Source organism: Castanea sativa, chromosome 8 (assembly GCF_040712315.1).
Source record: "Castanea sativa cultivar Marrone di Chiusa Pesio chromosome 8, ASM4071231v1".
Classification (NCBI taxonomy): Eukaryota; Viridiplantae; Streptophyta; class Magnoliopsida; order Fagales; family Fagaceae; genus Castanea; species Castanea sativa.
Genome location: NC_134020.1, coordinates 25,159,277 through 25,231,365, shown reverse-complemented (window position 1 = coordinate 25,231,365; position 72,089 = coordinate 25,159,277). Strand labels below are relative to the sequence as shown.

Sequence of the window (72,089 nt, the reverse complement as noted above, 5' to 3'; positions counted from 1 at the left end):
AATGAGGGCTTCAATTTGCTGTTTCAAGTCATAGCAGTCCGCTGTATCGTGACCATGATCGCCATGAAAGCGGTAGTACCTGTCTCTTAGCCTCTTATTAGGATCTCCCTTTAGTTTGCCAGGGAACGTCAAAGTTCCTTCATCCTTAATTTGCATCAACACCTGGTCAATTGAGGCGGTGAGGGGGGTGAGGTTTGTAAACCTTCCTGTAGGCAGCTTGGGTCGCCGATCTTCCCGTCGTTCTATGGTTCTTGCCCTTTTGTGCCCCCTGTCTGGTTGCATATCTTCCGGCCTTTCCCTTTTTTTGGGCTTGTCTTCTCTAGAGAGCAAGGCGTCCTCTGCGTTCATATACTTTGTCGCCCTGTAAAACACGTCGGACATAGTCTTTGGGTCATTCTTGTATAAAGAGAACAGGAACTTACCCTTCCGTAGCCCGTTCGTGAATGCTGCCACGAGTATCTTGTCATCGGCCTCGTCTATCTGGAGGGATTCTCTGTTGAATCGATCGAGGTATGATCTCAAGGTCTCGCCTTCTCGCTGCCTGATGTTCAACAAACACGCAGTGGATTTCTTATGCCTGTGACTCCCGATGAAGTGGGATACAAACTGCGCGCCTAATTCCTTAAAAATGCTGATGGAGTTAGGCGCTAACCTACTGTACCAGTCTCTTGCAGGTCCTTTCAACGTGGTGAGGAAAGCCCTGCACATGATTTCGTCTGGCACGCCCTGAAGATGCATCAGGGTCTTGAAAGATTCCAAGTGATCCAAAGGGTCCTTGGATCCGTCATAGTTCTCGATGTTTGGCATGCGAAATTTTGGAGGAAGGAGGCACGAAGTCACGGGCGTTGTGAATGGCGAATCTGTTCTGTGGACTAGGTCGTCCAAGTCGCTGGATATTCGTCCCCTCAGGGCACTCATCATCACGTCCATATGTTCCCTCATCTGCTGCATCTCAGCTGCGATGTGAGGTGGTAGGGAGTCTGAGACAGACGACGGGTTTGTCTCCGGCCGCTCCGGTCTAGTCGGTGCAGTGCTACCTTCAGGCCTGACAGCGTTCCTCCCCTCCGGGCTCGCGACTTCCTGGTCTTCCTCTGGTGCACTTTGATGTGCATTCCTTTGTCGTAGTTGCTCTTCTAAATCATGATTCTACTTAGTGAGGCGCTCAACAGTCGCAGCAAGCGTTTGGACTTGCCTTTCCAGCGCTGTAGCATGCGGTTCTTTGCCTTGATTGTTGATTGTCGCCATCGATCTGGTGAGTACCATGCAACTTTTTGTCTTAGGAATAGAGCAAAGGCTAAATAGTCTTCCCTACGCCCTCGATTCCCACAGACGGCGCCAACTGATGATGCCGAAAAAATCACCAATAAGTTGCAAGCACTCTCCAACTCGAGTCAACACCTACAAAGAGAAAACAAGGAGACCTAAAAGAGAGCACCGGTATGGTGCCAGCCAAAAACCCTCCGAAGGTCAAGTTAGAATTTCTTTACAACCCTAGAGTGCCAGAGTTGAGTCAATTGTGCGTACCTCCATATCTAGGGTTTCTGGGGTATTTATATTGGTGTAGAATTGCCTTTCCTTTTAGGATATAACTTCCTTCTTGAGTTCTTTTCCATATAGGGGTTTTCTCAAGCGTGTGATGCAAGAAGTTCAAGTGTACACGCTTGCGTGGAGATAAAGTAAAAGTCGACTCAAACATATCAAGTGACATACAACCTAAAATCTATAACTAATTCATATATGACGGATACTACATGAAATTCATCCGTCCTATTTGCGTCTCCTATGGTGTCAATCCGTCTTCTTCCTCTCCGTCCCTTCAAGTTCAATGGAGATATTCGTCTACTATTTTTATCCCCTTCACTGTTAATGGAACCATTGTTGACGGATTGCAGCAACCTGGTGAGAGCGATTCTCAACAAGCAGATAACTCTCGTTTTCCGGGAGGCCAATCAATGTGCTGATGCGTTGGCCAAATTATGTGCAAGTAGCTTAGACTCTTTTGTTGTATTTTTGTATCTACCGCCTGTGGTGGAAAACATTATAGCTTCTGACATAGCTAACTTGCGATGTAACAGATTGATTGTTTCCTAGTTTTATGCAATTTTGTGATTGACCAAAAAAAGAAAAAAAATGACAATAATATAAGTTTTTTTCTTTTGACAAAATCCTCTATTCTCAAATCTATAATTATGTTATTAAAATTCATATAAAAAAAATTTTATATTAGTAATTGTATTCAAATATATGGAGTTTAAATCCTCAAATAAATTATCACTCTATAAGTATAAGTGCTTATGAGGTATGCGAAGTAAATATTAGAGTTCAAGTTTCTAAGAAGAAATTTTATACGCACACACACACATACATATATATATATATATATATATATATATATATATATATATATATTAGATTATAGAAGAATTTCTATATGTAAAATAAAAAATTCCTCAAGTAAATTAATTTCGAAATGACAATCACGTGACGTACATCGGTACAAGTTGTACTGCTACTATTTACTCATGCTTTTCTAATTTTTTTTTTATTTATCTATTAAGCTCGACCCCACTGATATTACTTTAGTCAATTCTTCCCCATTGTCTCTGTACGTACCTTAGTCTCAACCCTTTTTTTTTCGCATTATATATGAAGTCCTGTGTAAACCCTTCCGCACACGGTGATGCTAACAAAAATTGAATCCAATGAAGCCAAATGCGTACCAGGTTTTATATATAGTTTCTCTTTCTCATACGCCACATATATTCCATCCGTACATTGCAACCGTAAGCTGTGACGCTCGATCAGCTTAATTAAGGCATGCTCCTTTGTGCAAGGGAGTTGACACTTGACATGGTCTAGTTTCCTACTAAGCACTTCGTTGAACGCAGACATATAGAGATATATTAGTCAGTTTAATCACACGTCTTTACATGTCCTTGCTTGGTTCTAGAATTTATATTTATGTGGGTAACATGCAGAAGTTATGAGAATTCAGACAGGATTGAAATCCCGCATCGTGCAATTGTATTAATATTCGGATTAGAATTTAGAAGTTAAAAAGTTTATATATATATATATATATATATATATATATATTAAGAGATAGTTTTAACTTATGATATCTTCTTTTAATGATTGCTATTTATTATTAGACCAAGACATCAATTGATTTTTGATGTTAGTAGAAATTGAATTCTAAATCTCTTATTTAACTATCAGCGAATTTTCCAGTTGAGTTAACTGAAATACACAATTGCATGAGATCTAAATCTGAAAATCTTGATTGGCCCAAAAATTGAGGGTAAATTTTAAAATTCATTGTAGTGATTATTCTAATTTCTATGTTGGAACTAAATATTATATATATATATATATATATATATATATATATATATCTTCTATACTATTAATAATAACATGATTTTCCATTTGATTTTCAATTTTTTTGCGTAATAAAATACTCTCACACAACTCCCTAAACTCTCTTTAATATCTCTATCATTTAGTTAAAAATTTTAAATTAAAAAACACAAACTAATTAAAAGAGTTATTTCAATTTTTTTGCATATTAAAATACCCTCACACATTTTCTTAAACTCTCTTAAATATCTCTATCATTTAGTTAAATAATTTTAAAGTAAAAAACACAAACTGGTTAAAAGAGTAATTTAGGTTTTCTAAATTTTAGGTTTTTTCCTTTATCTTCTTCATTCAGCCCTCCTATCTCTATTTCATTTTTAAATATTATTGTACGTTCTCTTGTCTCTTTTTAAAAAAAACAAAACACATATTGTAATTTATATATCACTTTTAAACATTATAACACTAAACCAAAATAAAAATGAATCAAAAAGAAAATTATTGCACTCGCAAAGTGCATGTGATGAGTCTAATATATATGTACATATATATTCAAAATATTTTCCCCAAATTAAATGAATATAATATTTTTATATATTATCCCCTTAAAACCAAATATTAAGGAATTTAATATTATTATTATTAACAATAAAAATTATCAATTAGCTCATAAACCTAATATTAATTGGAACAACGTTGTGGATTGATATTTGGTATAGGTCTATTACACCATGTAGTAACACTTTTATGGTTGAGACTAAAATTTAAGAATTTCATTTTTAATCTTAACATTTGAATGAAAAAAAAAAAACCTATTAACTTTTTTAATTTGTTAACTTTTCTCTCTCACATCAAAATGGTAATTCTCATGTGTTTTGCCTAGTATTTTCCTTAATTGACCCTATATAAATCGATATTGAACGATTCCACTCCATATTTTAACAATGCAAAACATGGAATTTTCTTATATTGATTTTGGTAACAATTTGAAAAATATTAGTGAAACCAACTGAGTACAAAACGTGGGTTCTAGTTTGCTTAACTGGTAAAGTTTCTGATGGTTGAATAAGAGATTTGGGGTTCAATCCCCATCTACACAAAAAACTGAATGATGTCTTGATTTAATGATAAAGAGATCATTAGGAGTCATAGGTTATCCACTGGTAGATTTGTCAAAACAATATTTAAAAGATTAATCTTACCCCAGGCCAACAAAAACACTCCTATAGTTCTAGGATGTTCTTTGTACCCAAGCTCTCTATTCCTACTATGAACCAGTTGCACTAGCCGATATTCTTCAATAGCTTTTCATGAGTTGTGATGCCAACCAAATCCAATATATTGGAAACTTCAAGGCCAATTGAAGGTTTGGGATAGATTCTGTGATTTCCAAGTCCAATTCAAGACACACAAAAGAATAAAGAATGTTTGATTTGGGTCTCTCCTCAATGGTTTGACAATTTGGAGGGGGTGAAAGTACGGAAGCTACAAGGGATTCAACCCAATGGGAAGTAGGTAGTCTCTCATTTTTTAAGGTTTAATTTCATAGATATAAAAGTGTCACAAAAGAGACTTAATTGGATAAAGGAGTACCAGAGAAAAACTTAAATTTGTTCTCTCCAATGAAAAACTCACTCAAGCCAATTTCAGAAAATTTTATATGAAATTAAAAACTTTTTGCTAAAAGTATTGAAGATAAAGGTAAAATTAGTTGAAATAATATAGTAGGACCCATGAATAGTATCAAAAAGTACAGTGAAGCCCATGAATAGTAGCAAAAATAAGCTGAATAGTAAAATAAGTTGGCTTTTTAATTTGGAGTCAAACATACACGTAATTGGTTTTCAAAGTATGTTAAACTCACCTGAAACTTTTGCTTGACATGAGAATTTTTATTTGAATGAAGAACTAGTATCAAAACAAAGTATCTAGTAATCCCTAAGAAATAATGCACTAATGCAAGAACCAATAAAATTACAACTTAATTGCTAATTAGGTACATCATGATATGATGATACACCAACCTCATCTTTAAGTTTGAGAGCAAAGCAGGGAGAACCCCTATTTACACCAGTCATGACCGATTTTTATTTTTATTTTTATTCTGTTAATAAAGATTAATTACTAAAATATAGTTACCATATCTAAGGTTTGAATTAATGTCATGTATTATTCCAAGACCTCAAGACCCACCTCACCACAGTACCTTTGCTGCCATTTATACTGGGTGAAGAATTATATTTGTATTTAGCGGTGTCCCCACATGCAGTGAGCTCGGCATTGATCAGAGAAGAAGGGAGGATACAGAAGCCGGTTTACTATATGAGCCAGGCGCTAAGAGGAGCGGAAGGACGTTATCCAATGATGGAAAAGCTAGCCTTTTTTTGGTCACAGCTTCTAGAAAGCTGAGACATTATTTTCAGGCTCATATCATCAACGTTCTAACAGATCATCCCCTAAAGAAGGAAATGAACAAGTTGGAAGCCACAGGATGACTAATCCAATGGGCCATGGAGCTCAGTGAGTTTGATGTCAGGTATCAACCAAGAAGCACGATAAAAGTATAAGCATTGGCAGATTTCATTGCGGAGTTCACTCCCAATCAAGACGAGCTGGACAAACAGGAAGAGGCTCAAAGGTGGGTCATCAATGTAGATGTCTCGTCCACATTATATGCAAGAGGAATTGGAGTTATACTCAAGTCCCCATAGGGAGATAAGTTGGAATATGCAGCCCGTATACAATACCAAACCACCAACAACGAGGCTAACTATGAAGCTCTCCTTAAAGGGTTGGAATTGGCTAAGTCTTTAGGGGTGGAGTTAGTAATCATCCAAGGAAACTCTCAATTGGTTATCAATCAAGTGAATGAAATGTGGGAAGCTAAGGAAGATCGAATGAAAAAATATCTTAGCAAAGTAAAGCGGCTTGTCCAAACGTTTAAAGAAGCCAATTTTGTTCAACTCCCGAGGGAGGAAAACATAGAAGTGGATGCTTTGGCAAAAGCAGCTTTCGCAGGAGGAGTTATGGATGAGTATGACAGAGTCCCATACATACAGAGCATAGATCTTCCAAAGATACATCAAATAGAAGGAGAAGAAAATTGGATGACTCCAATAATAGCTTACCTAAAAGATAGAAGACTTCCAAAAGACAAAGATGAGGCTAAGAAATTGAGAATCAAGGTTGCAAAGTATGTCCTCATAGACGAAGTGCTGTACAAACGAGGCTTCTCTCAACCTTACGTAAGGTGCCTAGCTCTGGACGAGTCACATTATGTGTTAAGGAAAGTTCATGAAGGAGCATGCAGGAATCACTCGGGAGCGAGATCACTAGTCCATCAAGTTGTCCGTACAGGCTACTACTGGCCAACTATTCAAGCAGATGTTAAGGCTTATGTCAAGGTGTATGACCAGTAGCAACATTGCCATACAATTGTCGGAGTATCTAACCCCAATGATGGCCCTATGGCCCTTTGCGCAATGGGGATTGGATATCTTAGGTCTCTTCCCACTAGGAACCAGGCAGATGAAATTTTTGGTAGTAGGGATCAATTACTTTACCAAGTGGGTGGAAGCCATACCCTTAGCAAAAACTACTCAGCAAAATGTCAAAAACTTTATTTGGAAGAGCATTGTATGCAAGTTCGGGGTACCTAGGGTACTAGTGTCTAACAATGGACGACAGTTTGACAATACACATTTCAGAGACTTTTGTGAGAAATTTGGAATCAAGAATCATTATTCCTCACCCTCCCACCCACAAGCAAACGGACAAGCAGAAGTAACAAACCAATCTTTACTGAAAATCATCAAGACTCGGCTTGAGGGGGCAAAGGGAGTATGGCCAGATGAGCTACCAGGTGTTCTATAGGCTTACAGGATGATTGTGAGGACCCCAACAACAGATACCCCCTTTAAGCTAGCCTATGGAAGTGAAGCAGTCATACCTGCGGAAGTGCATATGGCCAACCACCGAGTGATGAAGTATCAAGATAAAGACAATGAAGAACAAAAGGAAAATGAAGAACAACTATGTCTTGACCTCGATCTTATTGACGAGGTGAGGATGAATGCGGAGCAAAGGATAGCAAGATATAAAAATCTTATGACCAGGCAATATGATGCCATGGTGAAGCCCAGGCATTTTAACATTGGGAACCTCATCCTAAAAATGGTCTCTTTGGCAACCAAAAATCCGACTCATGGAAAACTAGGGCCTAATTGGGAAGGACCTTACAGGGTTATCAACTACAAGAGGCAGGGGTCATACTACTTGGAAGCCTTAGACGGACGGAAGCAAGAACACCCTTGAAACGTTGAGCATCTGAGAAGATACTATCAATGAAGTGTTAGCTTGGACGAGAATCATCATGGACAAACATCATGGATGGGGTTGAAGTTATGTGGTCTACCTCACATTTACTCCTGTTTACTATTATTACATGTTTTAATACTTTAAAGTGCATTAGATCCCTAAAAAGTGCATTAGTTCCTAACTTTGGTGTCGTCTACAGACTAATTTGTGAAGGACAAAGTTATGTACTTGGTTTGTATAAGTATTTTAATTCCCTAAGGCACTAGCTTCTAAGCATGTGCCATATTTGTGGACGATTTCTATGTTATATATAGTTTGGATTTCCAATATATGTGATGCATAAATTTTTAATTTTCATGATTTCATCCACAAAAAGGATAAAGGCCTAAGACGAATAAACTCTCTGGACGCAGGGAGGTAACATCTATTAGCTTTCCTTAAAATAGGGACAATGGAAAAAAAAAAAAAAAGGGCCAAGGCACTCTCGTCTAAACGATGGATGAGAAAAAGCCTAAGGTGTATTCATCCAACCAATGGACGTGAAAATGCGTATGTGAAAGAATGCTCAAAATCCATGGACAAATAGAACCAGCAAAAACAATCCAACCTTTGGATGAGTAAAAAGCTGGAAATATTATGCCTAGAGATGAATCCTGTGGACGGAAACTAGGGCCAACTATCAAATCTCTGGACAATTAAAATTGGTAAAACCAGTACCATTCGTAATTCGCAAGACGAGTTATTCATATAAAATTTAAAGGATGAAGGAATTCTTAACATGGACGAGCCAAGTGCCTTCATGAGTTGATGGACCTCACTTGGAACCAATATAATAGATAAAAAGTAATGGAAATAAATATGTTCAATAATAGATAAAAAGTAATGGAAATAAATATTATTCATCAAAGTTTCAGAAAGGGTAGTCGACCACTATCCAAAAACCCTTGTAAAGTAAAAGCCCAAAAGGCAACTGTTTGGAAGCTCGTCCTAAATATTATGGATGAGTGAAATGTACTTCAATGATTTTAAATTGTCCTAAACAATGGACCTCATAAAAAAAGAAGAAAAAGAAAACAAAGGGAAATCAAGGCAAATTTTATCTTCAATGTGGGGGGTCATTTCCAACGTTAGGCTCTTCTTGGGTAGGCTTAGTGGTGGCATTATCTTCAATGTTAATGTCTTCAAAGCTCGTCTGGAGAAGAAAGCTTGTGGCAGCACCAAGGTTGAGTTGAATGGAGCTAAAATCAACTTTAGGGAAGTTTTCCATAGCTTCCATGCAAAAATCTTCGAAGCCCGCTGCGTAATTGGTGTCCAGCAAGTTAGTAAATTGTTTAGAAGCTCAGAAATCCACTATTGCGTCTTCTTTTGCCTTGTTGAGAAGGGTACTCAACTTGTCGTTCCTCTTTTAAAGATGTTCAAGACGAGTATCCTTCTCAACAATATCAGCTTTTAGCTCCTCAACCAGGTTCTATAGCTCCTTGGCCTTGTCTTTAGCCTTAGCTGCCACCTCAGCCAACCCTTTGCAGTCGTCCTTGACCTCCTTGACCCTCGTCTCAAGGAAGACCCTTATTTTGTCCAACTCGGTGGCCTGCCTAGATGTGGCAATGAAATTTGACATCGCCTGCATAAATGATCAAAAACTCTATTAAAAATGTATATACATATACAAATTACTATGGCAAGACGAGAGAAAAGTAATTACATACCTTGAATAGATCATGAACACTAGAATGCTCAAATTCTTTCAAGGACATGTCATAGCACGCAGCCACGTCCTCACCAGTAACGGCCTTCTTAAACTTTTCCCAAGTTAAGTCCTCATTTTCTAGAAGGTTCATAGAAACCCTCTAGGAAGGCTTAGAAGAGGAAGGCATAGTGGTTTTGGCCGGAGTGACTTTAAGAGGAATGGACGAGTCAACGTCAAAAACTTGGACGGAAGGTTGGGAGGTGGGAAGATCGGGCTTGACAACCCCAAGCTTGGACGACCCATGCTTCGCCTTCTTTCCTCGACGGCTAGGAAGGTTTCCCAAAATTTAGCATCTTGGATAAAGATTTTCTTCCCCAACAGAAGGACGAGACTAGGATTTAGCCTCAAGCCTGGTCGCCTCATCCACCACTTCCTTTTCCCTATTCTTGTTCATGGTTGCCATCCTTAAAGAAGAAATATTGGAGTTTAGCTAAAGAACATAGCCCAAAAAACATAAATAAATTCCAAGTAAAAAGAAGACTAAACTATGAGCTCGTGGGCAATTGCTTCAGCAAATGGCTTAGGGCTGAGTCCCCACGTGGCAAGACGTTGAAGGGTCACCAGCGAAAGAAAGCTCTTATCAACATACAGATGAGCCCTATGGATGCGATCATGATGAAATTTACTTAAAGATGGTTGTTTAACAGCTGAAAGAGAATTAAGAGAAAAAGAATTAGACAATTATAAGTAAAAAATAAAACACTGTATATATAAAAAGAAAAAAGAAAAAAGAGAGGAGGTGCAAAAGCAAAACCAAACATAAACCTACCTTCAGAACAAAGGTTGCCTAGTTCTCCAGTATATGGGGCAAATGGATCCCTGCCAACCTCTATAGGGTGCCCAAACCAGAAACTAGAGACGAAGAAAAACTCTGTCTTCCAATTTTTGTTAGACGTTACCAATGACTTGATTAATCTACAATCTTTGCCCCTGGCTGTAAATTGGTAAAAGCTAATCTCTGAGGGTTTCTAATAGAAGAGGAGCTCGTCCACAGTAAGAGGACAGTCCCCTTCAAATACTTCCCTCCAAAAAACTTGCATAGAAATGACTAATCTCCCTACGTTGGGGTTAAATTGACACACTCCTAAACCTAACCTAGTAAGTAATTCCCTTGAAAAAGCATTAAGGGGTAATCTAAGTCCCCCTAGAAGATAAACCTCGTAGAGGCCTATCCCAAAACAAGGGTTGCAACACCACTCCCCACGAATGGCTAACCTAGGGTTAAGATCATTTGGAATTTGGTACCAAGCCCTAAGTGAATTCAGTCTCTGTTCATTTGTTTTGGAAGGGATGCCTACGGCGCAACTATAAATTGTCTTCACCTTGTCTAAAGTAGGAGATGGAGGGACGCTCGTTGAGAGACTAGCTTGAGACCTAAAAGGTGTCCTCATCCTATGTTTCTCCTGGAAGGCACCTAATGGAATCCAGGGATGCCGGATGTGTATTCCTCGTTCTTGGTGTTTCCCCCAATGCTACTAGTACTATCACCACTACTACTAGAACTATAACTAGTTGTATCATGGTACTCATCTATGTCTTTATCAATACTATTGCTAGACGAGGAAACAACAATTTCAGACATTTTGGAAGAAAACTTAAAACCTAAAGACAAGGATAAGGAGAATACCTGGGCCTAGACGAGAAGAGACTATGGACGAAGAAAAACTTCTAGACGAGGAGCTAGACGCCAAATGTCAAGGAAGAAAATTTCAATAATGTGAAGGGTAGGAGAGGAATTCCACTATTTATAGGCAGCGGAATTTGGCATCTGAAACGACATGGCCAACCAATAAATGACACGTGGCATACTCCTCGAAAAAATAAATTGACACGACCAGTTTCCAATGCAATCATGACACATGGCACACCTAACCGCTAACATCCCAAAGAATAGTGTTAAGCCATACAGTACTCTAGACGACTCTTGGACAAGGGGGCAACTGACGGAGAACTAAGAATTGAACCAACTCCAGACTTGTCCAAAAGAGTTGTCCAAGTCTGGTAAAAATAAACGTCCTTAATAGGACGGTCGTCTAAAGGCACATGGGTCATCCATGGGTTAAGTCCCTTGAGAATTGAACCAACTCTAGACTCATCCAAAAGAGCCGTCCAGGTCTGGTAAAAATAAATGTCCTTAATAGGACGGTCGTCTAAGGGCACACAAGTCGTCCATGGGTCAAGTCCCTGGACGACCCCTGACACTTGGAAAATTGCATGGAGGTTTTATCCATGGGATCCAGTAAATTGAACCACATGTCATTATTTCAAGGCATGAATTAATTTCCAATGACAGTTATAGGAAAAGATAAAATATTCTTACTCTTATAGCGGTTGTGGAAGTTAACCTTGAATCCTCCAACCTCCTCAAACATAGGGAAAGTTACAATACAGGTAACCGCTTCAAGAACACACTATATAAACACTCAATCACATCAAATGATGGTAAGTTTTTAAAATTCCTGAAAAGTTGGAACTCCAGAATTTAAGAGAAAGACTATCTTCAGCATCGGAGGGTTCTTGGCCAGTCCACCCCGTTCACCTTTGATCGTGTGTTATTCTTTTCAAGCCTTCCAAACAATCACTGGCCCTTTGAAGCTCGGGACATCCCGCCTACTAATTTTCTTTGCATCATCAATAACTAACAACAATTTTCACAAATTTCAACATAAATATGAAATAGAAACAAGTAAAAGTTTTATACAAATCAAAAATTCCTAGAAATTGAGATTGATGAAAATTATTGTTTGTTATTATCAAAATACTGTCTTAATTCATCCTATTTCATCCGACCGGGATGTGAAATGGAGCATATCATAGCTTGCATAGTTTGTGTACACATAGAATTGAGTGTGTAAAAGTAAATGAAACAAAGTCAATTCTAAATTGCGAGCAGTTGAGAATGTGATAAAACAAACATTTTTAGAAAAATAAGGTATAAGACTATAAAACTCACTCGTCTGCTAAATATCTCAACACCTCGTCAGAGCACGAGGAAGGAAGCATGACCGTAGTAGCATTTCCTTGACAACGATTGATTATTGACTTCAATTACACATCCACTAAAGGAAAATTGATGAACAAATTCTTGAAAATTACAATTTTCCAGTATGAAGAATCAATGCTTACTCTATACCATGACTTGCACACAGGAGGAATGTCTTATAGAAGTGACTCCTTGCCCACCCTTGTAAAAATATTCACCAAACAATCCTTTTCCAAATTCTCCCATTTTTATCCAGCCATCTATAATACTAATTTTTCAATACAAATACAGGAATATAAAAAGAAGAACCATGAATGAGATAGCATAGTGCAGAGATTGTACCTGTTAAACCAAGAACAATGTGAGAGGGGCTATACTGAAATGGAAGAGTGAATTCCATACACAAAAGAAGGATTGGTATCAAAACCCAAATCCCAAATATCTCTCAAAAATACCCAAATCTCAAATATCTCCCAAAAAAATTATAAAGGATAGAGAAAATCCTCATCTAAAACTTTGTGGTTCATATTTCAAAATGGTGTGCTGAGCATATGTATTTATAGCATGGGATGAGGGCTTTGCCGTGGAGCACAATACTGAGGTTGTTAAAAAATAAAAAAAAATAAAGATATTCCTATTTACTATATAGTCTAATGTGTACATTCTCAAAAAGAAAAAAAAAGAAAAAGAAAAAAAGAAGAAGATAGTTTATTGTGTACAAACCTCAATATGGGCACTACTTAAGTCGGTTACAAAGTCCACAAGTACCGATACTAATGTTGATAAAAAAATAATAATTAAAGATTTTCCTGTAGGAAATAATAACTAACAATAATTTTCACAAATTTTGTCATAAATATGAAAAAGAAACAAAAAAAAAAATTTACAAACAAAATATTCCTAGAAATTGAGATTGATGAAAATTATTGTTTGTTATTATCAAAATACTGTCTCAATTCATCCTATTTCATCCGGTCCGGGATGTGATATGGTGCAAATCATAGCTTGTATAGTTTGTGTACATGTAGAATCAAGTGTGTAAAAGTAAATGAAACAAAGTCAATTCTACATTGCAAGAAGTTAAGAATGTGATAAAACAAACATTTTTAGATAATTAACATAAAAGACTATAGAACTCACTCGTCTGCTAAATATCTTAACACCTCGTCTGAGCACGAGGTAGGAAGCATGACCGTAGTAGCATTTCCTTGACTATGATTGATTATTGACTTCAAATACTGATCCACTAAAGGCAACTGATGAACAAATTCTTGAAAATTAATAATTTTCCAGCATGAAGGATCAAGGCTTGCTCTATACCATGACTTGCACACAAGAGGAATGTCCTATAGAAGTGACTCCATGCCCACTCATGTAAAAATATTCACCAAACAATCATTTTCCAAATCCTCCCATTTTTTTCCGGCCATCTAAAATACTAATTTTTCAATACAAATACAGAAATATAAAACGAAGAACCATGAATGAGATATCATAGTGTAGAGATTGAACCTCTTAAACCAAGAACAATGTGAGAGGGGCTATGCTGAAACGGAAGAGTGAATTCTATACACAAAAGAAGGATTGGTATCAAAACCCAAATCCCAAATATCTCTCAAAAATACCTAAATCCCAAATATCTCTCAAAAAATTATAAAAGATAGAGAAAATTCTTATCTAAAACTCTGCGGTTCATATTTCTAAATGTTGCGCTGAACATATGTATTTATAGCAAGGGATGTGGGCTTTGCCGTGGAGCACAATACTAATGTTGGTAAAAAATAAAAAATAAAGATGCTCCTATTTATTAGTCTGTTGTGTACATTCTAAAAAAAGAAAAAGAAAATGAAAAAAAAGAAAGTGTATTGTGTACATACCTCTATATGGGCACTACTTAAGTTGGTTACAAAGTCCACGCGTACCGATACTACTGTTGATAAAAATAATAATAATAACAGATGTTCCTATAAAAAATAATAACTAACAATAATTTTTACAAATTTCATCATAAGTATGAAAAAGATACAAATAAAAAATTCCAAAAAATTGAGATTGATGGAAATTATTGTTTGTTATTATCAAAATACTGTCTCAATTCATTCTATTTCATCCGATCTGGAATATCATATGGTGCATATCATAGATTGTATAGTTTGTGTGCATGTAGAATCGAGTGTGTAAAAGTAAATGAAACAAAGTCAATTCTACATTGCGAGCAGCTGAGAATGTGATAAAATAAACATTTTTGGATAATTAAGGTATAAGACTAGAGAATTCACTCGTCTACTAAATATCTTAACACCTCATCGGAGAACGAGGTAGGAAACATGTCCGTAGTAGCATTTCCTTGACTATAATTGATTATTGACTTCAAATACTCATCCACTAAAGGCAACTGATGAACAAATTCTTGAAAATTAATAACTTTCCAGCATCAATGATCAAGGCTTGCTCTATACCATGACTTGCACACAAGAGGAATGTGTTATAGAAGCGACTCTGTGCTCACTCTTGTAAAAATATTCACCAAACAATCCTTTTCCAAGTCCTCCTATTTTTTTCCAGCCATCTATAATACTAATTTTTCATTACAAATACAGAAATATAAAAAGACGAACCATGAATGAGATATCATAGTGTAGAGATTGTACCTGTTAGACCAAGAACTATTTTAGAGGGGCTATACTAAAACAAAGGGTAAATTCAATACACAAAAGAGGGATTGTTATCAAAACCTAAATGCCAAATATCGCTCAAAAATTCCCAAATGTCAAATATCCCTCAAAAAATTATACAGGATAGAGGAAATTCTTATCTAAAACTTTGCAGTTCATATTTCTAAATGTTGCGTACAACATATGTATTTATAGCTAGGGATGAGAGCTTTGCCATGGAGCACAATACTAATGTTGGTAAAAAATAAAAAATAAAGATGTTCCTATTTTTTATATAGTCTATTGTGTACATTCTCAAAAAAAGAAAAGAAAAAAGATAGCCTATTGTGTACAGACCTCTATATGGGCACTACTTAAGTCGATCACAAAGTCCCCACGTACCAATACTGATGTTGATAAAAAAAAAAAAAATTAAAAAAGATGCTCTTGTAAAAAATAATAACAAGCAATAATTTTCACAAATTTAATCATAAATATGAAATAGAAACAAATAAAATTTTTATACAAATAAAAAATTCCTGCAAATTGAGATTCATGAAAATTATTGTTTGTTATTATCAAAATACTGTCTCAATTCATACTATTTCATCCGATCTGGGATGTGATATGGTGCATATCATTGCTTGTATAGTTTGTGTACATGTAGAATCGAGTGTGTAAAAGTAAATGAAACAAAGTCAATAGTAGCATTTTTAGATAATTAAGGTATAAGAGTAGAGAACTCACTCGTCTGCTACATATCTCAACACCCCGTCAGAGCACGAGTAGGAAACATGTCCGTAGTAGCATTTCCTTGACTATGATTGATTATTGACTTCAAATACTAATCCACTAAACGCAATTGATGAACAAATTCTTGAAAATTAATAACTTTTCAGCATGAAGGGTCAAGGCTTGCTTTACACCATGACTTGCACACAAGAGGAATGTCTTATAGAAGTGACTTCGGGCTTACTCTTGTAAAAATATTACCAAACAATCCTATTCCAAATCCTCCCTTTTTTTTTTCCAGCCATCTATAGTACTAATTTTTCAATACAAATACATAAATATAAAAAGAAGAACCATGAATGAGATAGCATAGTGTAGAGATTGTACCTGGTAAACCAAGAACTATGTGAGGGGAGCTATACTGAAACGGAAGAGTGAATTCTATACACAAAAGAAGTATTGGTATTAAAACCCAAATCCCAAATATCTCTTAAAAAATTAAAGGATAGAGAAAATTCTCATCTAAAACTCTGCGGTTCATATTTCTAAATGTTGCGCCGAGCATATGTATTTATAGCAAGGGACGAGGGCTTTGCCGTGGAGCACAATACTGATTTTGGTAAAAATTATAAATAAAGATGTTCCTATTTTTTATATAGTCTATTGTGTACATTCTCAAGAAAAAGAAAAAAGAAAAACGATGGTCTATTGTGTACAGGCCTGTGTATGGGCACTTCTTAAGTCGGTTACAAAGCCCACCCATACCATTACTGATGTTGACAAAAATAATGATAATAATAATAAAAGATGTTCCTGTAAAAAACAATAACTAACAATAATTTTCACAAATTTAATCATAAATGTGAAATAGAAACAAATAAAAGTTTTATACAAATAAAAAATTCTTGGAAATTGAGATTGATGAAAATTATTGTTTGTTATTATTGAAATACTGTCTCAATTCATCCTATTTGATCCGATCTGGGATGTGATATGGTGTATATCATAGCTTGTATAGTTTGTGTACATGTAGAATCGAGTGTGTAAAAGTAAATGAAACAAAGTCAATTCTACATTGCAAGCAGTTGAGAATGTGATAAAACAAATAGTTTTAGATAATTAAGGTATTAGACTATAGAACTCACTGGTCGGTTAAATATCTCAAAACCTTGTCTAAGCACGAGGTAGGAAGCATGATCATAGTAGCATTTCCTTGACTACGATTAATTATTGACTTCAATTACTCATCCACTAAAGGCAACTGACAAACAAATTCTTCAAAATTAATAATTTTCCAGCATGAAGGGTCAAGGCTTGCTCTACACCATGACTTGCAAACAAGAGGAATGTCTTATAGAAGTGACTTCGGGCCCACTCTTGTAAAAATATTCACCAAACAATACTTTTCCAAATCCCCCCTTTTTTTTCCTACCATCTATAATACTAATTTTTCAATACAAATACAGAAATATAAAAAGAAGAACCATGAATGAGTTAGCATAGTGTAGAGATTGTACTTGTTAAACCAAGAACTATGTGAGAGGGGCTATACTGAAACGGAAGAGTGGATTCTATACACAAAAGAAGTATTGGTATCGAAGCCCAAATCCCAAATACCTCTCAAAAATGACCAAATCCCAAATATCTCCCAAAAAAATTATAAAGGATAGAGAAAATTCACATCTAAAACTCAGCGGTTCATATTTCTAAATGTTGCGCTGAACATATGTATTTATAGCAAGGGATAAGGGCTTTGCAGTGGAGCACAATACTGATGTTGGTAAAAAATAAAAAATAAAGATGCTCCTATTTTTTATACGGTCTATTGTATACATTCTCAAGAAAAAGAAAAAAGAAGAAAGTCTATTGTGTACAGACCTCTATATGGGCACTACTTAAGTCGGTTACAAAGTCCACATGTACCGTTACTGATGTTGATAAAAAAATTATAATAATAAAAGATGTTCCTGTAAAAAATAATAACTAACAATAATTTTAACAAATTTAATCATAATTATGAAATAGAAACAAATAAAAGTTTTATACAAGTAAAAAATTCTTAGAAATTGAGATTGATGAAAATTATTTTTTGTTATTATCAGAATACTGTTTCAATTCATCCTATTTCATCCGATCTGGAATGTGATATGGTGCATATCATAGCTTGTATAGTTTGTGTACATGTAGAATCTAGATTGTAAAAGTAAATGAAAAAAAGTCAATTCAACATTGCGAGTAGCTGAGAATGTGATAAAACAAACATTTTTAGATAATTAAGGTATAAGACTATAGAACTCACTCGTCTGCTAAATATCTCAACACCTCGTCTAAGCACGAGGTAGGAAGCATGACTGTTGTAGCATTTCCTTGACTACAATTGATTATTGACTTCAAATACTCATCCATTAAAGGCAACTATGAAAAGTAATAGTTTTCCTACATGAAGGATCAAGGCTTGCTCTATACCATGACTTGCACACAAGAGGAATGTCATATAGAAGTGACTTCGTGCCCACTCTTGTAAAAATATTCACCAAACAATCCTTTCCAAATCCTCCCATTTTTTTCCAGCCATCTATAATATTAATTTTTCAATACAAATACAGAAATATAAAAAGAAAAACCATGAATGAGATAGCATTGTGTAGAGACTGTACCTGTTAAACCAAGAACTATGTGAGAGGGGCTATACTGAAACGAAAGAGTAAATTCTATACATAAAAGAAGGATTGGCATCAAAACCCAAATCCCGAATATCTCTCAAAAATACCCAAATCCCAAATGTCTCTAAAAAATTATAAAGGATAGAGAAAATTCTCATCTAAAACTCTGCGGTTCATATTTCTAAATGTTGCGCCGAACATATGTATTTATAGCAAGGGACGAGGGCTTTGCCATGGAGCACAATACTAATGTTGATAAAAAAATAAAAAATAAAGATGTTCCTATTTTTTATATAGTCTATTGTGTACATTTTCAAAAAAAAAAAGAAAAAAGAAAAAAGATGGTCTTTTGTGTACAGACCTCTGTATGGGCATCACTTAAGTCAGTTACAAAGTCCACACGTACCGATGCTGATATTGATAAAAAGAATAATAATAACTAACCGTGTGCTCTGAAGCTCTTCTATTTTTGGGCAAATTTTAATAATTTACATTCATTATAATTTGAAATTACTACATTTTTGAATTAGAAAAAAAAACCTAGGGGTGTACTGAAAATCCTATGAGTATTATGTGTTTGGGTGAAATAATTTGATCTCATTTCACTCTTATCGACAAGAAGGAAAACTAAATTAGCTAACTTCTGAAGTGTTGAACCAAATTTAATGTCGAGGAAGTACCTTATAAGATGGTTTTAAAAGATGTCCCACTCATAACACGTTTAAGTTCCACATGTTGTGAGAAAGAATTGTCTCACAGTATTGCCTCATAAGATTATTTTCCTTTAATGCCACCCTACCCCTTATGCCATTGATTTAAAGCAATGAGTTTTGGGCTATAAAGGGCCTGAACCCAAGGAAAGTCAACCCATTGTCTAGACCAGGAGACCAATAAATTCTCAAAAAAATTGATTTGCATCAACCTACTCTTGTATTATGAGGAAGTAACATTTGAACCAGAGCTTATTAACAGGTTGGTTACTGGGCAATACAACTTGTGGAAATCAGCTCAAAATTCATCAAGAATAAATTAATACATAATCTGGTTAAAGTTGATAGGGGTTTCCTCAAATTTTCCAGCTTTAATCCATGGGTATGCTCTCATTAAATTGATTTTTTTTTTCACATGCTTAAACATATATTGCTCTATCTAATGGTTGGGAGTAGGGGTGTGCAAAATATCCGCTTTATTCACCAACCCTCCCGATCTACCCTCTCCGTGCAGGTCATTAAGTTAGGTGGTTTGGGTTGGGCGGGTTAGACCCCCAAAATTGCGGATTGGATTGGGTTATGAATTAAAAAATTGCCAACCCGCTACAACCCGACCCGCCCGCTTACTTATGCATACATAAAAAAATATTAGTTCAGATTGTTAAGTATTTAAAGTTAATCAATTCACCTAATAAATTTTTACAACTAATCAATAATCAATTCCCTAAACAAAACTAGCCTTCAAAAAATTCCTTAAACAAAATCTAAAAAGTCAACATTGAAACTCTAAACACCTCTACTTACCACCCATCCCATTTACTTCAGCCATATGTACAGTATATACTTTGTGGCTCTTGGTCTCACTTTTTCTTCTCAGCTTTCACTTTTGGCTTTCACCTTCAGTCACTGTCTTTCCTTTCCTCTTTCTTCTTTAACCTTTTTGTAGCCTATTTCTTATCATTTCAATTCTTCACCGACAATTACAAAGGTACGTAATTGCATTATTGTCTTCTACTGTTTAAATATTTTGTCTTTTTTGTTTCGGTTTATGTCATTTGATCTGTTTATATATTATAAAATGTGATATAATATCACAAGTAAAGTCATTCTAGCAAAAAAATTCATTGTATATTCAAATTAAATATGTTATATATTACATAAGAATATAGTTCATCTAATTCTTTGTCTTTGTCTAATTTTTTTTTAATCCTTGATGTGACTTTGGAAATGTTAAAACTTTAAGTTTGATGATTTAATTTTCCTAAGTTGTAAGGCAGAGGCCTACTATTTTTAATTTCCTAGGCAGAGCCTACTTTTGCTAGAGATGATATATCTCTTTTTCATTGACCTTATGTTTATGTTAGAATTGAGATTATTCTATGAAATCTACCTTTAGTTTTTTTTTGTGCATTAGTTATATTTTGAGATTATTCAATAAAAAATTGTAGTTTGTGATAATTTTTTTAAAAAATGTTGTTAATGCCAACCCGCCTAACCTGCTGAGTTGAAACCACCAATATTTGTAACTAATCCGCTAAATTTAAACTTTGATGAGTTGGTAGCGGATTGAAATTTTTTCAACCTACTAGTGGCAAATTGGATAGAAATATTGGTGTTTATCAGCCCAATCTGACCCGCGCACACGCCTAGTTGGGAGAGTCCAGTATTTTTGTTAAACAAAATAAGAATCAAGTAGAATTAGTGGAAACCCATCACAAGAAGCTCTGATATCACTTTTGATAGTAAATCCAAACCTACTATGGATCCATGGACAGGCATTATTAACGTTTCTTTGCTCAGAATTTGTTTGAAGTCACACCAAGCATATGATTATCTTTGAGATGGATAGAAACATTATCACTACCTTCAGCAAGGGAAACAGCCAATTTATACAATGTTTGGCATAGTTAGAAATTTTATCTACACACTATATTAACACTGATATTTGAGCTTAAGATTAATCTGGACCTTGCTCATCAAACATACAAGGCTGAAGAGATTGAGTCGCTGGCAGCTTTCAAGGCATTGTCTTTTGCGTTTGAGTTGGGATTTCAAAGTGCTATCCTTGGAGGTGATTCTCTTGGACTGATTCAAGCTTTGAAGTCAGAGGGGCGTAGCTTATCACCAACGGGTTTACTGATTAAAGATGTGAAAGTGTTTGTTAACAATTTTGTAAGATTGTTGTATTTTCACATTAAGAGAAACGGCAATATGGTTGCTCATAGTCTGGCTAAAAATGCATTATATATACTAGATTTTCAAATATGGATGGAAGATGTCCCATCACATTTTGTTTCAATTTTACAATTGTATGTAGTTGAATTACATTAATAGAATCCATTAGTTTCCTTCTCAAAAAAAAAACCTTCCTGCTTCAAGCATAATTTTTGTATTCCTCCTTTGCTAGTCATTACTGCAAAACAAAATAATTAACTAAAGGAATAAGAGATATTTTTCACCCCATGAAAAATGAGTTTCTTAAAATCTGAGTTGAAAATTATTGTTATTTACATATGCTTATAATTAAAATTTATACTGTATATAAGACATTTTTTTTTTCTCGATGATGTGAAATCTCATAAAGGTAGGGCCCTGGGAGGTAAACCAAAATTAAATATAAGACAAGACGATATTGTATTTATGTTTAATCATTTAGTGGCTACAAATTAAAAAAATTAAACCATGTAAGTGTAATATACAGTAAATTAATCCAATTTTCATATTTCACCCAAAAACATGTTTATCAATCGAGGGCTTTTTTTCATAATGATGAGGCTAGTATATTTAGCCTCATCGTTATGAAAAAATGCCCTCGATTGATAAACATGTTTTTTGGGTGAAATATGAAAATTGGATTCTCAAGAATTTTGTATTCTCACTTTTCATATGGACGAGGATGTTTATAAAAACTGTATTCCCAAGAATTTTGTTAACAAATTATTGAACTTTCACGAATTTCCAAGAATTAACAATACGCATGAATGTTTAAAGGAGTATGCCACAAGAGGCAAAGATAGCAAATGACATATTATACCATTATAATGGATTTTGCAATTCTATTATATTTTATCATCTTAAAAAACCACTTTATCAATTATACAATCCAATTTTACAATACTTCCAGCATCCCAACTTTTATTTTCTTATTCTATTCATTAAAATAATATTTCTACGCAATAAAATAATATATCATACAATCACCATCATTTACAATACAACACATTTTTTTTCTCTCTCTTTCTTTCTGTTCAAGAACCACAATCACCACCACTGCTGCACTACATACACCTGACACCATCACAATCACCACTAGCGACCCATAATCTATCGTCAACACCAAAAAAAAAAAAAACACACACACACACACACACACACAAACAGCAACCCACTGCCATACAGCACCACCAAAACAACACAACCCACAACCACCATGACCCACACCTCAACCACACCATGATCCACCGTGACCCACACCTGTGACACCTCGACCACATCTTAATCCACTGTGATCCATCGAACTTGAAACCAACCCACACCACATACCCAGCAACCACCGTGAAAAACAAACCTTAACCACAACCCATTGCCACCACCACCACCACTGAAGAGCATGACTGTGAGCAAAACCCACCACCAAAAAAAAAAAAAAAAAAAGACCCACGGCGAGCAAATGCAGACCCATGGCAAGCAAAACCCAAACCCATGGCTGTAAACCCACAGTGAGCAAATCCCAGATTTACGTCAGTAAACTCAGACCCACGGCAAGCACACCCTGATTTCGTTCAACCACCCAATTGCCACTCCAAAACCCATTCCAAAAATCTAACACAAACCAACACCGATCCATATTGCCGCCGTCAACTAGAGAGAGAGAAACCAAGCCACGTTGCCGCCGTCAGACAGGCCGATCTACCGTGGTGTGGTGGCTATGGGTTTTGGGTTTACATTTGCAATATGCCCGGGCTGTGGATGCTCTAAGAACTCAGCTCTGTTAAAACAGTAATACCTCAAAACTGTGCATCAAAAATTCCTGTCTTGAAGGGTTGTGATGAATGTCTCAGACCATTTTTGCTTTTCAGATTCAGGAACAACAGACTCATCCATGAAAGCAATCCATATAAGCCCCCGGGACCAGACAGAACCCAATTTATCTTTTCAGGTGGGCTGGCAGAAGTACTAACCCCCCTAATAGAATTATTTTTCTTCCGAGAAGCAGATTTTTTTGAAGGCTGCAAAAGGCACAAATTTCTTTTACAGAATAAAATAATACAACGGCAACAGAATTTTTGTTTTACCATAATTAATCCTCAAACTCACTGTTGAACTATTGCTCAGTTTCAACGCCTTGAGTGTGACTGTATCTTCTTCATCTTCTAGGTCCTCGCTAACAATGTCCAGAGAATGTATATCACTGGAAATATTTTTTTTCCGTAAACCACAATATTGTGAAGTCTGGAAAAGAAGCACAGATAGACGTAGTTATGAATTGAAGAAGTGAAAGTAAATTCTTGTTTAAACAGTAACAATAACTAAACCCATACTAACCTGATCGCCTGGTTTCAATGCCCTGGGCATTGCTGTATTTTTATTTGATTGTGTTAGGTACCTCTCAACTGCTACTAAAGAACGAAACCGCTGCCCAGTCCCTGGCTCAATATAATACTGCATAAAAAGATAACATTTTCCATTTTCATGATTGAAGAAGTATGCTTATTAATGAAAGGTATTATGGACAAAGTAGCTGTGAAACCTCTGAGTGCAAGCAAGAAGAGGAAGGTATGCTGGAACCAAACTTATACAGTTTCCTTTCAGGACAATGGATCATCCAAAAGTACAATATGCCATGGACTTTGGAGGAATACATGTAATAACTGTTCAATATAAAATAATTGGATAAACAATGCATGTTAGCATAAGAAGGCAACCGCGGTATCCTCCCTCAACTATCTAAAGGCCCAGAACAGGATTTATTAGAAACTCATCATTAGCAAGAATATTTTATTATATAGGGATAACAATTCCTTTACTGGGGAAAACCTTAGAGCATCAGTATTCATTTATCCCAATTCTATTCTATTTTACCATCTAAAAAGCTACTTTATCAATTATACAATACAATTTTACAATACTTCCACATCCAAACTTATATTTTCCTATTCTATTCATTAAAATAATATTTTTACACAATAAAATAATATATTCCACAACATTATTTCTACACAATCACCACCATTGCTGCACCACACACACCTGACACCACCACCACCACCACCACCAACCCATAATCTATCGTCAACACAAAAAAAAAAAAAACACACACACACACACACACAGCAACCCACAATCCATCGGCAACACCAAAAAAAAAAAAAAAACCAGACCATCAAACCCTCTCCGATCATCAACACCACAAAAAAAAAAAAAAAAAAAATAGCAACCCATGGTGAATCCCATGCCACTGCACCACCAAACCCACGCCGCTACACCTACTGCCCAAGTCGTTGCACCACTTGACCAACGTCGCTGCATCCACTAACCACGCTGTAGCCCACCAAAATCACACCTATTGAAATCAACCCACCACCACCCACCAACCCAAAACCCATTCCCACACAGATCACAACCCACCGCGATCTCCATTGCTAACCAAACCCAGCCCAGCCGACCGAGACGCCGATCCAAACCCAGCCCGCCGCGATTTCCCACATTTTGTTGACCCACGCCGATCCGAACCCAGCCCATCGATCGACGCCGATCCGAACCCAGCCCATCGATCGACGCCAATCCAACCTCCAAAATCCAAAACCCAGCACTGGTGCAAGCTTCGAGCGAGAGAGATGTAAGAGAGGGAGTGAGGAGGGAGGAGCTGTTGTGAGAGAGAGAGTGAGGAACTGAGAGTTAGAATGAGAGAGAGAGAGATGAAAGACCATAGAGAGAGAAAACTTTAAGTATAAAATATTAATATCTTTTTTTGTCATTAAGCTACAGTGCGGTTCTACATTTAGAACTGCACTGTAGCTCTATTGTAATTTTTTTTTTTTTTTTACAATCTTTACTTTTTACAACATTCAATGGAAGGAGCATTAGGGCCTAAATGGATTTTTTATGCTAAAATTTGGAATTTAGCCCTTTTGATGGTGATGCTCTTAAAATTTCGGAAATGGCATCACTTTCTTATCTTAAGCCCAATGTCATTGTACTTGACACTAGAGATTACAACCCAGGATAAATAAAGAGGTATTTAAACCTTATCTTATATTCATTTTTTTTTAAAACGAAACAGAAAACAGTGGTAAGCAAAACAGCAGTTTTTTACTACACTTTTTTTCCCTGGGGTCTATTGGAAGTCAAGTCAGGCACAAATCTAGATCCAAATTGTTCACATTCATTTGCATAATTTGAGATATTCCCAGCAAATTTTTTTCATCACTAGACACTTTAAGCAAACAAGAGTTTTTTCAATGCCAATACTAAATTCCCCTCAAATTGTCATATAAGATCAGTGAAAAGTGAAGTGACCAAAAATTTAACCCATATCAAGAATTCTGTAGTGACAAAATTACAACATATATATAAAGCATTTTGCTAAGACATAAAGCATACCATTTACCTTATAGATAAATAAGTGTACATTAATACATACATAAAAGTACCTTGTTAACGATACCAGCATAGTTGGCATTGCTAGGGGGCTTTTCTTCAATGACCCAATCATCAGGCAGCCTAAAGTGTGAGGAGCTCTTGATGGTGCGGACCACGATTTGCGTCTGCAGCAGCTTCAGCATTATTAGTGAGGAACTTACCTTCATAATTTGGGCACTTTAGCCTTTCTGTTTTTACCAATCTTTCCCCCGCCCCCCCCCCCCCCAACCCCCAAAATAATAATAATAATAATAATCTATCTGACTTCAAAAAATGTTTGAACTTGCTAATCCCCCACACCCTAACTGCTATGGGTGCCTAGGGATTGAAAGGAACTCGGTTAATGTTCGAACAATTTTAATCTGTTTTAGAGTTCATGCCCTTCAATTATGCTCCCCAGTTCTAGCCATTAAGCTTAACAGTAGAAATTCGAATGCATAACATGAACAGACTTACCTTATAATCATATTAAAATGGGTAAAACCCTAAGAGCAACCACATCAGCTCGTGTAAAAATTTTGTCTATTTTACACAAAAAACCTCATTCTAAAATTTTACACATTCATTTTTACAAATCACTCACATCAATTCATTATTCTACTACATCTATTAATTAAATAATCAATTTTCTCACCATTTTTTATTATTTATCTCAACGGCCGGATCTTATACGCGCGCACTCTCTTCTCCTTCTGTTCATTTCTGATTCATCTCTCTCTCTCTCTCTCTCTCTCTCTCTCTCTCTACCCATTTCAGATCAACCCTCCATCTCGATCAACTCTCTGATCCACGAGCTCTGTCCTCTATTTCTCAATTTGACCGAGCTCCGATCCTCTGTTTCTCGACCTGATCCAGCTCCGATCCGATCCATCTCCGTCCTCTGTTTCTCGATCCGATCCAGCTCCGTCCTCTGTTTCTCGACCCGATCCAGCTTCAATCCATCTCTGTCCTCTGTTTCTCGATCCGATCTAGCTCTGTCCTCTGTTTCTCGATCCAATCCAGCTCCGATCCAATCCGAGCTCCGTCCTTTGTTTCTGGGTTGAGGCAAAGCGAGTTTTCTGGGTTTCTTTGAATTTGGTTTCTGTTTTTGTTTATTTTGGGTTGATTTTTTTGTTGATTTTAGTTTAATTTTATGTTGATTTTTGGGTCAATTTTGTGTTATAAGGTGTTGTGATTGCTTGTGGTGGTGATGGTGGGTGTTGCTAGGTTGCGGAGGTGGGTGGTGCTGTTGCAGTGGTGGGTGGTGTTGTTGTGGTGGTGGTTGGACAATGGTCGATGCTCGGTGGTTGATGGGTTTTTTCCCGTTCAGAGGAAGAGGGAGAGGGAGAGAGACAGAGGCAGAGAGAGAGAAGTCAGATGGAGAAAGAAGAGAGGTGAGAGAAAAAAATATAAAATAATATTTTACACCGCTACAGTAACCGTGTATATTTACACGGTACTGTAGCAATTTTGAACAAAAATGTAAAATATAGACAATTATGCACGAGCTGATGTGGGTTGTTTTTGATAAAAAAAAAAATGTGTAAATTTGAGCATTTCTTTTATTATACACACTTATACACCAACTGATGCAATTGCTCTAAGGCCTAATCTAGGGACCATCTTTCAAAGCAAGGGAATCACATCACAAGAGACCATTCAAATGGGCCAAATAATTAATTTGTGTTACCTTCCACGGAAAAAGAAGAAAGAAACAAGATAACAGGGAGAGTTAGCTGCTTCTGACTATATTTTGGAAAAATGGGTCCAGTGCTTAGAAACATCAAATCAAGTTACATATCAACATATTAGATGTATTGAATGAAACTCATTCTATGGTGAGTCACAAGTTTATTATTGTTTATGATCATGATAGACCCCTCAAGCTATCCTGCCCTTTCAAACAAATTCCCTGCCTACACCACCACACTAAATAGCTCTAGTAAAATTTAGTAATTAGTATAGCACAAGAGCGGGTTACGGATTTAAGAAAAAGTAGGAAGCATCTCCTCTCCCTCCCTAAGAAAGGGGTGAAGCATGAATTCAAATTTTCAATCTTGTATGGGTGTGTAAGTCATATAATTATCAAAAAAAAAAAAAAAAATCTTTTTTCACCAACAATTCCCTTGGCTTGTAATATACTTAAGAGAATGTTAAAAGAAACAAAAGAAGTAAGCCCCATCATCATGTACTTGATATGCTAAACTAATGATCAAATATAGTTTTTTTTTTTCCTCGATAGAAAGATGAGCATGCACATTTCCTGCATTTACAATAGTGATTTTTTTTGTCTGGAGTGAGCAAATTTCAACCAAAAGTTCAAAAAATAAAAACCCACAAGATCCTCAAAGCAACAAATCAACCGAATTCGAGGTCCTTTTATTATCAGAATTCTTGTTTATCCATATCTGCCAAGTAAAGTAACTTTTAGAACTCACAGTATTTTCATTTCCTGCTTTCACTGTCTCAGGTGTAGGTGTATATTGATTCTCTTCTGTTAGATATCTCTTAACAGCTATCAGAGAACGAAACATCCGTCCAGTCCTAGGCTCATAAATATACTGCGCAATATCAGATGCATTATCAATTTTAGTTAAAGAACTTCCAAAGAAAACAGCCCTAATATTCAACTTTCAAAATTAAGAAACACGTTCCTATCCCCAAGGGACTGGATGGACCAGGGGAGAGGGATGATAACAATGACCAGAGTTGCAAAAATCTCATTTTAGAGAGAGAGAGAGTGAGAGAGAGAGAGGAAAAAAACGCATGCAGATTTAGGTTGTCATGATATCTGCAGGTTCTATATCATTGCAGGCAGCTAAAAAATAACACCATCTGATATATGGCAGAAGAACCGTCATCACAGCGGATGCCTTGTTCAAACAACATGGGTCTTAAAAGTTGTTTTTGAAAGAAAATAACAACTAGAATATCAGGAGTATGTTCAAATGGGCGACACACCCTTCCACCATCTCAACCTTTGCATTTGTATTGCTAAATCTTTTAGCTTTCCTTTCTTTCTTTTGTTTCTTTCTATTTTTCAAATCTCTTCCTGTATATGCTTTTCCAATTTTAATAAATTACAATTCTTATCATTAAGAGAAAAAAAGTTAAAATTACTACGCACCTAAAGGATCTTGAACCTACAACTTCACCTCCATCCCATAATTATGAGAGAAGGAAGTACCAATTGAGCTGACGATGAGTACTGTTAGATTTATAATACCTCAATAATTTAATATGTTAAATGAAATCCGGATGATGTACCACTTAAAAAAAATAATCATAAAGATGTGGCAATGAATTAAAAAGAATTGGTTCTGGCAAAAGTTGAATGCAAGCACTTTCTAATATACAAAAATATAATGCACTTTTGTAATGATGATGTTGATGATAATATACAAATAACATACACAACAACAATTTTCAACCAGTATTTATATCTCTTGTGCTTTCATTGCAATTTTAAAAATAAAAAAATCTACGAGTAATTGGGCTCTTAAGTCTTAACATAGAAAAAGGTATTTTCCAGTATCTATGATGGACTAATTTTGGGAATACTCAAATATATGGTAAACTTCTATCAATGTTGTTAGAAGCATGCTTAGGCTTGCTTAAAGCTTAAAGCTCAAAGCTCGAAGCCCCAAGGTTTGAGTGCTTCGCTTCACTTTTTGGTGCTTTGGGAAGAAGCAGAAAGCACGCCCACTTTCTTATTTTATTACTAAAAAAGATACAAATCATTAAAATTAATTGCTTGATCTTGAAGGAAATGACTTGGACCATAATTTACTATACAACCACTACTCTTTAGGTGGTGTATTACATAATTTAAAAAAAAAATTAAATGTCAAAAGACACAAACAAGACTAATTTACTACTCTTGTGCCTTTTGGTCTCCGATTTTTAGATGTATCTTGATTGAACCATATACATCATTTGATATAACTATCATGGTTATGTATTATTATATTATTGTACATTGTTAATTGTTTTCAATTAACTGTATAAATATATAAAATTCAAACTTGAAAACATCACACAATTGTACTTACCTAAAAGGTAAAATGCACAAATTTTGAGTTTTGACATAAATTTTTACTATATGTTAAGTTATTAAATTTCATAATTGAAAAATGCGCACTTTCACTTCAATCAGGCGTGCGCTTGCACTTTGCTCTATAACAAGAGACCTACATATGCGCACGTGTTTACTAGCATTGCTTCTATTCAATAACAAAATTTCATTCATTGTTCAATTAAAATCAGCAAAAGGATCTAACAATATGAAGCAAGAAATTAACATTAGCTAAAACCCTACTAAAATATCCCAAATACACTCAATCAATATGCATGTTAATCATACCATGCATACATCATTAACAATGTCAAGCAATTCCAACAAGCACAAAGCTAAATAAACCCTATATATTAATTAAAAAAAAAATGTGTGAGAGAATACCTTGTCAACACAGCCAGGGGAGGCGGTGTTATTGCGATGGGTCTTAAACTCAACAAACCAATCATCGGGAAGTTTGAAGGGTGACGTGGAGACAATCTGAAATTCCCTTTTCATAGTATCTGATTCTGATTCGGGTGGGCTTAGCATTTGCAATGGAGTCAGCGTCAACGATGACGATTTGCCCCTCATTTTGGGGGAATGCTGTCACTTTAGCTGCCCAAGCGTGGCTGTCATCATTTCCATCTCTTCTAAAAAGGAATAATCCGAGACTTTGAGAGTAGTGGTGTCAATATTCGACCCAACCTGAGAACACGACCCGAACACGACACGGGTTTTTTCGGGTGAAGGTTGGGCCTTAATGGGTTTGGGCCATAAACAGGTCAACCTGAAAGCAACGCGATAAGAAACGTGTCATAAGAGAGTCAACCCGCGTAACTCGCAATAGACATGTTTGACACACCAATTTATTTGTGTCAACCCGAAATGACCTACTTAACACAACCCGTTTAAATCGTATAAAAAATAAATATTTATTTTATTTTAGATTTGTCAAATATCTTTTATATCCAACATATATTTTAAATTTAAAAAGAAAAGTGAGTAACTACAAAAATTTATAAGCGACATAATTGGAAATTGAAACTTTACAGACCCTAAAACTACTAATACCTTTTTTTTTTTTTGGCATAGAACTTGCACAAATGAAATTGGATGAGCTCGTGGAAGATGTTATGAATTTGGACATCAACAAAGAATCTATGGATGATAATCGTGCTTATAGTTAGGATTAGTCTACTGTTTGCTCAAATTCTGTTAATATTGATACTTTGCATTTGGCGAGTTCCAAGGATATTATATTTTTGTTGAACTATATTATTTTATTTTTGTTAAACTTTGTTATTTTGAATTTGGGTTGAAGTGTATACACTTCTTTTGGAGTGTAAAGAATTTATTTATAAATGAATGTTATATTTTTGTTGAACTATATTATTTTGAATATGGGTTAAAGACTTGAAATGTATGCATTGCTTTTTGGGATGAAAAAAAAATATTTGTAGATGGATGTTATATTCAATATTATGCAGGTTGAAATGGGTTGTGTTACATTTGTGTCAACCCAACACGACTTGCTTATTAAAGGTGTCAAATGAGTTGGGTCAGGTCAACCCGCCTTATTAACAAGTCGGGTTAGAGTTGAAGGATCATGACACGATTATTAAATGGGTCAGGTTAGGGTTGAGCCATTTAGTCGAATACCCCTACCTCAACACGACACGAACCTGACACGCTAACTTGAATTAACATCCCTATTCGAGAGTGTCAATGAGTGTGTAAGTAAGTGTGTCACTGATACTATATTTGTTAATTCAGGTCTCCATGAAAAACTGTGATTTCAAGAATTGAAACGGTGTTGTCTTGACTACTGTCCTCCTTAATAAAAAGCCTTTATTTATACCCCTAATAAAACAAAACCATTTCACATATTTTTTGAATAAAGGAATGGTGATTAATACCCAAAAAAAAAAATAGTTTAAGAAATATATTTGATTTTTTTAGAGTAAAATACAAAAATTACTTCTGAAGTCTAGTTTAGCGCTCGTTTGATCTAGCGTTTTTGGGCAAAAAGCCACTGTAGTATTTTTAAACCGTGAATTTTAGTGAAATAAAAAGTTTGGAATAAGGAACTTTCAAATGATGTAAGTGTTTTTTGTGCTTATAGATCAAATTGAATATTTAAAAAAAAAAAAAATCTTGATCCTCGTCCAAACCTTTTACTAGCATGTCATCTACATAAACTTCTACATTCCATCCGATCTGCGGACGAAACATATGGTTAACCAGCCTTTGGTAAGTTGCCCCCGCGTTCTTTAAACTGAAGGACATTACCTTGTAGCAAAACAACCCCTGACTAGTAATGAAGGAAGTCTTTTCTTGATCCACCTCGTCCATGCTTATTTGATTGTAGCCTGAGAATGCGTCCATAAAACTTAGCAGTTTATGACCCGTTGTCGAATCCACCAGTTGGTCAATGCGTGGAAATAGATAGCTATCCTTGGGGCAAGCCTTGTTCAAATCAGTGAAGTCCACACAGATCCTCCATTTGCCATTAGCCTTCTTGTCCATAATCACATTAGCCAACCAGTCCGGGTAATAAACTTCACGGATGAATTTTGCCATGATCAACTTCTGGACTTCTTCTTTAATGGCGTTTTCTCGTTTAGGAGCAAAAATTCTTTTCTTTTAACGTATAGGCTTGGAGGAACGATACACGTTTAGACGATGGGTAATAACACTTGGGTCAATACCTGGCATGTCCTCGTGACTCCATGCAAACACATCAAGGCTCTTCTTTAAAACTGGACCAGGTTTAGCTTCCACTCTTTTTCCATGCTTGCCCCAATCCTAGTAAACTTCTCGGGGTTGCTCTCGTCCAAAGGAATGTCTTCCAGCACTTCTGTGGGCTCCGTGGTAATCCTTCTCTCGTCTATGCTCATTATTTGTACATGCTCGCCCATAGCCAACATGGCTAGATAGCACTCTCTGGCAGCTAATTGGTCTCCTTGTACTTGACCTACTCCATACTCAGTTGGGAACTTGACTGACAAATAGTAGGTAGATGTTACTGCCTTCCAACTATTTAAAGTCAGTTTTCTAATGATAGCATTGTATGACAATGAACAGTTAACAATAAGGAAGTTTACTTCTTTGGTTATCTGTTGTGGATATGCTCCGACCACCACAGGTAATGTAATGGTACCTATGGACTACATTTTCATTCCTCCAAATCCTACCAAGGATGAGTTTACGGGACAAAGCTGATCTTGTCCAAGCCTCATTTGTTGGAAGACGGGGTAATATAAGATGTCCGCTAAACTCCCATTGTCTACCAACACCCTTTTAGTCGTATAATCAACAATGAGCAAGGTAATGACAATCGTGTTGTCATGTGGGTGGTAAACCCTTTCATCATCCTCGTCTGTGAACATAATGGCTTGCTCGTTAGCTCCCCTCGTCCTTGGAGATCATCTAGACAGTTGGACGTTTTGCACCACCTTTAGGTATGTCTTCTTTGACTTGGTAGATTGACTTGTCGAGGTTCCCCCTATAATAACTCTTATTTCTCCAAGTAGGGGTCGTGACGATTCTTCCACCTTTGCCTTTCTCATCTTGTAGTCTTGTCCAAGAAAATTTCTCAATTTTCGTTGCTTGATGAAATTCTTTATCTGCTACTTCAAATCAAAACACTCATCTGTATCATGCCCATGATCTCTATGGAGGAGACAATACTTGTTCCTATTTCGCTTGTTAGGATCTCCTTTCATTTTCTCTGGCCACTTCAAGGATGGGTCATCCTTGATTTGCATAAGTACTTGCTCAAGTGGCATATTCAGGGGCATGTATTACTGACCCCTTGCTTAAGAACTTGCTTTCTTGTTATCTTTGTCTTTTTTCTCTCCTACCTGAGCCTTCTTTGGATGAGGACCTTGCTCAAGATGGCGCGGGAGATCCGCTTCTATGCGCTCTGCTCTCTTCTTTTTCTTGGCTATGATTGTATCCTCTGCATTCATGAAGTTTTGGGCCAAATGGACGAGTTCAGCCATGGTTTGTGGCTCTAGCTCATAAAGCTTATGAATGAATAAATAGGAGTTAACTCCATTATGGAAGGCTGCCAATAACAACTTGTCATCCATCATCAGGGCTTCCCTGTTGAATCGGGTAGTGAAGAATCGCAAGCTTTCATTCTCCCCTTGCTCTATGGTTAACAGGCTAGACAAGAAGAGCTTGTGCCGTTACCCTCCAATGAAATTGTTGACGAACAACTTACTCAATTCTTTGAACGAGTCCATAGTGTTTGGAGGTATCTTACTGAACCACACCTATGATGGCCCCTTGAGGGTGGTACGGAAAGCCCTACATATAATCTCATCTTGAACCCCCTAGAGGGGCATAGTAGTCTTGAAGGTGGCAATATGATCATATGGGTCGCACGTTCCATCATATGAATCCAAAGAAGACATCTTGAACTTTGGAGGCAAGGGATGACTGTTGATGAAGGTAGTGAAAAAGGAGTCTGTTCAATGACCTAAATCATCTACGGGATTCGCCCTTCTTATATTCTCCCTCATTTCGTCCATAGCCTTCCTCATCTGGTCCATCTCCCTTTCCAAGTGTGGTACCCTCTATGAAGTGGTTCCCCTCGACTGGTTCTCAAGCTCAACATTTTCTCCTCTATCTTCTTGACTCTGGGCTTGTCCTCCCACGTGTCTTTCATGGTGCTGCCTCCTTAGACCAATCTCCTTAGTCAACTCTTGATTCTGACGGGTTAATTCTGCCATGGCGGCTGCCATGGACTGTATGTGTTGGGTGGAAGGCGATTGCATGATAGGTGCTAACTAACAGTCACAGTGAGAATTACTAGAAGCATCCCTACTCTCTTGGTGGCCTGGGCTAGTGGCCCTTGATCTTGTTTGAACCATATAGCCTTTTTGTCGATGAAAGTTAAATTATAAAACACAAAATTTCTACTTCCCATAGACGGCGCCAACTGATGATGAAAAAGAAAATCAGTAGGCTGGATGTCCCAGGCTTCAAAGGGCCAGTGATTGTTTGGAAGGCCTGAAAAGAATAACACATAATCAAAGGTGACCGGGGTGGACCGGCCAATAATCCTCTGATGCTAAAGTTAGTCTCTCTCTTAAATTCTAGAGTTCCAACTTTTCAAGAATTGTAAAAACTTACCATCGTTTGATGTGAGTGAGTGTTTATATAGTGTGTTCTTGAAGCGGTTACCTGTATTGTAACTTCTCCTATGTTTGAGGAGGTCAGAGGATTCAAGGTTAATTTCCACAACCACTATAGGAGTAAGAATATTTTATCTTTTCCTATAACTATCATTGGAAGTTAATTCATGCCTTGAAATAATGACATGTGGTTCAATTTACTGAATCCCATATTTAAAACCTCCATGCAATTTTCCAAGTGTCAGGGGTCGTCTAGAGACTTGACCCATGGATGAGCCGTGTGCCCTTAGACGACCGTCCTATTAAGGACGTTTATTTTTACCAAACCTGGACGGCTCTTTTGGATGAGTCTGGAGTTGGTTCAATTCTCAAGGAACTTAACCCATGGACGAGCCGTGTGCCCATAGACGACCGTCCTATTAAGGACGTTTATTTTTACTAGACCTGGACGACTCTTTTGGACGAGTCTGGAGTTGGTTCTATTCTCAGTTCTCCATCAGTTATTATTTTTTAAAGGAACATCTTTTTTTATTATTTTTTTAATCAACATCAGTATTGGTACATGTGGACTTTGTAACCGACTTAAGTATTGCCCATATAGAGGTCTGTACACAATAGACTATCTTTTTCTTTTCTTTTCTTTTTTTTATTTTTTTTATGAGAATGTACACAATAAACCTTATAAAAAATAGGAACATCTTTATTTTTTATTTTTTACCAACATCAGTATTGTGCTCCACAGCAAAGCCCTCATCCCTTGCTATAAATACATATGTTCAGTGCAACATTTAGAAATATGAACCGTAGAGTTTTAGATGAGAATTGTCTCTATCCTTTATAATTTTTTGAGAGATATTTGGGATTTGGTTATTTTTTAGAGATATTTGGGATTTGGATTTTGATACCAATCCTTCTTTTGTGTATAGAATTTACTCTTCCGTTTTAGTATAGCCCCCCTCAAATAGTTCTCAGTTTAACAAGTACAATCTCTACACTATGCTATCTCATTCATGGTTCTTCTTTTTATATTTTTGTATTTGTATTGGAAAATTAATGTTATAGATGGCTGGAAAAAAATGGGAGGATTTGGAAAGGGATTGTTTGGTGAATATTTTTTCAAGAGTGGGCACGGAGTCACTTCTATATGACATTCCTCTTGTGTGCAAGTCATGGTATATAGCAAGCACTGATCCTTCATGCTGGAAAATTATTAATTTTCTAGAATTTGTTCGTCAGTTGCCTTTAGTGGATGAGTATTTGAAGCCAATAATCAATATTAGTCAAGGAAATGCTACTACGGTCATGCTTCCTACCTCGTGCTTAGACAAGGTGTTTAGATATTTAGCAGACGAGTGAGTTCTATAGACTTATGCCTTAATTATCTAAAAATGTTTGTTTTATCACATCCTCAACTGCTTGCAATGTATTATTGACTTTGTTTCATTTACTTTTACACACTCGATTCTACATGTACACAAACTATACAAGCTATAATATGCACCATATCACATTTTGGATCGGATGAAATAGGATGAATTGAGACAGTATTTTGATAATAACAAACAATAATTTTCTTCAATCTCAATTTCTAGGAATTTTTTATTTGTATAAAACTTTTATTTGTTTATATTTCATATTTATGATGAAATTTGTGAAAATTATTGTTAGTTATAATAATTTGGGGGAAGATACTGAACTCCCCTTGAATTTGAAAAATCTTTCAAGAGGGATCTTCATAATTTTCAGTATGAGTACTTTGTGATAGTAAAACATCGACTCTAAGACTTGAGACCCAATCACTTCAATTATTTGTGAGAAATTCCCTTCATTTTTTAATTAATTAATTATATATATAATAAACCTATCCTCTCTTGTTAAGAACACATAAATTGTTAGAGTTATCGTTTTTTATAAGATACTTAATGTCAAGAAAAGATCTTTTACCGGAAAGTTGAAATATGGGGTTTGGCTTCATGGATATGCGCATGGTTTAAGTGGTTACTTCTAAAAGGCTGGTTAGCAACGTTGTTCTGACTCACTAACAGTGGTATATTACAAATTGAGAATTTTCAAACTTAATTTGCATGATTTAAAAACATTAATTTACTTTTTTTTAACATATTTGCTGCTTCCCTAATCTTTTTAAGAGATAGGTCATGGTATGGAAGATTAGCCGATCTTGCTTATAGCCAGATATTGAAGAAACCATTTTCTTATTTCATTTTTATTTTCAGGTGCCCTGCGTTGAAGGCTTTATATTTGCCATCTGTGATGGGGAACTTTCATTCATTCGTTTTGCCAGAAATGATAAGTGGAAAAATCTAGAACTATTGAAACTTGTAGTACCGTATAGCACTAACATGGAAAAGAAACCAAAGATACTTGACGAAATCAGCCTTCACTGCAAGAATTTCTGTCATTTAGAGATTGATGCTGGGGCAGATATTGGGAGAGAAGCAGCGTCAGCCATTGTCACCTTTCTGCCAAATATAAAGCAATTGCATATAAGGAATGGACGCATTGATAGGAAGAATTTAGAGACAATTATGCAGGGTTGCAAGGAGCTTTATGGTTTGAATCTGATGACCAGTTGCTGAAGCTTGCTTCACATATTACTAATTTCCAGTACTCCATGTCAAATATAGCATGGATGACCCAAATGGTGTTGACTAAATTCAGGGAGGATTCGGCATGAGGCTTTTCTAATGACTATTTATAATTTTTTTTTTCTTTTTGGAGAAAGATTTATAATTTATTTCAAATTAAATATTTAATTTGTTTATGAATGTTTACTTTTTTTTTTTTTCTTTTTTTAATTAAGCAAAGTAATAAGCACTATACATATGAAGGCTTTCTTTATTTCAGTAAAAAGGAAATGTTTGTGAGGTACTATTTGGTTCCATACCTAGAATAATTATTAGGTACTCTCAAAGTACTATAAATGTGTACTCTCCCCTCTCTCATAATTGTGAGTCTCACTAATTAAATTTATAATGGGACCCATAATTTATATGAGAGGGGGGAATATGCATTTATAGAACTCCCGAAATATTCAATAATTTTCCCCCTTCCATATGGTCCCTTCTTGCAATCATTAACTCAAATGACACATTTGGTCTATTGTCATAATTTTTTTTTTTTTAATTTGGATAAATTTGTTTTAAAGACATAAATTAGTAGGAAAGTGTCTTATTTTGTAGATATTTTAAGTTGAGTTGGAAATATATATATATATATATATTTATCGGGTTGTCCTCAAGTTTATCCCCCCTTAAATCTAAGGTTTAGTGGTATTTCTGAATCACATAAAAGTCCAGTCTAAAGATAGAAATCCTCTTTTATATATATATTTCCAAATTTCTTTTATAAAATTAAACAAATATATACTCTTCCACCAAAAGTGATTGGTTGTGAATTTGAGTTTGGGAATCAACCTCTCCAATAAATTGAGGATAGGTGACTTCTCTCGCAATCTTTTACATATGACCACTCACATGTGAGATGAGGGTTTTTTTTTTCCTCCTTCAAAATTTTGCATTCATCCCAACTCAAGGGATAAATGGAATCACACTATCAGAGGACACCAAAAATTAATGGGCCACTCATTCAAACAACTACTTTGGAAGACTTACATAAATAAATCACATTATTGGAGTGTACCTATATCATGCCAGCCTAAGTTTCTTAATGCTTAAATTTGGAACTCACAAAATACCTAAGAAAATGAAAATAGAGAAATTCTTCGGATTTTTCACTCAAATCCATAAAGTGTAGGAATTTTTATAAGAGCTTGGCCTATCTATCTTATCCTAGACCTCATGTTTCAATTAATGCATGCTAGAAGATAGTGGTTAACTCTTATGGGGAGTTTGGTTTGCTATGATGTACCCTTAATGTGATGCACATTACGATGATATGACATTAAGTTTTTTGGTTTATTTTATTTTTTCTAACATTACCATAATCTAAAATTATAAAATATATCACATCACATTAACCTCATCACATTCCTAAATAATTTAATGTTGTATTTTTATATTGAGATTATATTAATATAATATTACGGCATAATGTAACATCACTTTGAACCAAACGCCCCCTTAATGTTTTATTCTCAATTTCAGTTGGCTTCTGAGATAACAAAATTGGATTGCAAACATTGATTATCAAGCATGCATAGGAAGGAGTGGATCTACTGTGTTTTCCATGAGAGAAAAGAAACATACTAGGGGAGCAAACAGGGGAGGGAGAGAGCATGCTTCGTTTGAAGAGAGATGAAAGAGAGTCGATTTGGTTTTTTTGGGAGAGTTGATTTGTTTTCTTTTTTATAAAATAAAATGTTAAAATTTAAAGAAAAATATGGCAGATGTTGAAATTTGTGGATCAACAAAAAGCCAGATTTCTATTATATAGTATTTATATATTAGTGCATTTTTTCACCCTTATACGGTTTTACCTTATATTTAGGAGATGTGTTCTTAGAAATAAATAATTACATCTCATTAAGTAAAACCTTCATTTTTTTCCATTTAGAAAATTAGAGATGTATACTATTATGTTTGTTTCGGTGATAATATTTTCTAGAAAACAAGTCATTTTTATTTTTTTTATGTTTAGTAGTAACCTTAAATGAGTTAAAAAATAATATTCTAACTTTCCTTATTTAGCTTACTATGAGATAAAGTTGTTTTCCAAAAAAGAAAAAAAAAAAAATGGAAAACAATCTCTAAAAATAAGTTATACTTTTTCTGTTGACCAAAGAAATTTTTTCTTTTAATTCATTTTTTTTTAATACTACCAAAAACTAGAAAATACGGAAAACTATATTTTTATAAGGTTTTCCATCAAAACAAATAGAGCCTACACTATGTATTCATTTATTTAAATAACAAATTTGACAAATGTGTATTTCATAGTTATGAGTTAAAAATCCTTTAAATTCTTTATATTTTTATTAAATTAACTAGAATATTTTTAGACATATAAAGACTTGATGTAAATATTTTTGTTATATGTAAGAAAAATATCATTTGTTAAATTAAAATTACAAATATTTATTTAAAAAATTACAAAAATACTTTATGTGTGTGTGTGTGTGTAGTTTGAGTGTTTGTAGATATAAAGACTTGGCTCTGTCACTGCTTGTCCTGATTATTTTTCCCATCTTCCTTAACTATAACATGATGGAATGAGTGGAGTTATTAGAGCATCAGTACTCTGTTTTGCATATGCTATATTTTAGCATTAAAGCACAACAATAGCCCATTAAGCAGTCTTGCAATTGTGCTATAGTATTATCCTAAATTTATGATGGTACTATAGTTCACTTGCAAAATTAAAATAATATTTTTTATTCATTCACCTCAAAAGCATCTCCTCTTTCTATCTCTCCTCGATCACCGCAAAATTTAAATAATGTGTTTTCTTGTTTTGGATTGTATATTTTAGTGTAAATATATTATTTTAATGTGTTGTATAGGAATATAAAAGTTGGGATGTTGAATGTGTTGTAAAATGGTTTGATATAATAAATAAAACAGCCTTTGAGATGTTAAAATGAGATATTTTGTAGAAACCAAATGTTAATGCTCTTAATAATATAATTATGTTGTGCCCATAACTTTAGAACATGGGTTGGTGGGAAAAGATGACTTGCTATAGAATCAAATTTTCCTTAATTAAACGATACCTTCACCACTCACTAGTTGTCTAAAGGATTGAATGATCATATCATCGCGGTTGTTAATTAATGGTAATTAATTAGGTGACAGACGAGTTTTAGCTATCAGTTTCCCCCCTTTCTACAATCATCCAAATAGATGGTTTAGATGGTCAGTGGATCGTCAAGAATCAAAGATAGCTTGGTCACCCCAGATGTCTCAATTAATCAGTTTATGAACAAGAATGAAAGGAATATGAGTAGAAAACTCCCAATAAAGAGCTACATGACTTTGTTTTGTCAAACCAAGGATATTAGGCATGGGCTAGCTAGCAATTTAACAAAATTACTAGCCCATGCCTAATATATATATATTTTTCCTCACCTAAGCTATTTTAGAAGTGTATCACTCCTCCATAGCACACTGCCTAATTCGGATCCACCAGCTGCAAACCATTCCAAAAAGATAACTCATTGCTGCACATAAAATTACACAATTGGTTGTAACTTAAAGCTACAATTTTACTCAATATCTTTTTATTAGAAGTGAATTTTGACAAATCCACAATTGGATTACATTTTCTTCTTATATCTTCTATACTTGTAAAATATCTAGAAAATTAAAAATCAATACCTATGTCATCAATAAATTTTTTAAATTGCAAGTTTTTGTAATTTAAAATTATGCATAAAATATAAACTTATAGATCATATAGTAAATAATATCCAATTGACACAAAATTTGACATAAGTATTAAAGACGTAAAGAACATGCAATCTAACAGATAGATTTTCAAAATATGTAGTAATATCAATTTTTTTAATGAAAGTTGTAAACTTAGGTTATAACTAATTTTATAGCTAGTAACTAAATTTTGTAGCTAAACCAATTATTGGTCATAAAGTGAGACTTACAAGGATAGAAAGTATCGACCATCCTTCACTCTTACATCTTGCTCCACGTTAAGTCGAATTTGAAAAAAATAATGATTTCAAGAATAGTTCTAAAAAATCAAGAGCATTTAAAACAAAAAATAGGTTGAATTTGACAATTATGAATTTCGCGCCCAAATTTGCATGGCATTGTATACAATTGGCCGTAGCCACCATGAAAAAACAGGGACATTAAATAGAATTGGGTATTTCATTGATTGAGAGAATGAATTACAATGAGAGTGAATGACTTACAATGAAAATGAACATAATGAATATAATCTACATGATCCCTTTTCTAAATACAAAAGGAAAATAACTAACTATGCAAATTGGTGCCAAAACCGTTATTTGAAAACTCCAGAAGATGTACACGTGGCAAGCCTAAGTAACTAACTCCTGGATTAGTGGAATTAACTGCCTCAACGTTTTTGGATGAAGAACTCATGATGTGACATGGATTCAAGCAGTTCCAAGAGTGTTGAGTTAATCATGTCCTCTGTTGCAAGCTTCGTGGCTTGAGCAGTGCACACCTCATCAGCAAATGCTACATTGCTTGCTGCTCTCGTGGCCTATCCAATGCACTTAAATCAGCAACAGCTACACTGCCTGCTGCTCTTGTGGCTGAGCTAGAGCATCTTTCACTAACACTTGCTACACCATTAGCTAGCGGTGTGCAAGACTTCTTTGCATTCTTAACACTCTCCCTCAAGAGCATAGCTCTTGCCCTTTGATCTTTTACATCAGTATGAGGATATTCCACCTTAGAAGTAAAAATATTAATAACTCCTAATCTTTTGATCAACCTTAAGAAACTTTCCACTCCCAAGGCTTTGGTAAATACATCTGCCAATTGATTTTTAGTTGACACAGAGAAGGTTTTGAGTGTACCATCAGGAATCCTATTCCTCACAGTATGGTAGTCAGCTTCTATATGTTTTGATCTCTCATGAAACATTGGATTTGCTACTATATGAATTGCTGCCTGGTTGTCACGGTACATTAGGGCAGGCTTATCATGTTTGACATGTAAATCTTGTAGCAGATGCAAAATCCAAGTCAATTCACAGGTGGTTGTGGCCATGGCCCTATATTCAGCCTCTACACTAGACTGAGACACAATGTTTTATTTCTTAGACCTCCAATACACAATAGCCTATTAGAGACTTTCTTGCATCAGGGCACCCTGCCTAGTCAACATCACAGTATGCCTTTAAATGCAGATCAGATTCAATGGGAAAGAAAACTCCTTGACCAAGTGTTCCTTTTATGTACTGAAGTATTCTAGATGTTGCTTTCATATGTGGTGCTCTTGGTTGAGCCAAGAATTGGCTAAGTCTATGCACTGCATATGTTATATTTGGCCTGCTCAAAGTCAAGTACATAAGCTTCCCAATAAGCCTTTTGTACTGCCTGGATTGGAAAGTAAATCTCCACTGCCTTTAGATAACTTGAGTTACTGTTCCATTGGGCTTTGGACTGGTTTACATCCTGTCATACCAATTTCCTCAAGGACTTCCAAAGCATACTTCCTCTAGCTTAGACTGGTCCCATTCTTGTTTCTTGCAATTTCCAAACCCAAGAAATACTTTAGTGATCCCAAATCCTTAATACCAAACTTCTGATCCAAAACAGACTTGAGAGAAGCAACACAAGTGAGATCATTGCCAGTGATTACCATATCATCAACATATACAAGTATAGCAGTGATCAAAGATCCTTTGCTATGTACAAACAGAGAATGATCAGCTTGAGATTGAACAAACCCAAGCTCCTTTATTGTTGCTGACAGCTTAGTGTACCACTGTCGTGAAGCCTGTCTCAATCCATAAAGGGACTTAACCAATTTACACACCTAAGGAGCAGCCTTAGGGGCAGTAGAAGAGGCTGATACACACTCCCCCTTACTATGGAAACCAGGAGGCAATGTCATATAGACCTCTTCATCCAAATCCCCATGTAAAAAGGCATTATTGATGTCCAGTTGGTGCAAAGGCCACTGCCTGGCAGCAGCAAGAGCAAGCAAGGTCCTTACTGAAACAATTTTGGCAACTGGAGAAAAAGTCTCAAGGAAATCAAGCCCTTCCCTCTGAGTATATCCTTTAGCAACCAGCTTGGCTTTGAATCTCTCAACACTGCCATCAGAGTTTGACTTTATAGACCCATTTGCAGCCAATGGGGGTTTTACCAGGAGGCAAGGTAGTCACATCCCAAGTGTGATTAAGTTCAAGGGCTTGAATTTCTTTGTCCATGGCAGCCCTCCAAAGTGGATCCTGAACAACTTGGGAAAAAGTGGCAGGTTCTTTGGGACTTGAGCTAATTGCTAGCAAGTAAGAATGATAGCATGGCTTAAAATGAAAATAGGTAAGACATTGACCAAGGTCATAAGGAGCACTAGCTGTAATAGTAGTACAGGCATAGTCCTACAAATATACAGGAGGTCTGATATCTGTAGTGGACTTTCTTAGAAGCACTGGGGGCACTGAAGCAACTAGTGGAGAGGAAGAAGGCACCGGATCAAAAATAGACACCTGTATAGGACTAGAAGAAGAAATAGGAGGTGAAGGTAAAACATTAGAAATAGACTGAAGAGAAGAAGAAGGGGTATCAGAAATATCCAAGTAAGATGTATTAGAAATGCTGATAGGAGTAACAAAGTCATCAATATTAGCTGAACAAGAAATTGCAACATCAAAGGTAAGGAAAGGATCTGCAATAAGAGGTGAAACAGAAGAAAAAGGGAAAGAATGTTCATGAAAAACCACATCCCTAGATAGAAACACTCTATTGTTAGACAAATCAAGAACCTTATATCTTTTAACCCCAAAAGGATATCCCAAGAAAACACACCTAACAGCTCTAGGGGCAAATTTAGACCTATGATTAGAAAGGGTGGAAGCAAAGCATAAGCAACCAAAGACTCTCAAATGTGCATAGCTAGGTGGATGTCCAAACAATACCTCAAAAGGAATCTGATTTGACAAAGCAGAACAGGGAATTATGTTGATCAAATAGACAGCTGCTAGTATAGCATGACCCCACAAATGCAAAGGCAAATGGGATTGAAACATGAGGACTCTTGCCACATTTAAGATGTGTTGATGCTTCCTCTCAACAATAGCATTTTGTTAAGGGATTTCAACACAACTTAAATGATGCAAGATGCCTTTTTTAGCAAAAAAATCTGTCATGATGAACTCAGTCCCATTGTCTGACTTCAAGGTTTTAATTTTCTTAGAAAATTGAGTTTCCACCATAGTGCAAAATTGTTCCAAAATAGATTGTGTTTGAGACTTTTGCTTTAACAAATAAACCTAAGTGCATCTAGAGTAGTCATCAACAATGGTTAAAAAATACTTGCAATTGTCAATAGTAGAAACTGAAAAAGGTCCCCACAAATCACAATGAATCAGCTCAAAATAAGATGTAGACAAATGAAAACTTTTATCAAAAGGTAAACATTTCTGTTTTGCAAGTGGACAAATGTCACATTCAAATTCTCAACAGGAATGAAACTAGGTACATCACTTGGTTTTATTGAAGCCAATTTGGCATTGGACAAATGACCCAATCTGGAGTGCCAGATGTGTGTTTGTGAACTATGGATAGAAGCAGCAATGATAGGTGTAGAAGTACAGCCTTTGTCCAGTAAGTAAAGTCCATTGCTTTCTCTACCCAGACCAAGTGTGCTCCAATGAGCAAGGTCCTGGATAAAGCATAAAGTTCCAAAGAAAATGAGGCAACAAGCAGTGGACTTAACTAATTGACTGATAGAAATGAGATTGAAACTAAATGATGGAACACAAAGGACATTGTGAAGTATAAGGTGTTCTGAAATTTTCACAATGCCACCATGAGTAACAGAGGCAACCTCTCCATTAGGTAAATTGACAAAAGTGTTTAAAGTAGAAGTGATAGTGGTGAAACATGCAATGGAGTGTACCATATGATCTGCAGCCCCTGTGTCCATGACCCAATCAGAGGCATGAAAGACTTCTCTATTAACCACTTTAGCAGAAAAAAATGGAATGCTGCAAGGAAGGAGTGAAATGAAACAAAGGATTACCTGACATGTTGTCAACGAAAGTGGAATGAGCACTGCCTGAAGATGTCATGGCTGTGGAAGGTACACCAGTTGCAACATGTACACCAGTAGCTCCAAATAGCATGCTAGAGACTGCAACACTTATACTAACCCTTACAACATGGTGATTAGTACCTTGATCATGTCCAAAATTGAAAAGAGCCAACAATTGCTTACACTGTGCCTTAGAAATTAGACACTGAGCAGGTGCATTAGAAGATACTTCAATAGCTTGACTCTGAGGATATGAAACCTGGTTGGCATTGGAATTAGGCTTGCCTTTGTGCTTGTAACCTGGTGGATACCTGTGGAGCTCGTAACACTTGTCCACAGTGTGTCCAAGCATGTTACAATGAGTGCACAAAGGTCTCTCCTTCTTAGGACCACCTTTATTACCTAAATTCCCTTTAGCATTGGCATACATTGCCACTAAATTAGGCCTAGGTGTGAAGGTAGTGCCATGACCAATGCCTTTGTTAGATTCTTCTTGGAGAACCAGGGCATACACCTTGCTCATTGAAGGAAATGGTTCAAACATGAGAATATGACTTCTCACTGTCTCAAAACTCTCATTGAGTCCCATTAAAAACCTCATCACATAAGACTTTTCATGTGCAATGCTCAGAATTTTCATTGCTCCACAAGTACAAACTAGTAGAGGTTCATAATGAATCAATTGATCCTAAAGCTTCTTGAATTTAGAGTAATACTCTGTCACTGATAATTTTCCCTGAGTAATCTATGAAATTTCTTGCTGAAGATTATTGATTTTTGGTCCATTTTCCTGTGAAAACACACGCTGCAACTCAAGCCACATCTCCCTCGCAGTCTTACAGTACATAATGATGCTTGAAACATCAACATGCATGGAGTTAATCAACCAAGACAGCACCATTGTGTTGCAACTTTCCCAATCTTCATACAAAGGAGAATCGATTTCAGGTTTAGCAATCTTGCCATTCACAAACCCTATCTTTTTCTTGGCAGTTAGAGCTAGAACCATAGCCCTAGACCAAGATTGATAGCTCATCATTCCCAACAATGGTTGAGTGACCAAGATATTTCCTGAATTCTCACTCGCACTAGGGAAAAATTGATTGGGAGAATGAGTCTCTGCGTTGGATTGAGGAACTTGCTGTGTGGATTGGTTATTCGTAGGATCAAATTCACTCCCTTCAACTGAAGCCATTGATGCTTTTACAAACTTGAATGGAAATGAAAAGAGAACAAGAAATCCTTCAAGATTCAATATCAACAAGGATGAATTGAAACCTTGTAAATCAAAATTCAGGGAATTTCTTGAAGTAATCTCTGTTTGGTAAGCAAGAAAAGTTGTAACGAAACACGAAACTAGCACACGCTAGGGCTTTGATACCATGAAAAAATAGGGACATTAAATAGAATTGGGTATTTCATTGATTGAGAGAATGAATTACAATGAGAGTGAATGACTTACAATGAAAATGAATGGAATGAATATAATCTACATGATCCCTTGTTTATATACAAAAGGAAAATAACTAACTATAGAAATTGGTGCCAAAACTGTTATTTGAAAACTCCAGAAGATGTACACGTGGCAAGCCTAAGTAACTAACTCCTAGATTAGTGGAATTAACTGCCTCAACGTTTTTGGATGAAGAACTCATGATGTGGCATGGATTCAAGCAGTTCCAACAGTGATGAGTTAATCATGTCCTCTGTTGCAAGCTTCGTGGCCTGAGCAGTGCACACCTCATCACCAAATGCTGCATTCTTGCTGCTCTCGTGGCCTGTCCAATGCACTTAAAATCAGCAACAGCTGCACTGCTTGCTGCTCTTGTGGCAGAGCTAGAGCATCCTTCACTAACACTTGCTACACCATTAGCTAGCTGTGTGCAAGACTTCTTTGTAGTCTTAACACACCACATTACTTCCAGACATAGGATCAGTCTCAGGATTAGCCAGTACCACATCCATGCTACAGTTCCAAATAAAAGTGTTACTAGTGAGTGAACTCTCAAAAAAAAAAAAGTACTTTAATTACCTATTTACAATAGTAAGGAGATATTCAAAAATTACCTTGCAATTAAAGTTACGAGTCTACCATGAAACTTTGGAAAAGGGTGATTGAAAATAAGTTAAGAGATGAAATAAAAATTTTGGAGAATCGATTTGGCTTTATGACAAAACAATCTAGAATAAAAGCTAGTTTCTTATTTAAACATCTAATGGATAAATATAGAGAGAGACATATGAAGATCAACATATGGTTTTTATTAACGCAGGAAAAGCATATGATGGGATCCCTATAGTTTTTTTTTTTTTTTTTGAGAAGGATCCCTAGAGTAGTTAAATGGTGAATTTGAAAAAGACAAGTAAGTATATATTAAGTTGATTAAGGATATGTATGACATGCAAAAGTTTTGTATGTGCTGGACATATGAGATATTGTCTCGTATAACATAGTTGGAACTAGCTAATGTGCGAAGGAGTAAAGAGATCATAAGTGAGTTTCATATCACTATAAGTTTGCAACAATTAATGTTTATCATTAAGTCCATATCTCTTTGCACTAGTGATGCATGAGCTCACTAAGTCAATTCAAGAAAAAGACTTTAGTGTATGTTTTTTGTAGATCATATAGTTTGTGGATGAAACTAGAAGTAGAGTTAATGCCAAAACTATAGTTTTTGTGGATGATCCATTAAAGATTACTAACCAACCCCAAAAATTTTGAGACTATGGCTTTATTTTTGTTGTTGTTCAAATAAATGGAAATGTATACCATATTTTATAAAATTTATTTTTCATCGGTCAACAACAATAATTTTCAATATACAAATATGCATTAAACAGATTTTTCAATATACACATATGCATTAAACAGTATATAAACAAATATGCACTAAATCTTATAATAAAAAAAATATGCATTAAACAGATTTTAAACAATTAAAAAAATAGACTTTAAAACTTACGCATTTTCAAGGCTTCCTCCTATCAAGTTGAGGTTATAGAACCCTACAAGTACAAAATTCGATCCAAAATTATCTCTAATTTCAATTGTTTAAGAACGTGTTTCAAGATATTCAATACAAGAAATAAAAAGAAGCGATGAACTTTTTTACCTTCGCAACGTAATCTTGCCACAATGCGATAGGTGCGTGGCAAGTGGAACACATGAAAAACTTTTTTCTTTCCGTTTGATCCAACGATACAAGGACAGTTCTCCCATTGTTACCTGTGTTACCAAAATATCAATAATTATGTGCAAGGAAGAAAAGAAAAGAAAAAGAAGAGAAATTTGGCCCTTTCGGGAGTGAGTGAGAAAGAACCTATGAGTGACAGAGTGAGTGTGAGAGATTCTGATCAGAAGGGGTGAGAGAGAGATTTGGGCTATCAGATCTCTACGTGAAAGAGATTTTTTCGCTGAATTTTTGGCTGAACTTTTGTAATGTTTCACAGGTTACGTACTTTAATTTATGGGCATAACGAGGTGTCAGGAGGTAATGAAAATTCAAACTAAAAATTATTACCCAGGTTAAAAATTTAGGGAACAATTAATCTATTTCTAAGGGGAATATGGTGCTAGCAATTTTTTTTTTTTTTTTTGGAGCAATTTTTTGGTGGGAGTTCATACTGTCATTGATGTTTTAAAAAAAAAAAATTATAATATTATTTTATTAAAAATTGTGTTATGAGAAAAATATTTTGGACAATTCAATTGCCTCTCCATAAAATTTTGTTTTGAAAACACAATTCTAAGAATTGGAATTTGCTTGTAAACATAATTTCCTTCCTTTGGGATTCAGGTTTGATTTTCTAAGAGTGTTTTGTTTCCACTTTTGTATCTCATTCTTTTGTTAGTAAAATTTTCTCCTCTACCACTTAAAAATTTGATTTTTAAACTAATATGGGTTAATGAACACCTAGAAAACAAACTTGACCACCCTAAAAAAATCTTGAACACCTTAAATAAAAATTTGACCTCTCCAAAATTTTTGACCATTGAAGGTTGAACCAAAAAATTGCAAAAAATGCTATATTCACAACATTTTCATAATACTTTTACAACTTTTTCATACTAATTTCACAACAAATCCTAAGTAGCATGTTATTACATGTGGACAAAAAAGTAATTTCAATTGTAGGATTAAATTAGAATCAGTAATAACTTATCAATTAGACTTCATTTTGAAAGTGTTGCAAAAATGTTGTGGACATAACACTTATTAAAAATTGGCCAAACAAACAAATTAGCCTAAAAGCCCAAGTTAAATGTTTTATTTTTATTTTTTAAATGCACATTTTCAAATAGCTAGTCTATTAGTTTAGTCTTTAACTGAATTTGTTAGATTTATATGATACATTTTATATATACGCATATGCACTAAAATAATGCTTGAATATGTTATTGAACAAGAACAATATAACAGTTGAATGCCTAAGTTGAATATGTTGACTGAATTTATACTTTATCCTTTATTCTTTTGCTAGCACTATGAAAAAATTTGTTATAAGGAAATCACTTATATTGTAAGATTCATCTTATAATCAAATTCATATTGACTTAAATAATCTTATTTTAGATCCTAATTAAGCTATGAGAAAATGTCTCGTCTTTTCATATCAATGATAAGGATAAAATAAAAATAGTATACTTACAAAGAGGATTTTTCAACCTCTTGGCCATAATTTTCCTATAAAAGAAATTAGTGAAGTATTGAATTGATTTGATCCTGAACTTTATGTACTTGCGCTTGATATATATATATATATATATATATATATATATATATATATATATATATATATATATATATATATATATATATTTTTTTTTTTTTTTTTTTTTTTTTTTTGTGAAGTCAATATATTCAAATTTTATTTAATTTAAGTTTTTTAATGATCTCCTTGAAAAAAATTTCCAAAACCACCATTGGAACAATTGAAATCAATAATCAATTGAAGTCAAGGAAATGCTACTAGGGTCATTCTCCCTATCTCGTGCCCTAAAGAGGTGTTAAAATATTTAGTAAGTTCTAGTTTTAATTAATGTTTTATACTTTAATTACCTAAAAATGTTTGTTTATCTTGTTGTCAACTGCTCACAATAATGCATGTCATAGTTAGCCTCCCCATAATTCACTTTTTTTTTTTTTCATATATATATACATATGGTATGTGGTGTGGTGTGGTGTGGTGTCATGGATGTGCATATGGTTAAGTGGTTACTTCTAATTAACATATGCCATCTGTGATACGGAACATTTCTTCTTTCGTTTTGCCATAACTATAAGTGGAAGAATAGATACTTGTCACTCAAAAATAAGAAAATTTATAAAAGATACTCGAAGAAATCAGCCTTTACTGCAAGAATTTTTGGGCATGATTGGTAAGGTAAGTCAAATAACAGTTTTTAGTATTTAAACACTGAAAACTGTGGGAAAAAAGAAAACGTGTTTGCTAAGAGATTTTTTTTTTTAGGAGTGTTTGAGTTACGTTTATCATTTTAAGGTGTTTAAATACTGAATTAAAAAAAAACCTATTACTAGTTTTTAGTTTTCAAATAACATTGTTCAATGACACTTTTGTAAATAAGTAAAAACTGTAGGTAGCTTACTAATTAGACTACATGTCATCACTTAAAAAAACACACACACACATATACATACCAAATACACAATTTGTTTTTCACTTTTAAAAAACGTTAGAAATATAGTACCAAGGGCTTGGGGGTCTAGGGGGAAAGGGATCGAGCTGTAGGGTTAGCAGCGTGTGGTAATTATTTCACAAAGAAAAAAAAAAACATTTTTTGCATTATGAGTACTTTAAATACGTGTTTTCACAACATTTTTTAAACCACAATTTTCACATCATTTTGAACAACAATACTCAATTCGTATACCAAGTGCCAACCATTCCAAATTTCTTTTATAAGATTAAACAAATATATATCCTTCCACTAAAGGAAGTGATAGGTTACGCAGATTTATGTTCAGAAATCATTCTACCTAATAAATTGAAGGTAAACTACCTAACTTTTCAAATAAATTGAGGGTAAGACTGCTTACCATGATCTCTCCTGCAACCTTTTATGTATGACTTCCTCCCATGTGAGATGCAGTTTTTTTTTTTTCTCTCTAAATTTTCCAATCATCCCAACTCAACGGGGACAAAACACTAAAAATCAGTGGGCAACTCATTCAAACAAATACTTTGAAAGACTTACAAAAATAAATCACATTATTGGAGGGCAGTAGCATGGTGCCAGCATAAGTTCCTTTAGAGTCTGTTTGATTGGGGCGATTTTGGGGAGGATGAAAAATGGAGAGTGAAAAATAAGAGAGAAAATGATTGGAAAGGGTGTTTGGTTGGGAGGGGGAGAGGGAGGGGAGAGAAAATTAGTGAGGTCTGACTGTTTTCTCTCCAGGTTTACCAAAATTTCACCTTTGAAGAAAATGAGGAGCAACTCCTCGGCATTTTGAACGAAATTACCCATCCATTTTGACCACATTTTTGTCTGTTTCTTCTTTGCATTTTTCACCCAACAACTATCAATATTTTGAACATTTTTGTCTTTTCCTCTTTGATTTTTTTTTTGTCTGTCTTTCTTTTAAAAAAAAATATATATATTGCTTGTTCATTTCCTAAGTCATTTTCCTTTCATTTTAAGAAAGCAGCTTTGGTTCTTGAACTTTGTAGGGGCCTTTTTGCAAATGTTGGGCTGGGCTACCTCCTGCTGCACTAGGCCCAAAGTTTTCTGGATCAGGGAGTTAGGACTGGTCCAATAGCAACCCTCCTTGGTCCGGCTTGTGAACAAATAATGACACTGCTAGCCAAGCTTTTATCACATGCCCATAGCAGGCAGAGCTATTACAATAGCTACGACAAGAAGATACAATAAAGACAATAATAGAAATTCTTTTACGATTCAGACAAAAGCGAATAATAGGCTTTAATAATGAATGCCTGTTTCATGAAACAGCAACAAAGGATAAGTATTGGATGAATAGTGCTAAGCTTATTAAAGGAAAGAAATGCCAGTCTGCCATATGAAGTTACGTTGTTGGGTCTAAGTCAAGAAAGGGAATCATCTCTTCAACGCGACTAATCTCTCTAAAGAAGAAATTAACTTCTTTAAAGGGGTAGGCCTGAATGACTTGTATTTAGAGAGGTCCTTTGCCCTTATCAGAGAACATGGGTCAGAGAGGGAGAGGGAGATCAACCATTCGGTGCATGCTTGCCACCCTGTTCTTTCTGTTTTTACTCTTCTTTCTTTTCCCTAGTTCTTTCCTTCCTTTCTCTTCATTCTTACTCTTCTTTCTATTCTCTCTAATTCTTTCCTTCCTTTCTCTCTGCTTTTACTCTCAATGTTTTTCTTAGTTCTAGTTATTCTCCTTAGAGGTTGCTCTACCCCTCACCGTGCACAGTAGATGGCTCCTTATATAAGGACAGTCGTGACTGGCTTTTACCATTTTAGCCCTTAACCATTTTTTTCTGATGCGGGTGTCCTTGCCAACCATTACTGATTGGTCAATTACCCAACCAACGCCACTTACCTGCGCTGGCTGCGCCACTCCACCTCACCAGACAAAGAAGACTCTTTTGTTTGTTTCTTTGCCGTGGCATCCTTACCTGCCCCGATGTAAGTATTCTCTTCCTCTCCGTCCCTCATGGCATGCACCTAGAGGTTCCAACTCAGCTTTGTCTCTTTTGGGTGGTATGTCACCCCAGCAGGACACTGCCTCCAAAAGAGCCTGAGCAAGAAAAAAAAATAGGGTTTTTCCCCCTCCCCACCTCCAGACTATGCCCTCTTACCTCTACCCATGACTCACCAATTCCTGTATTGGCTGGGTACAGGCTGGTGGTGTCTGGGCCTTGTGCTTGCCCTGCTTTTATGCTCATCCAAAATCTGCCTACTGCTCATGGGTTTGCTGCAATCTGAAGGTCCGTCTACCCATTTTGTCATTCGTCTTTGACCTCTTATGGCTTGGGCTACTTTCCCTAGCTTCTCATTTATGGCTTGCTTCCTTAGGGGTTGGGCCTTGCTTGATTATGGGCTTTTCCGTGCTTTATTCTTAGCCTTACTATTTGCTTCCTGCCACATCATTCCGTTATGCCTGCCATGAAATTTGCTTGACCCATGGCTGCTGGGCCTCTTCGGACTTTACTATTCATTCCTTCTCTGATGGCCCCATAAACTCATTGGGCCTTTTACTACTTGTGGGCTCCCGCTTCCCACTAACTTCCCTTTGGGCATCCTTGGCCCGTTTACTTTCTTGGGTCATCCTTAGCCCTTTCCAGTTCTGTGCTTCCCATGGGCTTTTTCTAACTCCTTAGGCTTCCTTGGCCCAAGTGCTTCATACTTCATCTTTGGGGCTTATGGATCCTCCCTTGCCCCTTACTCTCTTTACTTACATTGCTTTGGGCTTGCTGTGACAGCTATGGCCCATTCTCACTTTTCTACATCCATACTGCCCATGGGTTTGCTATTTCTTTCTTTCTGGGCTTTCTTAGGCCCATTTACTTCTTCAGGGTCTATTTGTTTGCTTTATGGACCTGTGATCCATTATTGCTTCCACTTGGGCTCAATGGTATTTCCATCCCACTTTCTTCTGCCCACGTCTTTGGGCTTTCTCCTCCTGTTGGACTTCTTAAAAAAATGAGCATCTATATTTAGCCCCCTGAGCATAAGAAATGCTCCTGCAGTTCATATGTGAATAAAGACTTCCCTTTCCCTTCTGTTTTCTTCTTCTTCTTTTCCTTCGCAGGCTTTTTCGAAAAGTCAACCCCAACTCATACATTTTTTTTCCTGCCGTAAATAGTGTTGTCTCTTCGAATTTCCCAGCTTAGCGGTTATTCTGAAACACAACCTCCGCTTCATTAATTCCTTCCCTTATCCGTTGATTGACCCATCGCATCCCTTCACACCCTTCCCTATGACGCTAGTATTAAAGACCGAATCTCTTTATATTTCGGGCACAAACACCATTTCTCTTCTCTTTTCTTCTCTATGTCCTTCTTCCCAATCACCATAAACCGTCTTCCCTGATTAGGCGATACTCCATGACACCAGCCAAAGGTCAAACCTCTTCCCATCGTAAGGGGAAGAAGGTTGTTGATGATCCTGCTACGCGTGAGGCGGGCGAAGAGGCCGCCTATTCTGAATCGGACCATTCTGATGAGGAAGTAGAATGGCGCGACCCCAATAGTGAGTGTGCCCCCCTTATTGATCCTTGGTATGATGTTCACAGCCACTTCCCTAAGGTTCCCGGTGACTATGCGCCACCGCCGTCGGGCCGTGTATGGCTCGCCCTTTGCCGACGTAACCCCGATGTTTCTTAGGCTCCATTGGCCTCTTCAATTTTTGATCTTTCCATCCGTCAAGTCACTGCACTCCCTTTACCCATCCATTTCGAATTTGGGTCCAGCACCGCCTCGAGTTGGAATGAGTGGGTAGATAGAGAACTGTTTGATATAGGTTTCATGGGATTACTACAGCGGGCCGATGTATTGAAGGCCATCATTTTATCTCATCGTTTGGCTAATTTCAGGGACTTATTCAACCTCCGCCACTTAGTCCGTCGATGGTGCACCACTACCCACACCTTCTTTCTCTCCTGCGATGAGATCACCGTGACCCTGGAGGACGTGGTGAATCAGTTGCTTTTGCCTATCCTTATCGATGTCGATCCTGCCACTCTAGAACTTTCTCCAAAAGAAGAGGTCGTGGAGGCCGAATTGAAGAAAAGGATGAGTGGCAACGCCAATTTATCATTTTGGATTGGTTCTCCTTCAAAGCTTTCCATCACTGCTAGCCGTGCAGCCTTTGTTAGATTCTGGCTATGTAAGTTTGTTTTTGGTTCCCATCCCCACTATGCTGTGAAGCCTCTGTACTTTCGGTTGGCTATTAAGATTTTTACTAGGGTGAGTCTGTCGCTAGCACTTATGTTCCTAAGGCATCTGTATGTCCAGTTAGACATCCTGTGGAGTGATAAAAGTTAGGCAGGCTCTTATTAGATAATCACCACTTTTGTTCACGGTACCATCTTGCAGCATGTGTTGTATGAGCGTTGCTCCAGGCATCTGGCAAAGTGTAGGCATGTCCAATTTGCCAAAGAGAAGTACAGTTCGTGTTCGAAGGTTATCACGAACTTCTGTGGCAGGTTTGATTCTGATTTTCCTCTGGCTTTTCGTTGGGCTGGTTCAAAACCAATTGAGCATCCTGTTGTTGAATTTTTTGATATAGGAGTTAGGTTTTCTTAAAGGGCGTATAGGAATTTGGGTACAGGTTATACGTGAATGGATTCTGTTATGAGTACATTTTTTGATGTTGTTGGCACTACCACCCCGCTGACTAGCTTTGAGGAGAGAGGTATAACATATTTAGCAACCACCAATGCTGGGTGGTTGCCTTATCTGGCTAATGAAGACATTATGTTTGTGCATTATCCTGCCAACCAGGTGAAGAGGCAATTTGGACTGGATTAGGACATTCCTGATGACCTCTCTTTTCTCGCAGAGTCTCCCACTTCTGTCCGACCGTTCCTGCAGCATACAGCTTTTGAGTTTTGGAGTGGCATTTTACCGCAGTTACTATTCCATGCTCTCAGAGGGAAGGCATTTGTATCGCTGCTATGCACGGGTATTGGTAAGCAGTGATGACTTCTTTCAAGAAGGAGTTGTTGGGTAGTTGCGGATTTTCCCTCATCCCTCTTGACGGGGTTAGCGCAATTGTCTCTACCAATCCTCGCTTGCTTTTGCCTTCTACGTCCATGCTGGGTTATGCTAGGAAGCAAAGCCATTCGGCCATATTTGAGTGGGTCAAGGAGGAGAGAAGGTGGTACTAGCACGCTAGTGATTACCCCACGGGCTGGGAGAAGAGAGTGAAGGTGAAAAATGTCCCAGTTGAAGGAAATATGCATGTGCGCAGTGGAAGAATGAAAAATAACGGATCTACTTCATTCGTAAATGTTAACATGCACTATATAAGTTTCAAAATTTGAGAACAAGAGAGTGTACCTTGGAGCGGTGAATTTCAAAACTCTAAAGATCAGAAGCACTTGGGAATACTTTCAATCTTTACTCCAATTCTACTAAAGCCCAAGATGTGTGGTCTCTCAATCGATTCCAAAGGGAGAATGTCAAAGTATCTAGTACTTTCATACACCATTTCACAATGGTGTTCTCTTACAAAATTCTCTACAGAAAATTCTGTATGTTTCTCCCTTTGTGTCCAACCGATTATCTAATTAGGCTGGCCTTTTGGGCCTTTCCAATTGGGCTTAAGTGTGTGGCTTGGAATGGGACCAAAATGGACCAATAAGACACTAGCTCCAATGGGCCTTAGGCTATTCTGTCAACTCTTGACAAGTCCAAAGTTACCATTAACTATATTTAATACCATTATATAAATATAATTGCACTCTAGGCCTTATCTATAAATTATATCCCAAGACTTTATTGTACATTTAACCCCTTCATAAAATAGTTGTAGTAATACAAAGTCATAAATGTAGACTGTCACTTTGTAAATTACTACATCTTATCCTTGAGTACCTGGTTTAATCCTTGAAGTTATTCATCTTATATTTATGAAATCCAATCTCATAAATATATACTCTAGTAACTATTTACTAAAGTAATTAGGCCTAACATTCTGAATACAAACCCATTAAACTTATCTCAAGGGAATATTTTGTATCTCCGTTAAGAGACTATGAATTCCATTTTGAGAATATATGTTCCATCAACATTAAATGTGGTTGCCCAACATACTGAGGTTTTGATTGTTACTCTAGATCTCACTCCTAGTATATCAAAGCAACTTACACCTCATGATCAAGCCCATTATTCTCTCAAGATTAAGAGTTCATGCAAATATAAGTCGTGAGTTTATTATACATATGACAGTCGTTGAAAAAATAATAAATCTCACACGGTCCTGGTCAATATGTTTTAACTCTTAAAACATATCAACATATCAACTAGAAATCTCCACTTCCATGATCAAGACAAATCATCTTAGTTGATATGTTATAGCCTTCGCAGATGAAATACCCAATTTCATCATCGACTATAAACTAAAATTCTGAGTTTACAAAGAACTTGTGATTTATATCTTCTAACTTTTCACATAAATCACAAACTATGCATCTCATGGACTATATGATAATGTTCCAATATTCATTTTACCATTATTTTTAGATAATAATAAAACAACTTTATTAAACACAACATTAAGTCATACATAATAAAATACATAACATCATACAATAGGATTTAAGGGCACTAATCCTAACAATCTCCCACTTGTCCCAAAGACTATTGTGCACTAATCTAACTCCCATCTCCTCTAAATGAGACTCGAAAGTCTTTTGGAGCAAGGCTTTGGTAAAGGGATCCGCTAGATTCTTTGCACCATCAATCTTTGCTACAACCACATCTCCACGAGCAACAATGTCTCGAATGATGTGATACTTTCTCTCAATGTGCTTTACTTTCTTGTGATTCCTTGGATCTTTGGATTGTGCAACCGCTCCATTATTGTCGCAAAACAATGTAATAGGAACTTGCTCAATTCTCATAACACCAAGATCAGAAAGGAATTTCTTGAGCTAAACATCCTCTTTGCTTCTTCACAAACAGCAACATACTTGGCTTCCATGGTGGAGTCCGCAATACAAGATTGCTTAACACTCCTCCAACTTATGGCTCCACCTCCCAAGGTGAAAACACATCCCAACGTGGATTTTCTGAAATCTAGATCCGAATGAAAATTTGAATATGTATAGCTAATGAGAATCAAATCCTCACAACAGTAAACAAGCATATAATCCCTCATTCTCCTTAGATACTTGAGAATATGCTTTACAGCTTGCCAATGTTTAGGTCTTGGATTTGATTGATATCGATTGACCATGTCAACTGAATAACAAATATTCGGTCTAGTACAAAGCATGGTATACATGAGACTTCTCACAGCAGAAGCATAGGGAACTTGTCTCATCATATTTTCCTCCTCTTGAGCCTTAGGCCTTTGGTCATCAGACAGAGGAACTCCATGTCTAAAAGGAATTAATCCTTTCTTGGAGTTTTACATGCTAAACCGTTCTAGAACCGTATCTATATATCCAGCTTGTGACAAACCTAACATCCTATTCTTTCGATCTCGCCAAAGCTTGATCCCTAGAATATAGTTAGCTTCATCCAAGTCCTTCATAAGGCTTGACAACCAAACTTTAACCAATGACATTATCCCTACATCATTTCCAATAAGTAGAATGTCATCTACATAAAGCACTAGGAATATTACTACTTTGTCTTGATGTCTTTTGTACACACATGGTTTATCAAGATTTTGTTCAAAACCAAATGATTTGATTTCCTGATCAAATTTGATGTTCCATGACCTAGATGATTGCTTAAGTCCATAAATGGACTTTTTCAACTTTCATACCATGTGCTCTTGGTTCTTTGCTATGAAACCTTCTAGTTGCAACATGTAGATTTCTTCTTTAAGATTGACATTAAGAAATGCAGTCTTGATATCCATTTGCCAAATCTCATAATCATAATGAGCAACAATAGATAAGAGAATTCTGATGGATTTAAGCATGGCTACTGGTGAAAAAGTTTCATCATAGTCAATGCCTTCTTTTTGTGTATACCCTTTCGCCACTAGTCTTGCTTTAAAGGTTTCAACCTTTCCATCTATCCCTCTCTTCCTCTTGTGAACCCATTTGCAACCAACAGGTTTAATGTCGTTAAGTGCCACTACAAGATTTCAAACTGGATTGGAATACATGGAATCTAATTCAGATTTCACAGCTTGAACCCAATGATGTGCATCTATATCATTCATTGCTTCATCATAAGTGTATGGATCTGATTCAGTCTCTTCTGAGATAGCTTCATAAGTTTCTCCCAAACCTATGAATCTCACAAGAGGCCGAACAATTCTCCCGCTACGACGAGGCACCTGTATATAAGACATCTCATGAATAGTGTCTTGTGGTGTAATTAATACATCCACATCATCCCTAGTTTCATCCATTGGTTGTTTAACTACAGGTTCAGTCATTTCAGCTAAGACAACTCTACTTCTAGAAGTAAAATTATTCATATAGTCATTTTCCAAGAATTTGGCATTTGTGCTAACAAACACTTTATTATCCTTGTGACTATAGAATAAACCTCCAACTGTTCCTTTTGGATACCCTACAAAGAAAACCACTCTTTTTTAGACTGTAACTTGTTAGACTTTTCTTTTAACACATGTGCTGGACAACCCCAAATATGGAGATTTCTCATACTAGGCTTACGCCCATTCCACAACTCTACAGGTGTTTTAGGAACAGACTTCGAAGGTATTAATTTCAGAAGATACATTGCAGTACATAAGGTATATGCCTAAAAAGAAATTGGTAGAGTTGAATAACTCATCATGGATCTAACCATATCTAAAAGAGTCATATTCTTTCTTTCTGTTACACCATTTTTTTGTGGAGTTCCAGGTGCAATAAATTGGGATATAATCTCATTTTCAGTCAAGTAATCCTTAAAATCACCAAGAAGGTATTCGCCACCTCGATCAGATCGAATGACCTTTATGCGTTTAGCTAATTGATTCTCAACTTCAGCCCTAAACTCTTTGAACTTGTTAAAAGCTTCAGACTTCTTCATTAGGTACAAATAACCAAATCTAGGGTAATCATCAGTAAAGGTGATTAAATACTCATAACCACTTCTTGCTTGGATTGACATAGGACCACATACATCTGAATGTACTAGTCCTAGCAAATCTTGAGCTCTTCTACCTTTTGCAGTAAAAGGTCGTTTGGTCATTTTACCTTCCAAACAAGATTCACAAATTGAAAATTCATCAAAGTCCATAGACCCCAAGAGTCCATCTTTGATAAGTCTTTGAATTCTGTTTGAATTGATATGACCTAAATGCAAGTGCCAAAGATATGCTTCACTAGTAGAAGGAAACTTTCTCTTTAATGATTTCACATGTGAATTATTATCTAATTTAGAATTATATAATTCATGCTTATCAGGAGTTAAAATATAAAGACCATCTACAATATTGCCAGAACAGATAAATATTTTATCCTTCTTTATTACAACATTGTCTTTCAAGATAATACAATACCCATGTTTACCTAAATAAGTTGCAGAAATTAAATTCCTACGAACATTAGGTACAAATAGACAATCTTCCAATATTAAAACCCTAGACTCAAAGCACAAATTAACAACACCAGCAGCTACAACTGGAACTCTACTCCCATCCGCTAAGGTAAGAAACAATTCTCCTTCATTCAGCTTTCTGGTCTCTTGAAACCCCTGCAAAGAATTTCAATATGATTAGTACAACCTAAATCCCCACACCAGGAATCCATGGGATTTTGTACCAAACATATTTCAAGAAGAAAGGAAGTTGCCATAGCCTTGTTCTTGGCAGCCTTAAATTTTGGACAATTTCTCTTCCAATGTCATTTGTCACCACAATGGAAACACTTTCCTTTGAGCTTTTTTCCTTTGTCGGCAACTCCCAAGACAATTTGTTTACCCTCTTGTTTAGTGAAGTCCTTCTTCTTCTTCTTCTTCTTCTTCTTACCCTTGCCTTTCGACTTAGGTTGAGAAGTAAAAGCTCCACCAACATTGGCTTCAACACTAGAAGTACCAAGGATGCCTTCTGCAGCTACCAATTCATTCATTAATTCAAACAAGGAATAAACCTTTTTGTTCATATTATAATTCAGTCTGAATTCCTTGAATGATTCAGGTAGTGACTAGAGTATCATATCCACTTGGAATTCTCCATCAATGTCGGTACCTAAAACCTCTAATGTATTCAGATTAGAGATCATTGTAAGACAACGCTTCCTAACTGAAGTACCTTCAGCCATTTTGGTATTATAAATTTGCCTCATGGTTTCTTGCCTTGTTGAACGGCTTTACTCACCAAACATCTCCTTCAGACTATGCATAATGTCCAAAGTAAGTTCTACATCTTGTATTTGATGCTGTAGAACATTTGAGATGGATGCTAGGATATAGCACTTGGCCATTTCATTAGATTTCTACCAACGATCATATCGCTGTTTTTCCTCAAGAGGAGAATCTAATGAAGGAAAGCTAGGACATGGTTGAGTAAGCACATATTTGTGCTCTTCAGTTGTTAAAACAATGTCCAAATTTCTTTTCTAATCAATATAGTTGGATCCAGTCAGTTTGTTTTGATTAAGAATAGAAACAAGTGGGCTAAATGATGCCATGTTCAAATCTGAAAACAATAAACATGAATATAATAAGTAAATTGGACATTATCAATTTAGCATATAAACATATAGTATGGAACCTTAATAAAACCATAACATATTATATGCAATGACAACCCAATCCCATATTTAATATTCTTCAGCATAGAGTGAACATTAAATACTATGATTGATTGAGAATTATTCTCATTATTAGTACTATCATGATAACTCTTATCAAACACTAATAATATGCTGTTTTAAATTTAGCCTCTAACTAATAATAGTAAGAACTCAGCATAGAGGATACTATAATACTTAGTCTAGTGTATACCATTTTCTAGAATCATGTGTAGCCACATTTCATCCCTTTGGCTTATTTTGTAGTACCATAATAAAACACCCTCCACATGGAATGCAAAGCTAGAAGCTAAGACAAGGCATTTAATCAAACCACTATAAACCAAGAAATTCAATCTTGTAGGACCATGAAATAAATACTCTCCGCATGGAATGCTAAGCTCGAGGCAAAAACAAAGTATATATTTCACACTACTATGAACCAACAATGGAGGCCGTGAGATGCAACCCTTGTATCTCTCTTTCACTAGATGTTTTAAAATATAGGTTTTTAAATTTAAAACATGCATAAACTAATTACACACTGCCTTGCTCTTTATGTATGCAAAAACACTTAGAAAAATTTTGAATCCAACATCCTCGATCGATCCTCGACAGATTCTCGATTGATCGAGAATAAGTTCTACGAAGCTCGATCAATTCTCAACAGATCCTCGATCGATCGAGAGATCTTCTGTCAGCTCGATAGATGCTTGACAGATCCCCGATCGATCGAGCGTCGCGAATTTCGAATTTTCCAGAATTTTTCTAAGACAGCTTTTCTATGTTTTCATGTACAAAACAACCAGCATACGATCATAATGAACAGAAATTGATATCAAAACTGAATTTCATTGACGCTATAGCCTTAAAGTTCAGTTTAACATACTTAAACTAAAAATTAAACAACATCATAACATCAATATCAGTTTTTAATCAAAAACAATAATTTCGACAACTGTGCAGAAAACTATTTTCTAACAACATGAAACTATTGTCAACAATTCCAAAACTCAAAACATGTTAAATAGATACAAAATGAAGACCGCTCTGATACCATTTGAAGGAAATATGCATGTGCGCAACGGAAGAATGAAAAATAACGGATCTACTTCATTTGCAAATGTTAACATGCACTATATAAGTTTCAGAATTTGAGAACAAGAGAGTGTATCTTGGAGCGCTGAATTTCAAAACTCTAAAGATCAGAAGCACTTAAGAATATTTTCAATCTTCACTCCAATTCCACTAACGCCCAAGATGTGTGGTCTCTCAATCAGTTCCAAAGGGAGAATGTCAAACTATCTAATACTTTCATACACCACTTCACAATGGTGTTCTCTTACAAAATTCGCTACAGAAAATTATGTATATTTCTCCCTTTGTATCTAACTGATTATCTAATTGGGCTGACCTTTTGGGCATTTCCAATTGGGCTTAAGTGTGTGGCTTGGAATGGGACCAAAATGGACCAATAAGACACTAGCTCCAATGGGCCTTGGACTTTTCTGTCAACTCTTGACAAGTCTAAAGTTACCATCAATTATATTTAATACCACTATATAAATATAGTTGCACTCTAGGCCTTATCTATAAATTATATCCCAAGACTTTATTGTACATGCAACCCCTTCATAAAATATTTGTAATAACACAAAGTCATAAATGTAGACTACCACTTTATAAATTACTACATCCTACCCTTGAGTACCCAGTTCAATCCTTTAAGTTATTCATCATATATTTATGAAATCCAATCTCATAAATATATACTCTAGTAACTATTTACTAAAGTAGTTAGGCCTAACATTCTGACTAACAAACCCATTAAACTTATCTCAAAGGAATATTTTGTATCTTCGTTAAGAGATTATGAATTCCATTTTGAGAATATATGTTCCATCAACATTAAATGTGGTTGTCCAACATACTGAGGTTTTGACCGTTACTCTAGATCTCACTCCTGGTATATCAAAGCAACTTACACCTCATGATCAAGCCCATTATTCTCTCAGGATTAAGAGTTCATGCAAATATAAGTCGTGAGTTTATTATTCATATGACAATCATTGGAAGAATAATAAATCTCACACGGTCCTATTCAATATGTTTTAACTCTTAAAACATATCAACTAGAAATCTCCATTTCCATGATCAAGACAAATCATCTTAGTTGATATGTTATAGTCTTCGTAGATGAAATGCCCAATTTCATCACCGACTACAAACTAAAATTCTGAGTTTACAAAGAACTTGTGATTTATATCTTTTATGACTTTTCACATAAATCACATGATATGTATTTCATGGACTATATGATAATGTCTCAATATTCATGTTACCATCATTTTTAGATAATAATAAAACAACTTTATTAAATACAACATTAAGTCATACATAATAAAATACATAATAAAATACATAACATCATACAATAGGATTTAAGGGCACTAATCCTAACAGCAGTGCCTACAAAGAAGAGTTCCATCAAGTCCAAGTCTACGAAGAAGAAGGCAGGTGATGATTCTTCTGAGACTTGCTCAGATATTGTTCCTTTTAAAAGTGACCTTCCTCATATGAGTAACATCATATTAGAGAGCACTACTCCTCTTTCCGTTCACACCCGCTCCAGCAAGCGTTCCGCTGCAGGCAAGACCAAGCCTACTATTCCCCGGCCATCCACTGATGCTCCTCCCTCCAGCAAGACCTGAGGTAGTAAAAGGAAAACTTCTCCTCCTAAAGCACCCACCACTACTTAGCAGAGAGTATGTCATCTCTAACTTTCCCCTATTCTTTATCATTCTTGTATAGGATTCTTCTTGCGGCTAACCTTGTGCTTCTGCTGGCTTGTCCCTTTCTTCTCGTTTTTCCTTTTGCAGTCGAAGTACAAGGAGGACTCGTCTGCTACCCATCCTATTCCGCTCGATGAGCCCGAGTTTGAAGTATGCCTCCTTCTTCCCTTTTCTCTTCCTTTCTTTTTTTTTTTTTATACATGTCATTAACCTTCGTCTTTTGTTTTTCTTAGGCCAAGCCTAAACCCATTTCTGTATATCGCCTCACGGTTGAAGAGATTTCTACCTCCATAGGTACCCCCATAGGGGGTTTCTTTGACGGAGTGGATGTGGTGTTCCTTGCTACGACTTCTGCTACTCTTGCTGCTCCACAAGAAGTTCCTACTTAAGGGGTTAGTGAGACTATTCTCATTCATGCCTCGACACCCACTTCCCAGGAAGGGGCCATTCCTGCTGCTGTTGTTCAGGCCGAGGCTATTTTTCCAATCACGCCCCTTATTATCTCCACCTGTGACCCCTTCCTATCTCTATCCCAGGCTGTGAAGGATGGCTCCTCCTTAGCGGTTACCCCTTCCTCCATTTCTAGTTCTGCCACACGAGATCCTGATGTGGACTTGTCCTTTGAAGAGTCTGAGGATGTTCTTGAGGATCTTGGTGATGAACCTGCCAAGAAAAAGAGGGTTTCCGAATCTGAAGGAGAAGAACAAAGCTCTGGGCATGGAGTTGAATTCATGGGTATGTATCTCTATGTGTTGCCAAATTTCTCTTCCCCCTTTTTTTTTTTTTTTTTTTTTTTTTGCTATCTCTCATTTATATATCAGTGACACTCTCCTTGTTACGATCTCCCTATATTTTGCATGCCCATTTTTTTTATTGCAGAGACCTCTGAGGAGCCAAAGGTTGCAGCAGACAAAGACATGCCCACAGTTACTTCTCCTGCCGCACTTGTTTCTGCCATTCCTACAGCCTCTACTCTCGCAAACCTTGGTAAGTTCCTCTTTTCCTCCTCTTCCTTACCCGTTCATTATGTGTTTTAATTTGCTTGCCTTGTGTACTCTTATTCCACTCCTTACACCTTCTGCAAGGTTCGCTTCCCACAGTTCCTTCTTAGTTTAAGGTGGGTAGCAGTTTTGCTGCAGTGCCTGATCCGGTGAGTGAGGCTGTAGCCTTCTTCATCTACTTCAACCAACACGCGGTTAATGACCTCAATCCTGCAGATTTCTTGGGTTTCGGGCCTCCTTATGTCGACTTTCATGGTTTTAGGATACCTGAGGATTGCACTTCTCACCTCGTGGCAATTTACAGTAGTCGTGGTGACTTTATGCTAGAACTTTGGTACGGCTTTTCTACCAGGTAGCATTTTCTGAAGCTGCTAGGGAGTGTGATGAATGATATTGAGCATAATTTTGTTGAAACTGTTTCAACCGAGAGGATCCTGCAGTGGAGGGCAGCAATTCAGGAGCTTGTTAGTGTGGGGTTCATCGTGGAATTCATCTTGGACCACCTTTGTGAGATTGCTCGTTCCTTTTTATGAGGAAGCTTTAGCCTGCCATTGACACACGCCTTAAGGTCTTGAAGAAGGAGGTGGTAGACTTGGAGGGTTGTCGTGAGCGCCTCCTTTCCAGCATTGGTGGTTCCAGCCGTTTTGGTGACCAGACTCTTATCTCCGGACTTCGCTAATGATGATGTGGTTCCTTTCCTTTTCTATCTAGTACCTTTTATATTTCCCTTCTTCTTCTTTTTTTAGCACTTATTTGGCGGGTTTGCCACAATTTGGGTTTTGTAACTATAAAATGCTACACTTGGTAACTGCTTTCTTTTCTTGCTACTGCTATGACAAGGGATGTTTTATAATGTTTCATAACTTTTCATTGCATATTTCATGAAAGCATGTTATAGTTCTTTGTTTTGTGACATAGTCACTTAAAAAAAAAACAAAAGGGAACATAAGGCTCTTCAAAAAGGAAAGGGTGATCTCGTCTCGTTCTTCCTCACTCTACGAATAATAACACTTTAACCACTTCCCGTTGACAGGATCCATCAGGTCTTTGCCATCCATCTAGGTCACGTGGTAATACCTAGTGGGATGTGCCTCTCTTATCACAAAGGGTCCTTCCCATTTTGGTGCAAACTTAGATGGTCCTGCCATGCCTCGCCTGACGTAGTCTGCCACCTTTAACATGAGTTGTCCTTCCGCAAATACCCTTTCTTTAGCTATCTTGTCGTAGGCTTCCGTCATCCTTTGTCTATATCTGTGGCTACACTCCTGAGCTTCTTCTCTCTTTTTGTCGATCCCTTCTAAGTCCTCGTACCTTTCTACCGCAAAGACCACTTTCTCCTTTCCCTTTTCCTTCATTTGCATAACCCGTAGAGAAGGGGTCCTTATTTATGCTAGGCTCATTACTTCTATTCTGAAGATCAGAGATGAAGGGTGAGAATCCTACGGTTGACTTCGGCGAATTTCTATAGGCCCAAAGGGCATCTGGCAAATGTGTTGCCCATCCTCCTGTATACTCTTGACTCATTTTACTGATGATCTTTATGAAGGTTTTGTTTGTTACCTCTACTTGCCCATTTCCTTGTGCGTAGTAAGGTGATGATCGATGGTGTTTGACCTGGTAAAATTCCAGCATCCTTCTTACGTCACTGTTAACAAATGGCGTGCCATTGTCGCTGATGATTCTATGGGGCACCCCGAACCTTACAATTATATTTTCCTTAATGAAGTTTGCCACCGCTCCTCCAGTGGCTTTGCGAAGTGGCACTGGCTCTGCCCACTTAGTGAAATATTCTGTAGCCACTAGGATTCATATGTATCCGCGTGATGGTGAGTTAACTAGCCCTACCAAATCAAGCCCCCAAGTATGGAATGGCCATAGGGTAACCATACTGTGCAAGTGCTGTGGGTGGGTGTGAATCAAGTTGGCTTGTACCTGGCAGCTGCGACATCTTTTTACGAATTCTGTCATCTCCCTTTTCATGGCAAGCTAGTAGTAGCCCATCTGCAGTAGGCATCTGTATAGCTTCTTTTTCCCTTGATGCTCACCACATTCTCCCACGTGTACCTCCTTTATCATACCTTTTGCTTCCTCAGGGCCCAAACAGCGTAGTGGGTCTCCATCATATCTTTTTTGAAGAGGACCCCGTTGTGCAGAAAGTAACGTGTTGCTAGCCTTCTAAACTTGTATTGCTCGCTGTGCTTTTGTGGCAGGATACCTTCTGCTAAATACTGGGTGAATGGCTTTCTCCAGTCTTTGTCGACAAACACAACATAGCTTTCTTCTCTGTCAGCCGCAAGCTGGCAAGTCTCGCATTGGACTTGGATTTGGTCCGTGTCTCTTCCCATACTTGGCCAATAAAAGCCTGCCCTTTGGAGTCTGTGGTAAAGGCTGATCTCTCTGCAGGATCCGTAAGTCTTGTCGTGTACCTCCTTCAACTTTCTCTGAGCCTCCTCTTGCCCCACACATCTAAACAAGACCCCACCTGTCATCCTACGATATAGTTCTCCTCTTACCAAGGCATAATCTTTTAGTACCTTCAATTCCACAAGCTCACCTCCTTTCATCAAGACCTCCTATAATTTCGCAGGTTCCTTTAAAGAGAAACTTCCTTTGGTCTGGCAAACCATTAGGTTTGAGTCCCTTATAACTCTCAAGTGTTTAACCCCCATTTCAAGGGCCGTGGCTAATTCGGTTAGATAGGCTTCATATTCTGTCGTGCTGTTTAAACAGGGGAATCCCAATGTGAATGATAGTACTACAGCCTCGTTTTCTTCATAATATAGAATTACTCCCACTCCCCCTGATTGGGTAGTAGAAGACCCATCAAATTTCATCACCCACCGTTCTCCAACTTCTTTTGTCACAGCTACTTCTCCTAGGACTTCATCATCGACCGAGAATTCTTCTTCTCCTGGGAACTATGCCAATAGATATGCTATAGCCTGTCTCTTTATCGCCTTAGGCATTCTTGCCTTAAGGTCATACTATGACAATTGTAGCAACCACTAGGATATTCTGCTGGAGAGAATTGGCTGTTGTAATAAGGCTTTGATGGCGTGAGACTTAGTCATCAACCATACCTCGTAGGCCAGGAAATAATGACGTAACCTCTGCGAGGCATATACGTTTTCCAAACATGCCTTCTCTGCCCTTAGGTAACGAGTTTCTGCGTCTTTTAGAGCTCGGCTGATGTAATAAACTGGCTGTTCCACACCATCCCCATCTTCTTGGGTGATTAGCGCGCCTACGACGTACTGGTTGGCGGCTAAGTATAACAACAGTGGCTTCCTACGGATCGGAGCTCGCATAGTAGGGAGGTTCATCATAATTTGCTGTAGCCTTTTAAAGGCCGTTTGTTGTACCTCCCCCCATTCAAAGTTTTGCCCCCTTTTTAGCAATTTTTCGAAAGCAAAGGTGATGGATGCCAGTCTGGGGATGAATCTTCGGATATATGAGACCTTCCCCAAAAACCTTTTTAACTCCTTTACTGTGGCTAGAGGCTTCATAGTTGCTATGGCTGTAGCTTTGGCCAGGTCTAAGTCTATTCCTCTACTGTGAACCAGAAAACCCAAGAATTTCCCTGAAGACACTCCGAATGCGCATTTGAAGGGGTTCATTCTTAGCTTGAAAGTTCAACACCTTTCGAATACCCTCCTTAACACTTGGATATGCTCTTCCCGCTTCTTTGACTTTACCACTATGTCATTCACATAGTCTTCTAATTCTCAATGCATCATGTTATGGAATATAGCCGTCATTGTCCTTTGATAAGTTGCACCCACGTTCTTTAAGCCAAATGGCATTACTGTATAATACAAGTTGCCTATAGATGTTCTAAAAGTAGTCTTTTTCGCATCCTTTGGTGCCATTCTGATCTGGTTGTTTCCACTGAACCCGTCCATGAAGCAAAACATAGCGCTTCCTGCCACAGAATATATTAGTAAGTCCATTTTTGGCAGTGGGAATTCATCCTTCAAGCAGATCCTGTTAAGATTTCTGAAATCCACCCAGCACTTTATTTGCCCGTTTTTCTTCTTCACTGGCACTATGTTGGATAACCAACGTGGATGTTGAATGGGTTTGATGAATCCCGCCGCCAATAGCTTATGTACCTCCTTGAGTATCTGCTTTTCTATTTCAATGTGGAATATTCTGGTAGGCTGGGCAACTGGCTTGGCCTCTAGATCCACATTTAGCGTATGCACTACTAGCCTAGGATCCAATCCTGGTATTTCACTATAATCCCACGCAAAGACATCTTTGTATTCCTTCAACAGCAGTATTAACTCTGACTTTTCCTTTTCTAATAACTTCGAACTGATTGAGATGGGCTTTGGTTCCTGTGAGTCAGATCCCAAGTTGACTTCCTCTAACTTCTCTTCTGTCATAAATTGTACATCCTTATCTACTGTAACCTCCTCGTCTTTTCCTCCATGATTTCCTTCTTCTGAGCCTTCTTGAGCTACGCAACACACCAAGCTTTTGTGCAGCCATTCTTGCCAGGGGCCCGCTTGTGTTTCACTCATAGGCCCCATGCACCTTCATAGTTTATACACTCGGGTCCTTGGACCCTTATGTAGGCCCTTTTTGCAAATGTTGGGCTAAGTCGCCTACTGCTGCACTAGGCCCAAAGATTTCTGGATCAAGGAGTTAGGACTGGTCCAGGAGCAAACCTCCTTGGTCCAGCTTATGTGCAAACAATGCCCCTATTAATCAGGCTTTAATCACATGCACATGACAGGCAAGACTGTTACATTAACTATGACAGGCAGCTATAATAAAGATAATAATAACAAATTCATTTATGATTCAGAAAGAAGCAAGTAATGGGCTTTGATAAGGGATGCCCATTTTATGTAAACAACAACAAGAGAATAGGTATTGAATGAATAATAGTAAGCTTAAAGGAAATGAATGTCAGTCTGCCGCATCAAGTTGTGCTGCCAAGCCTAAGTCAAGAAGGGGAATCACCTCTTCAACGTGATTAACCTCTCTAAAGGAGAAATTAACTGCTTTGAAGGGGCAGGACTGAATGACTTGTGTTTAAGGAGATCTTTTCTCGTTACCAGAGAGCATGGATTGGAGAGAGAGAGGGAGATTGACCCATTCGGTGCATGCCTACCACTCTGTTCACTCTGTTTTCTTTTTACTTCTTCTTTCTATTCCTTAATTCTTTCCTTTCTTTCTTTTCACTTTTTTTTTACTCTCCTTGTTATTTTCTCTGATTCTTTCCCTCATTTTTTTTTTCATTTTCTTACTCTCACTGTCATTGTGATTCTAGCGATTATATCCCAAAGGTTGTCATCCCCCCTACTATGCACAGCAAAGGTCCCTTATATAGGGGCCAATCGTAGCGAGTTTTTACCATTTTAGCCCTTAACCCTTTTTTTCTGGTGTGGGTGTTCTTACTGACTATTTCTGGATGGTCAGTCACCCAGCCAACGCCACTTACCTGCGCTAGCTGTGTCATTCTACTTCACCAGACAAAGAAAGCTTTTTTGTTTGCTTGCTCGCCGTGGCACTCTTACCTGCCTCGGTATAAGTACTATTTTTCTCTCCGTCCCTCATGGCATACACCTAGTGGTTCCAACTCAGCTTTGCCTTTTTTGGGCAATATGTCATCCCAGCAGGACATTGCCTCCAAAAGGACTTGAGTAGGAAACACGAAACTAGATTTTTCTCCCTCCCCACCGCCAGACCATACCCCCTTACCTCTGACCCATGACCTCACCATTTTCTGTATTGGCTGGATACAGGCTAGTGGTGCCTAGGCCTTGCACGTGCCTTGCCTCATGCTTATCCAAGTTCTACCCACTGCTCATGTGTCTGCCGCGGTCTGAAAGTCAATTTGCCCTGTCTACCGTTCATCTTTGTCTTCTTATGGGGTGGGCTACTTTCCCTGACTTCACATTTATGGTTTGCTTCTCTTAGGGGTTGGGCCTTGCCCGATTGTGGGTTGTTCTTATGCTTCTAGCCTTTGTTATTTGTTTCTTGCCGCATCATTCTAGATATATCAAAAACGTATTGACCCATTGCGATGGATTAATTAATTAATTAGCCAAGTTCAATTAATAAACCAATTTAACATGCAAAGCGCGGTAGCACAAACAAATCACCAATTAAACTAAGTATGCAGCGGAAAATAAATAACACGGTGATTTGTTTACGAATGGGGAAAACCAGCACGGCAAAAACCCCACCGAGTGAATTTAAAGTCACCACTCTCGAAACTCCACTATTATCACAACAAACGGTTACA

General features: G+C 36.7%; 1 protein-coding gene and 2 pseudogenes across 1 annotated transcript; 1 reads left to right on the top strand and 2 right to left on the bottom strand.

Annotated features, from left to right (window-relative positions):
• Positions 1 to 23,186: 23,186 nt before the first annotated feature.
• On the bottom strand, positions 23,187 to 30,435 carry LOC142607255 (methyl-CpG-binding domain-containing protein 7-like; annotated as a pseudogene).
• Positions 30,436 to 36,050: 5,615 nt separating this feature from the next.
• Positions 36,051 to 37,683, top strand: LOC142606075 (F-box/LRR-repeat protein At3g48880-like; annotated as a pseudogene).
• A 30,219-nt stretch (positions 37,684 to 67,902) lies between these two features.
• LOC142606074 (uncharacterized) lies at positions 67,903 to 69,447 on the bottom strand. Its single transcript, XM_075777478.1, has 3 exons — positions 68,911 to 69,447; positions 68,455 to 68,748; positions 67,903 to 68,403 (listed from the first exon to the last, which is right to left on the bottom strand). Exons 1-3 carry the CDS (start codon positions 69,445 to 69,447, stop codon positions 67,903 to 67,905), a joined length of 1,332 nt encoding a protein of 443 aa, XP_075633593.1.
• Positions 69,448 to 72,089: the final 2,642 nt, after the last annotated feature.

What these genes read in the sequence shown, in the direction of transcription:
- LOC142606074 (XM_075777478.1), bottom strand. Translation starts at nt 69,447, where the DNA reads ATGAACCCCTTCAAATGCGCATTCGGAGTGTCTTCAGGGAAATTCTTG. An exon ending in ATTATTTCCTGGCCTACGAG is followed by an intron (nt 68,749 to 68,910) that starts GTATGGTTGATG and finishes CTATTGGCATAG; the next exon opens with TTCCCAGGAGAAGAAGAATT. An exon ending in TAAGGGACTCAAACCTAATG is followed by an intron (nt 68,404 to 68,454) that starts GTTTGCCAGACC and finishes GCGAAATTATAG; the next exon opens with GAGGTCTTGATGAAAGGAGG.